General features: G+C 46.2%; 3 protein-coding genes and 1 pseudogene across 3 annotated transcripts in view; 3 read left to right on the top strand and 1 right to left on the bottom strand.

Annotated features, from left to right (window-relative positions):
• The first annotated feature begins 12,467 nt into the window (after positions 1–12,467).
• LOC136479586 (phosphoserine phosphatase, chloroplastic-like) lies at positions 12,468–16,221 on the top strand. The gene is made up of 8 exons (XM_066477408.1): positions 12,468–12,606; positions 13,177–13,410; positions 13,552–13,684; positions 13,765–13,872; positions 14,453–14,546; positions 14,983–15,132; positions 15,207–15,260; positions 15,794–16,221. Exons 2-8 carry the CDS (start codon positions 13,188–13,190, stop codon positions 15,917–15,919), a joined length of 888 nt encoding a protein of 295 aa, XP_066333505.1. The 5' UTR covers positions 12,468–12,606; positions 13,177–13,187; the 3' UTR covers positions 15,920–16,221.
• A 5,968-nt stretch (positions 16,222–22,189) lies between these two features.
• Positions 22,190–28,967, top strand: LOC136479575 (heat shock 70 kDa protein 1-like; annotated as a pseudogene).
• Positions 28,968–51,005: 22,038 nt separating this feature from the next.
• Positions 51,006–53,179, top strand: LOC136479564 (dof zinc finger protein DOF2.4-like). The gene is made up of 2 exons (XM_066477392.1): positions 51,006–51,630; positions 51,937–53,179. The coding sequence occupies exons 1-2, from the start codon at positions 51,550–51,552 to the stop codon at positions 53,131–53,133; spliced, it is 1,278 nt and encodes a 425-aa protein (XP_066333489.1). The 5' UTR covers positions 51,006–51,549; the 3' UTR covers positions 53,134–53,179.
• Positions 53,180–70,939: 17,760 nt separating this feature from the next.
• LOC136479556 (large ribosomal subunit protein eL36z-like) overlaps positions 70,940–72,089 on the bottom strand; it is a 3,224-nt gene continuing 2,074 nt past the window's right edge. Inside the window, exon 4 of the mRNA XM_066477388.1 lies at positions 70,940–71,321. Within this exon, the coding sequence (XP_066333485.1) occupies positions 71,288–71,321 (34 nt within the window). The 3' untranslated portion in view covers positions 70,940–71,287. The remainder of the gene's footprint in view (positions 71,322–72,089) is intronic.

Here is a 72,089-nt window from a genome sequence, read left to right as displayed (position 1 = left end):
GATGATTTCACTAGATGTACATGGGTGTTCTTTCTTGTTGACAAGAGTGATGTGTTTGCAATATTCAAGACATTTATTAAGAGAATTCACAATGAGTTTGAAACAACCATCAAGAAAATGAGAAGTGACAATGGAAGTGAATTCAAGAATATAAGAGTTGATAATTTGTGTGATGAGTTTGGGATTAGACATCAAATGGCCTAGTTGAGAGGAAGAATAGAATCTTAATTGACATGGCAAGATCAATGTTAAGTGAGTACAATGTGAGTCATTTTTTTTGGACCGAAGCAATCAACAAGGCTTGCTACTATAGCAACCGACTCTATTGTCGTCTATTGAAGGAGAAGACACCTTATGATCTCTTGAATGATAGAAAGCCCAATATTGCATACTTTTGAGTTTTTGGTTGCAAATGCTACATATTGAAGAAAGGCACAAGATTGAGCAAGTTTGAGAAGAAATGTGATGAAGGTTTCTTACTTGGATACTCAACTACTAGCAAGGCTTATAGAGTTTGGATTTTGGCTAGTGATACTCTTGAGGAGGTGCATGATGTTGAATTTGATGAAACCAAGAGTTCCCAAGAGGAAGATGAGAATCTAGATGATGTGAGGGACACTCATTTGGTCAATGCAATGAAGAACATGGATATTGGTGATATAAGGCCTAGAGAGGTGATTGGTGTTGAAGATGACAAGAATCAAGTGCTCTCTAACTCAAATGTGCAAACTAGTGGTTCTCATGATCAAAATCAAGCTAGTACAAGTGATGACAAAGTACAAGATCAACAACAAGTGGCTAGTTCATCATCTCAACCAAATGAGCAATCAAGTACAAGCAATCAAGTTCAAGTCCTCTAACCAACCAATATTGTAAGAGATCATCCATTGGACACTATAATTGAAGATATTTCTAGAGGTGTTCAAACAAGATCAAGATTGACATCATTTTATGAGCATTTCTCATTTGTGTCATCCATTGAACCTAAGAAGATAGATGCCACTTTATTAGATGTTGATTGGGTGAATGCTATGCATGAAGAGCTAAACAACTTTACAAGAGATCAAGTATGAGAGTTAGTTGAGAGGTCTAAGGATCATAATATTATTAGAACAAAATAGGTCTTTCGGAACAAGCAAGATCAAGATGGGATAGTTGTAAGGAACAAAGCAAGATTAGTGGTTCAAGGTTATACTCAAGTTGAAGGTCTTGACTTTGGAGAAACATATGCCCCGGTTACAAGATTAGAAGCAATTAGGATCTTGTTAGCCTATACTTATGCCTACAACATCAAGCTATATCAAATGGATGTGAAGAGTGCATTTCTCAATGGTTACATCAATGAAGAAGTATATATTGAGCAACCTCTTAGTTTTAAAGATGAGAAGAAGTCCAACTATGTTTACAAGATAAGAAAGGCATTGCATGGTTTGAAGCAAGCACCTAGAGCATGGTATGAGAGATTAAGAGATTTTTTGCTCTCTAAAGGGTTCAAGATGGGTAAGGTTAACACCACTCTCTTCACCAAGAAGATAGGCAATGACTTGTTTGTATTGCAAATATATGTTGATGACATCATATTTGGATCAACCAATCAAGATTTTTGTGAAGAATTTGGAAAGATGATGGCTAATGAGTTTGAGATGTCCATGATTGGAGAGCTTAGCTACTTCCTTGGTCTTCAAATCAAGCAATTGAAGAATGGTACATTTGTTAGTCAAGGCAAGTACATTAAAGACATGCTCAAGAAATTTGGAATGAATGATGCAAAGTCAATTAGTACATCAATGGGGACAAATAGAAACTTGGATAGTGATACAAGTGGCAATATGGTGGATCAAAAGATGTATCGGTCTATGATTGGAAGCCTACTCTATGTGACCGCATCAAGGCCGGATGTGATGTTTAGTGTATGCATGTGTGCTAGATTTCAAGCCTCACCAAGAGAAAGTTATTTGAAAGCAATAACGAGAATATTGAGGTACTTGAAGCATACATAAAATCTTGGATTGTGGTATCCTAAAGGTGTAAGGTTTGAGATTATTGGATATTCTAATTCGGACTATGTGGGATGCAAAGTTGAGAGAAAGAGCACTTCAGGCACATGTCAATTATTGATAAGGTCACTTGTGTCTTGGTCATCTAAGAAGCAAAATAGTGTAGCACTTTCAACCGCTGAAGTAGAGTACATTTCGGCCGGCAGTTGTTGTGCTCAATTACTTTGGATGAAGGCCACATTGAATGATTTTAGAATCAAGTTCAAGCAAGTGCCATTGCTATGTGATAATGAGAGTGCAATCAAGCTCACCAACAATCCGATTCAACATGTAAGAACAAAGCATATAGATGTCCACTGTCATTTCATAAGAGATCACTAATAAAAAGAGGACATTTGTATTGAGAGTGTGGGCACCGATGATCAACTTGCCGATATATTCACCAAGCTACTTGATGAGAAGAGGTTTTGCAAGCTAAGGAATGAATTAAACATACTTGACTTCTCAAATATGTGTTGATGCATCCCCATTATATGACATGCCTCTCCTTCGAGCAAAGCAAGGTAAAATTAATTGTCATGTCATTCATCCTTTGCTAAAGACTTGTTTAGTGCATCTAGTCATTCCTATCATGTCTTAGGCTCATTCATGAAAAACAAATGAATTTGATGCTTGTATGGTACCACTATTGCTTGTATGCTTCAAATAATCTAGTGGTAGCATATGACATGTTTGTGGGGTTGTGAACCAAGTGTTTGATCTAGAGAATGAGCTATAAGTGTTTAACTCAACATGGTACAAGATAACCCTTATTTGGAGGTGTGAAGAAGGTTGTCCTTGGATCAAATCGAGTTAAAATATATTTTGTAAATAATCTAGATTGAACCAAATTAGGAAAATGATCATTACTTCACATGGTTTCACATAACCTATCTAAAATTTGAGCTCACCTTTTGTGATCATCGATGACAAAGGGAGAGAGAAATTCCCAAAGATATTGCAAAAGGGGGAGAAGTAGCACAAAGATAAGATAGGAGAAATGAAGGGGATCAATTAAAACTCAAAGCACACAAGTAGGGGGAGTAAGCTCATAAACTTGTATGTTGCATTTGAATGTGTATTACATATGTTTGCTTGCATGGCACAAGTTCTAAATTTCCTATTTATGCTTGTGTGGTGTATGCAAGATCATAGAAAATGATCGATGAAATGAAAAACTAGCATGCATAGGATAGCTAGATATACCTTGATCTTACACAAGTGGTACTAGAACCTTGCTTCTAATGTTGATCTCATAAGGTATCTAGTTTATCTTTGTTTTTCAAGTGATATCTAGCAAATCATGGTGCTAAGGATGGTGTTCAAATGACAACTCCGATTGATATCACGCTTCAAAGGTTCATTCTTTACACCTTAGCATCATTTGGTAGCTATTACTCTCCCAAACTTTAAATCCATGCATATGTGCTAGCTTTCAAATCCAAACTCTTAGCACATATGTAGGGAGAGCTAATACTACCAATTTGGGTTGATGAAACTTGTTCATAATCTTTACACATGGTAATATGCTTGGACAAGCAACATGAATCCAAAAACATTTCATTGAATATCTTTGTGAAAAGGTTGTCATTAATTACCAAAAAGGAGGAGATTGAAAGCCCTAGCTTGGTTTTGGATAATTGATGAAACCTATGCACTAACCTTTGTCATGAGTTGTGATATGAGCTAGGTTGGTGCAATCCAAGTAAGGAGCATGGTGGCACCCAAATGGTGACGTTGATCACATGAAATGATGAAGATGGCCACATGTGATGATGATCAAGTGCTCAACTTGGAAAAGAAGAAAGAGAAAACAAAACCCTATTGAGATCAAGGCAAAGGTATAAATAGGGATTTTCTTTCGGTGATCAAGACACTATAGAAAGTGTGATCACATTTAGGGTAGATGGATATACTATTAAGAGGGGTTCTTAACTAGACAATTCGGTCATCTAGTGCCACTAGGTATTGGACTTCATGCATTGCATTTAGGACTAGTGCACATCGGTGAGCAAGCAAAAATATTTATCAAAAATGTTTTGAGAAATGCTAACTTGGCTCTAACATGTTTTGAGAAAATACTTTGAGAGTTAGCATCGCTTGTGGGGAGTAGCTCAAGTTAACATGGATTGAATCACACAAATGTTTGCAACTCAGTGAGCTAGTGGAGGTGCCTGGGTGGCACCGCCACCCCCTGTCTGGTGCACCACCACCCCTGTGGCGGTGCACACCTAGGCTCGGCAGAGAAGGGCCGAGAGCGGTTGGTTTGGGGTGGTCACCAGACATGCTGGTGTACATCACCTCAGGCACGGCGGTGCACTGCCATGGTCACCACCACTGGTGCCACGGTGCCACCTCCATTTTTATCTAGAGGCTAGCACAAGCGAAGGGGGCATCGCCATGGGTGCTGCGGTGCACCGCCCCTTTTATCAAGAGACTCGGTTTTCTAGGGCACGGCTGGGTGGTCACCGCCACCCCTAGGGTGGTGCCACCACCACCCTGTCCGGTGCCCCAATGGCTAATTTATAGCTGTTGGAATTCGACCGTTGGGCAGGTCACCTCCATGTCCGGTGCTAGACACCGGCCTATCCGGTGACCTCACAGAAACAGCTCCAAGGGGTATAACGGCTCTATTTGCTTGTGTGGCTATAAATACAGGGTGTGGCCAGCCTTGGCCATCCTCTTGGCACCTCATACACTTGTGCACACCCTTTGGAAGCTAAGCAACACACTCTACTCACTTGTTCACTTGATTTCATCATCTTGAGCGAGATTGGAGAGCCTCTAGTGCATTGCATTGAGTTGCATCATCTTGTGGCACTAGTTAGGTGATTTGGGCTGGTTGTGAGCTTGTTACTCTTAGTGTTTGCCAACACCTAGACAGCCCAGTGTGTTTACACCAAAATTTGGGAAGAAGAACGCAGGAACTCGAAGCTTCTAGGATTATGTCATCAAGGAATCGATTAGATGTGAATCGATATCAGTTGATTTAGATACGATGTCAGAATCGGCTATTTTATAGATGACGTCAGCTAACAGCGTCAATGGGCTATGCTTAAATGGCGCCAAGAAGATGTGTTGGACTCTACAAATAAAGAAAATTAGGGTCCAAGTTATTATTAAGTTAGGAAGTTTCCTTTTATTCCAAGAATTATAATGAGTCGTATTTGAGTAGGATTTATATTTAGGTTCCGGGTATAAATATTAGACCATGGTTATTGTACAAGGGCACGAACACTCGATCAATACAATCTTTTTGGCTTTCATCATCGCATTAGGAGTAGGAGTACTATAGATCTCGATGAGTTCTTCAGCAAATAGGGCTGCATCGACTGATCGACCTCCAGCTTGCTTGTGAGTATCGTCACGACTTGTATTGTGCTTATAAAGCTGCATCAGCTAATTGGTCTTTTATGAGCTATAATATAAGTTAGTTTTCGATCTATATCATTGTTTGTAAGGCTGCATCAGCTGATTGATATCTTATGAATCATAATATAGATCAAAGTTATCGATCTTATGTTAAATAACTTGTTGTTTAATATAATATCACCAGTTATTGAATTTGCTAAGATTAATAAGATTTTTCTTGCTGTTTTTTTGGTAGATTCACCAGTTATTGATCTTGTTATAATTAATGTTTTATTAATTATAACAAAATCACCTAATTGAGATAGAGATAGATCGGCATCATATCATCTTAATTGGTCGTCCTTTGATCTGGTCACACTTTAAATCTTATAATTGATGGCTTAATTTCGCTAGATCGGTTGTTTTATCTCTATTCCAATCAAACATAGTATATATCAAAAGACATGTTTCAATCTTAAATAAACTCACTAGTTAATGAGATCTAATCTAATGACACTACCATAGCTGCATCGATCCGGTCGAATCTCACTGGTAAGACTTTAGATTAGAAATTATCGATTAGTGGTCTTGTTCATGATGAAGATATGTACTCTGTTTGTTTGCTATGACTGCATCAGCTATTTTAGTCAATTTGCCTATACTCTCACGCATATAGCATGTTTTCATGAATCTATCAATATATAGATGATTTTATAGATTCTTTGGCTTTAGTTTGTTATCATTATCATAGTTGCATCAATCCGATCAAACCTCACTATTGATGATAATAGATTAGATTAAAACAGTTTGTAGATTCATTTATATTAGACATTTGATTTGCTCGCATGTTATACTCTTTTCATCAAACTTATCGGCTCGACACTTTATATTGATCATGTTCCATTTAGCCGATGATGCTTTCTTATATCACTTCTTTGCTGATTATCAATTCTCTAATCCATCGATGACATCAATTGACATTTGGTCATATATGTTGGAATTTTAAGGAAAGATCTTCTAATTTTGTATTTGGGTGTATTGTACTAGTTTTTGTCTAGATTAATCAGTCATCATAAATCTAGATTAATCAGTCATCATAAATCTGCTATGATCCATGAGCATCGGTTATTTTGATTCATATCATTATCATTTAATATTAGCTGATAATCCTTGATTTAAAGATCTTCATTTCATGGATATGCCGGATATCGACTATTTAGTCAATAGCCTTATTGAATTGGCTATCTAGCTGTACATTTAGAACTGTCTGGTGCAACACCGCATGTTCCACCTCAAATTATTGATAAGATTTTCTCTCCTTATCAATTGCAGGTCAAATTGACTGGCACGTCGTTGGGTTTTTAGAATCGACTGGTTCTGTGTTGAAGCCAAGCAGATCTCTGGTCTCGTTCCACTCAGATCCTCTGGTTTCCTGTGTGTTGATCATATCGGCGCATTTTTGTGTCAACACAGTGAATGGAGGATCATTGAGCGGAGTTGGTGATTGTCTCCAGCCTCGATCGATTGATTGTGAGAGGTCTTGTGCCTTCCCCGACGAAGCACCAAAGACAACTCTAGTAAATTGCTCGAGTCATTGAGCTACCTCACTTGTGGGTAGATTCTTGCGGTGTCCAATTGTGTGGATGAGGTTCATACAACACCTCTTAGTCATCAAACCGCCAAGTGTTGGTCAACACCATGGGGGATATGACCCCCGGTATCTATAGGATAAGACATGGGCCGCACCATCAGAGGTGGCTCAGCCCACAAGATCAAGGCGTGCGGCACACGGCACTGGTCGGCATGCACCACAAAGCTACAAAAAGATATTATAATACCAAATAGAATATTTTCCTTGTAACCCTACCCCTTCAGAGTATATAAGGAGGAGCAGGGGTCCCCTAGACGAGATATATCAAATCTGATACACAATCAATACAAAATAAAAGAGCACATGATGTAGGGTGTTACGTCAAGCTGACGGCCTGAACATGTATAAATCTTGTGTCTTGTGTCTCTGTTACCATCTGGTTCATGTCATGCGCACCTCCACCGATTCATCTACTACCGTGGGTATACCTCTCGGTAGGTAGGGGACGTGCGTGTTAATTCACCTCCACTAGATTTTGTTGACAGTGGCGCACCAGGTAGGGGACGTGCGTGTTGATTCTGTGGCAAACCTGATGGAAATCTTTTCTTCAACCAACGTCGCTGGCAACTCAACATTCGGCGGCAACTCGACGCTGGCACGTAGCGGATCACTTTCCTTGGTGAACGGGCGCACATGCTGGAGTCCGATGCCTTGCTATGCGCCTCCAACAGATGCAACACATGACAACAAGATCAGAGTCAAGCAATCCAAGAAAGCTAAGTCATGTCGCTTCCTAATCAAATATTGTTATTATACTTCCAGATATATCTGTATGTCTACATGATTTCGGTTGAGAGAAACCTAATCACATCTTGTTGTTGCTCATGATTTCTGATCGGATACACAAGATCATTTCCGTGGATCACGACAACCAGCAATCAGGAAAGGTGGCCGGCGATAACGCGATGTGGAGTAGTGTTTCCACCAAAGATGTTGGTCGGCCATACAAGCTAATTAGAGTAGTTGAAGAGATATACAAGCACATATGCATCTAGATCTACACCACCATGCAGGCAACCTCACGTATCTTAGGCATGCAAGGAAGATCTTGGACTACATCCTCGCCTCAGTCAGACACGCTCAAGGACTTCGCCTCCCCATGCGGATTGACTCCATCAAGCTTCGATTATGTCCGTTCGCCTACGATTTCGCATACCCGTCCGAGCTATCAAATGAATTGTCCGAGCCGTCAACCGAGTCGCTAAGCGAGCTGCCCGGACTACTCGCTTCGATCGCTTGTCGTGTTGTAATGATGATTGCCGCATAGAACGACGCTATGATGACCGCGACCGCCGCCATGATGATAGACCAGATAACGTCATATGCCACCGATCAGACATTATGTCTAAAGATAAGTACCTTTATATATATGAATATTTAATAAAGTTTTTGCCATGATATTTCTTCATACTATTCTCTACATGATTATTCTCCAAACGAGTTTTCTCCATGTATACCATCTTAAAGATGACATACGCTTTTGCCTTAACGGCTCCCCGAACAGCCACATTTACGCTTGTGCTCTCCAGAGATGGCCCTGTCTCTGGCTTCTCCCTACACGTGCATGAGCACCTGCCCTCTACGTTATGGGTGGTCGGCAGTGGCTCCTCAGTGATGCTTGTCTTCCTACACGTACATGAGCTCCAGCACTCCGCATTACGGTTTATGGGCTAGCCGGGGCTAGGGGGATCAACCAACAAACTAATGGCTTGGGTAGTTTATATTAAATATAAACACATCTCCAAAAGAAAACTTAATGTTTACAATATATTTAAGATATTCTTCATCAACTCACCGGCCAGCCACATTCTCACTTGCATTACCAGAAATGGCCCTGTTCTCGATCTCACTCCTACACGTGCATGAGCGCCAGCCCTCTACGTTATGGGTGGTTGACAGTGGCTCCTCGACGACACTTGTGCTCTTACACGTAAACGGGTGCTAAGCACTCTACACCATAGAGTATGGGCTAGTCGGGGATGGTGATGCGATACAGAACCAACTAGCAGGAAGTTACTCATATTTAAAATATGAACACTTCATACAAACATAATGTCTATCTATTCCACTCTGCTGCCTTCATCGTTGAGTTCATATATTTATTTTTACATCACGTACTACTCATTCTACATATTTATTACAGGATCATCGTTCGGATGGTTGCACCACCTGGCCTTCGGACTTCTCCGCCGATCAACTGGTCAGACTGCTAGGTTCATAGACTTTGTCACCGACCGGTTGGTCGGACTGTTTGGCGTTCACTTCTACTCGGCGCTCACTTCGCCGCCGACCAGTTGGTTGGGCTACACGGTGCTCGATACTTCGCCAACCAACTGGTTAGATTGTCCGTCGCTTCATCATCAGCTACGCTGGGGGCTCGCCAGCTAAGCTGGGGACTCCATGGCGTTTGGATACTTCGCCAACCAACTATTCATCAGAGCGACAAAAGCTCAGCGAGGATCGGACGTGGCGGCAGTGGATGACCAGATGCGCCAGCAATGGCGTCCGATCGTATCCAGAGAGGTTCTAGAGAGCGTGTGGCGTGACCGGACGCGTCTGGTGACATGAGACTAAACTCAGGGCTGAGTCCGATCAGTACGCACATGTTTCGACGATCGGCCTCAACGGTCACTGACAAGTGACCGGACTCTGTCAGAAGAGTCCAGTTATGACCGAGAGTCAGGTCCGATCAATGCAGAAAATGCACTTCCCAAGGACTAATGGCTCTATTTGATTGGGGGCCTATATATACCCCTATAGCCGATCATTTGAGGTGTGTGAGAGCCCAAGTAATTGTTCTATGAGTTGAGACTCAATCTTAGTTGCTCTAGCCACCCAAGTGCTTAGTGAAATATTAGGTGATTAGTGTAGGTGCTTTGTGAAATGCTTAGGTTGATTAGATCACCATTTTTGTGCTTGCTCTAGGCTTAGGCCTAGTGTGTAGTGAGGTTTACCCACCTCTTATCACTCGGTGCTTGCGCGCATCATTGTTGTACATCAGAGGAGCTTGTAATCTTGCGAGATCACACCAACCGAGTTTATGGTGTGGCCGCCACCGTGTATCGAAGGGAACAAGGCCCATGGCGGTTCGTCCGGAAGCTTAATAGTGAAGACGGCGGGGAGCGGTCCGGGAGAGGCTTGTCGGAAGGCACACTGGGTCTATCCATGGAGTTACCCAACCAGGAGCTTGGCCCTTGTGAGGGGCTCCAACGAGGACTAGGGAAAAGCTTAAGCGCTTCTCGATACCTTAGTAAAATTACCGGAGTCGTCAACGGGAGTTTGCCTCTCTTCCTCATTTTTACCTTCCGCATTTATATTATGTACCTTAATTTTGTGTTTACTTTCCTAGCTTAGTTTGATAGGCTAGTTGATAGGATTGGAACCTAGGGTGCATAACTCTTTTACGGTAGAGATAGCAACACACCTAACAAAATCTTAGTCGCATATTTAGATAGATTACCTTCTTGCACAGGTTTTGACTAGGTGGAATTAGAGGCCATAGTTAGAAGTAGATTACCCTCTTGCTAAATTTCTTTGTTGTTGCTAAATTCCTTATTATATATGCAGCTTGCTGTTTTGGAGAAGAAAAGAGAGTTCATATCATCAAAAGATATTTCACTATCCATATTTAATATGATTACAAAGTATTTCTGTTACATAATTATATTAATGAGTCACACATGTTGAAACTTGTTAGGGGCTGTATGGCACATGGAAGAAGATAACTAGAAACATGAGGATCACTGCTACATGGGCTCTAGAATTGGCAGCAGAAAGGTGTGTATAAGTGTATGTTTGTGCTGTCCTATGGAAGGTTAGAGTATGTGTATGGCATCGCCTCGCCGCGCGCCTAACTCGCCTAGGCGTCTGGAAGGGGGTGGAGCGCCGCACCTCGCCTTACCGCCTTCAAAACTATGCTTGGAACAATTTCGAGCCGGAACGATTGTATAATTTGTATAACATTGATCAGCCAAAATAATTTCGGGCCTCATTCCACACTAACCGAACAGCCCCGAATCATTTCGGCCATGAATTATTCCGGGGCCCTGTTCCTAATCAAATAAACAAGCCCTTAGCAATTTTTCAGGCCGGGTTTAGGCTGAAAAAATTATTATCTACGACTGCCTTATGGATAAATTGGGCTAGTTTTTCCTGGACTCTGGGCTTGGGCAGGCCGCTGCGCATATTTCATAGAGAAAATGAATAAAAGAAATATTTTCTCGACCTTGGGAGGGGTGGTTGTATTTTTCTAAATGTATAATTTAAAAATTAATGATGATATTCTTTCAATTGCACACTACATGTCCATTGACAGTGAGTTACTTGTGGCGGCTTTGTTAATCTTGAGATTCGCTAGGCATCGGTGATGGCTTTATTAATTTCAAGACCTATCAGCTCTTTTTCAGATATGTTCATACAGATAAGATGTGAGCAGGTGACGTGTGTACAGGTATATGCATATCTGCGTCTGTATAGTGATTCAAAACAGAAACTCTAAAACTCATAATAAATGCCATGTTTAATAAAAGATTTTTTTTACAACAATGTTTAATAAAAGATTAATGGCATATGAGAAATTGACTTAAGATTGCATCAATTAAAATAAATGGCTATTGTGCGCATCGTGTTATGAGGTTAAGAAAGTTGAAAGAGCGGCCGCTCATGTGTCGCGACATGGGCGTCTCAGAGCTTAGGTGGCCATGGCGTAATATGAGTGGTGCAGCGTCAACTAAGGTTTAGCAAATTTAAATTATAATTAATGCTATGTCAAAAGATGATACAGTCTACAATTGTTATCTGGGCCTGATGGATCAAGGGAGGCAAGGAGAGATAATCAGGGAGAGTGACAAGACTTCGAGGGTGAGAGTGATGACTAGATGAAAAAATAGCACTTTTAGTATTAGGTATCTAGATTTATTTTTTTCTCTTGAACTTTTCTGACTTTGGTCAAATTGGAAATACAACAATACCACAATATCAAAGTATTTTTTAATAAATTCACCACAAAATATATAATGATTTTACATTTACTTAAACTAGTAAAATTTAGTCTAAGTTGAATAAGTTTGACTTGGAGCAAGATTAAAATGGTATATAATTTGATTTGACTTAGAACAAAATTAAAGTGATAATTTCTACATTTTAAATTATAAGACGTTTTGGCTCTCGTAGATACATTGTTTTAATACGTATCTAGGCATAGGCCCGATTCGGCTAGCAGAATTTTGGCTGAAACTAGCTAGAAAACACTGTTCTGGCTGAATTGTTGTGAGAGAAAAATATTATTCCGGCTAAAAAAAAAGTCGAACAAGCTGAATATAGGGTAAGCCGAATAGGGCTCTGGAGATTTCAATTTACCAAGATACTTGACCATTCGTTAAATAAATGAAAAAAGGCAGTACACTGTGTGTAGTGGCACTGTCCAAAGAGACCAGTGGCGTACCCGCCTACTCACGTGCGCTCTCTGTGAGATTGTGACTCTGTCTCTAGCGGCGGCGCCGCCGACGCCAGGTGCCCACGGCCCAGGCCTTCATCTTCGGCGCCTTCGCCGGCGACGAGCACCACCAGGTACGCCCACCCCTTCTCTCCCGTTCCTTCTGTACGAACCCGAGCACCCAAACACTAGCCTAAGCTGTTTGTATTCGGATCTTATCTGATCTGATCTGATCCAATCACTAGTGTAATATACACATGTTATGCCTACAATTCGATCTGATCTGATCCAATCACAAGTGTAATATGCACATGTTATGCCTACAATTCGATTCTCTGTTTTTTAACAAAAATTATCGGGTGTACGCCCGTCCTGGAATACAGGACATCATGACTTATAAAACTTGTACTGAAATATAAGACATTCTATGTGGTGCCTATATGCTCAGATTGGTCAAAGTTTGTTAAAAAGGAAACCATAATTTGACGAGAAACTATTTAGTTGGATTTAATCCATGAGTAGGGCAAAATTGCACGTTCACGAAAAAAAAATCCATGAGTAGGCCATTTGATTAGTCCCTTAAGTTGTCTTACATTTTTGGAATGCATTGTATTACAGGATGAAGGAAGTATATGTGTACACGGCACACCCATGTTCTTTACTGGGTCAGCCCTGAATCCCGTGTTCCGTTGTCTGATTTGCAGGTACACATGTTATGGCCGGCCTGATCAGGTTGCGTGCCAGTCTGAGGAGTTTGCCATCAGTTCCTCGGTCATCGTTCGCTCGGACACCTCCGGCTTTACAAGTGGCGGCTTGGTTTCCAAGCCCGCTATTTCATTCTGCTAACATTCGTGAGAGCCGTGCTTTACTGGTAGCAGCACTGGATGTATCCAAGGATGGGTCCTCGGCGGTTCTGGTGAATAGCCAGCCTCCCAAAGGTTCTTTAATTTTCTTATTGGAAGCCTTCTAGAGGCTGTTTAGGTCAGTCTACCATGCGGCTGATCAATGTCCGTGTCAGAGTCCTTGACTGCGCTGTAAGTTGGGAGTAACTTGCACATTGCTTGCCTGCATGTTTACAGGGGTTATTGAGACATTGCGCAATGCTGATGCAGTATGTTTCGACGTCGATAGCACCGTCATCCTGGATGAGGGTATTGACGAGCTTGCTGATTTCTGTGGGGCAGGGAAAGCTGTTGCTGAATGGACATCAAAGTAAATGCTCCGTTGTGCAGATTGGTTCATCTGGACTGTGGATTTTGTGGGAAGAACTAACCATGGCTTAATATTCTTAGAGCCATGACTGGGACTGTTCCATTTGAGGAGGCGCTGTCAGCCAGGCTGTCTTTAATCAAGCCATCTCTCTCCCAGGTGGAGGAGTGCCTGAAGAAGAGGCCACCAAGGTAACCTCGCCTATTCTAAACTTCATGTTAATATATATGGTAGCTGGTATTTTGGTGTCTTTGGTTTCCATCCTTTTTTTTAGGTAACCTCGCCTTATTCTAAACCTCATGTTAATCTATATGGTAGCTGGTATTTTAGTGTCCTTGGTTTCCATCCTTTTTTAACTATTTGGATTCAGCACCACTGCTATTTACCTTTTGGAAATAATGGGTATGGGTGTTTATCCCTTGTCTGTTCCTCCCTTATATGTAACTCTGTATAGAACAGAAAGTGCTTAGTAATGATAATTGATTGACCGGGTTTCTCTTTTCACAGCAAGAAAAAAAATGTGTAGTTATATTTAAAATCTGTACAGACAACCACATCATTATCGTTTTGGCAAGTTTGCCTTATGCCTTTCGTAGCAGTGCTCTAAGATTTCTTTAAATACAGTATAAAACAAAGAGAGAAATCACTCAGCATTGTTTTCCCCGCACTGCAACAGAATTAAGCACTGTGTTTCAACTTACAAACAAGGATTGTTCATTTTCTTGGTCCAATTTAAAGGATTATCAATAGCACTGCTTTTTTTGTTTGCAGGATTTCTCCTGGAATGGCTGATTTGGTTAAGAAGCTAAAAGCTAATAATATTGATGTATTCCTTGTGTCAGGAGGCTTCCGACAAATGATCAAGGTAGGTCCTGTAATATCATACCATGGTTCGTTTCGGCTGTCTCGTACTCAAATTTGTATGTTCGTTATATTCCAGTTGTTGGAGCAAACTAAAAGGTACAATTTATTTTAATTACACTTTAGTTCAGTTGTAACCTGGTGCAGTGGTGAGAGCTGTCTCACTGAGTCACCAGCTCGCAGGTTCGAGGTAGCCTCTCCGCAGATTTTGCGGGGGGAAGGCTTGCCTCGGTTTTCCCTTCCCCAGACCCCACTGATGTGGGAGCCTCCGGCACTGGGTCTGCTCCCCCCCCCCCCCCCCCCCCCCCTCCCCCCTCCCCTTTAGTTCAGTTGTAAATTTTGCTTAATATATACAGTACGAAAGTGGTTGCTCACATATATATAATGGGTTATCATTTATTGGCTCAAAATCATCACTTAAATGTTTTCCTTGTTTCCAGCCTGTGGCATTTGAGCTTGGTATTCCTCCTGAAAACATCATTGCAAACCATCTGCTCTTTGGCACTTCGGGGGAGTACGCTGGATTTGATCCCACAGAGCCCACTTCACGCAGTGGGGGTAAAGCAAAAGCAGTGCTGCAAATAAAACAGGTCTAGTTAAACTGTATATCTTTTGGTTGCACTCTTTACTTCTGACCATTGTGCTGACCTTTCTTTGTGTTCAGGACCATGGCTACAAGGCAGTCGTTATGATTGGTGATGGCGCAACTGATCTTGAGGTATATGACTGGATAACGCCTTTGAAACTTCTATCCTGAATTCCTTACAATAGATATGCACAAGGATGATATGTCTTATTGGGTAAAGGGCAGTTATCGATACTGACTTGATTTTTGTAATGATATGGTCATGCTTCCTGGCTGATTTGATTGTTGAGTCATGCAAACCTTTCTCACTGTTTGTGTTCCACTCAAATCTTGTAACTTTGTTTCTCTTGTTCATGTAGCATGAGATAGAAATAATAGGTGACTGAACTTCAGCAAAAATATAATTTAGCATGATGTAACAAAGAGTGGGTCAAAGAGTTTGTTTTGCTTAAGGCCTGTTGAAAGAAATTGGTTTAAGGCTATTGACATATCGCTGCTATTCTTTAGTTAGTGAATAGTTCAGAGAGATATGACTAACTGAGTGTATGCAGTGCAGCTTAATGGTACCAGACTTTTCTGATATATCAGTTTATAGCAATTTAACAATAATGCTGTAGCACAATAAAATGTTATACAGCTAGATTAATTAGCCCATGTCTTTGCAGGCTCGGCAACCTGGCGGGGCAGACTTGTTCATCTGTTATGCCAGTGTTCAAATGAGGGAGCCAGTCGCAGTAGAAGCCGACTGGGTGGTTTTTGATTTTCAAGAGCTGATCACCAAGTTGTCATAATGATTACTTACCGTGATTTCTGAATCTTGCATTGCACATTTGAAGCTGAAGATTTAACTAGCAATTCTTGGACTTCAGTTAGGTTGTCAAGTATTTCTTTTTATTTTTTCCACTTTATTTCATGATCCTGATCCACAAATTTTGGAGGTGGTGTTCTAAGCAATTGTTGAGTATGTGTGTAATGAATTCCATCACAGTTAAGTGCTGAATCGCACCTTTGTTTTTGCAAGCATTGTGGACTTGTATGTCAAAATAGTGCACAGCTTAAAATAAAACCAACAATTCTGACATACTGTGCCTGTTGCTATTTGAAGCCTTCATTGGTTCTCATGTACTCTACGTCTCAGCTACATTTCTGTTAGGAAGCAAATTATAGACTTTTGAAATTAATTCCTTCAGGACAGCAACTACTTACAAACAAGTTGTAAGCTTTTGTGCAACCGTTATTTAGTAAGTTCATGTTGACCAGTAGACTGTATTGGTTAATTTCCATGAAGACTTGTTCATGTGTATCTCTATAATTTCAAATTTGGTCGTGTCTTCAGTATCCTTGTGTGAGCGGCGAGTACTTGACTCTACTTATAAATTTGACTTGTGCTGCTTGCCCTTGTGTTTTGTTCATCAGAACATGGGTTAAAGGGTTCTTAATACTAATGCATGGTCTAGCTGCTTTAGTTCTGTTGACGCTTGAAATTTGGCTCATATTCCATGCATCTGTTACCTGCACAAATGGATGGACCATTTCAGGTTAAAAAGGATGAAGCAACTTAGGTAGCGTTTGGATGAGAAGATGAGGAGGGATGGGACGGGATGGAACCGGGACTAGCGCCGTTTGGTTTAGGTAGCGTTTGGTTGAGCGACAAGGTGGGGTGGGATGGTCCTGTCTCTGGTTTGTGGGACAGGATGAGTTCATTTTCTGTTTGGTTGAGAAAGGATGGGACCAACTCGTTTTTTGTTTGGTTCAGAGACATCAAAAGTAGGATGAGCCACTGACATATAGGGCCCACATCCATTAGATTTTTTTCCTTTTCTTTTTTTTTCTTTTTTCTTCTTCCTTATCCTTTCTTCTTCGTTCTTCCGTTCACCGGAGTCGGCCCGCTCGACCTTGCTCGCCCCCGGGAGCCTGGACGCGTGCTGCCCCAGGCTTCCTCCGCGCGGCGCCCCGAGCCTCCTCCGCCGGTGGGGTTGGAGCTCTCGCGGCGACGGCAGGGCCAGCCCTAGAGCTCGTGCCGAGGACCTCCTCGTGGTTCGCCGGGGGCGGAGCTCGCCGTGGCCGGGCACGACGACGCGAGGGGCGGATCTCGCCGGGGCTGGGCACAACGGCGCCAGGGGCGGAGCCCGTGCTCCAATGGCCGCTCGCCGGGGCCAGGCAAGACGACGCCAACCAGGGGCGGAGCTCGTGCCCCCATGGCCGCGCACCGCTTCTTCCTCGACTCCAGCAACTCCGGTGAGTCCTGCTTCGCCCTTCTTCTCCAACTGTGGCAAAGCACCCGCTCCTGTCCTCGTTTCTTCTCACGCGCGTGTGCGGCTGGTCCCACCGAGGACCGCGCCCGTCCGTTGTTTTTCTGGGGCGAGGCGAGCCCAGATCTTGGGCGAATATTCGCTCGTGGGACGTCCTCGCCCCGGTTGCCTCTAAACCAAACGGCGCTCGTCCTGGTTCCATCCCGCCCCGTCCCTCCTCATCTTCTCATCCAAACGCTACCTTAGAGGCAACCGAGGCGAGGACGTCCCACGAGTGAATATTCGCCCAAGATCCGGGCTCGCCTCGCCCCCAGAAAAACAACGGACGGGCACGGTCCTCGGTGGGACGAGCCGCACACGCGCGTGAGAAGAAACGAGGACAGGAGCGGGTGCTTTGCCACAGTTGGAGAGGAAGGACGAAGCAGGACTCACCGGAGTTGCTGGAGTCGAGGAAGAAGCGGTGCGCGGCCATGGGGGCACGAGCTCCGCCCCTGGCTGGCGCCGTCTTGCCTGGCCCCGGCGAGCGGCCATTGGAGCACGGGCTCCGCCCCTGGCGCCGTTGTGCCCAGCCCCGGCGAGATCTGCCCCTCGCGTCGTCGTGCCCGACCACGGCGAGCTCCGCCCCCGGCGAACCACGAGGAGGTCCTCGGCACGAGCTCTGGGGCCGGCCCTGCCGTCGCCGCGAGAGCTCCAACCCCACCGGCGGAGGAGGCTCGGGGCGCCGCGCGGAGGAAGCCTGGGGCAGCGCGCGTCTAGGCTCCCGGGGGCGAGCAAGGTCGAGCGGGCCGACTCCAGTGAACGGAAGAACGAGGAAGAAAGGATAAGGAAGAAGAAAAAAGAAAAAAAAAGAAAAGGAAAAAAATCTGATGGATGTGGGCCCTATATGTCAGTGGCTCATCCTACTTTTGATGTCTCTGAACCCAACAGAAAACGAGTTGGTCCCATCCTTTCTCAACCAAACAGAAAATGAACTCATCCCGTCCCACAAACCAGAGACAGGACCATCCCACCCCACCTTGTCTCGCAACCGAACGCTACCTTAAGGACTGCATTTTTTTAGAATACTTGAGGACTGCAGTTGCTTATAAACAACGCACGGCACCCATGGACTTAAACAAACATGGGAAGAGTATCAAAGTGCAGTAACTCTTGATGATCCATCAACACGAGTCACAGTTAGCGGAGCCACAGAAGCAAACACGTCAAGAGTCAAGAGTTGGATGCGACGAACACCGCTGCAATGCCAACATTTCATTCTCTGAAGCCAAATGGTTATTGCAAGAACCACCAGAACCATGGAATGGCATATGATCCTATGAGCATAGGTCGTTAGTTCGGCTTTCTGATCAAACTATCAATGGACAATCAAGGCACCTGTAAGCCTCGTCAAGGCAGAGGCAGGGGCACATAGGCAAAGGCCAAAGTGCAACGTTCCAGATAAGCCTCCTTTAACCTTTTAAGTATGGCCAAGAGGAACGTACAACCAATTCAATATTTACAGGGTGTATTTACATAGAGTTTGCTAAGCTAGACGCCTTGACCACCTGTATTTTCATAATACCATATGGGAAAGTTGTTAATTCAAGATGTAGAGTCCAGCTAGAGGATTATCCTTAAACCCCATTTTTTTCACAGAATTACAAAGTGGGGGGGGGGGGGGGGGGGGGGGGGGGGGGGGGGGGGGGGGGGGTGTTCAATTAAGAGCAACTAAAAAAAACATAGCGTGAAAAAAGAATGGTAGTTCACATCCATATTTATCCAACTTGTTAGTCCGTGAGCATGCGAAAAGCCATGCTAAAAAGTACTGTTGACTGATTTGTTGTGAGAGAAAAATAGTGTATTTTAGATGATAAGCCAGGCCGATAAGTTGAAGCGAACAGGGATAGGTGCCCAGCTTTGGTGATTTTCCTGGAGCATTACTGTCATGAACTGCTTATTACAGCCTAACCGAGAGAGGTGAACGGGAAGAAACCTATTGTTCAGATCATCCTTGGCTATGAGGTGAAACCCACTGTTCAGCTGCTAGTCTTTACAGTGCTGCTGACGATGAATGTCACAAAACACCGTACTAACAGTGAAAATATGCAGCTGCATGGCTGTCTGAAAAAGCAGCCCGAACAGGCTGGGTTAAGGTAAATACTGATGGTGCTTTCGAGCAAGAGTCAAGGTGAGTAGGGATTAGCGTGATCATCAGGGATGATATTGGACATGTCGTTGCCACGAACGCAGAAGGGGTTGAGCTTTGGCTTGCAGGAGGGATTGGGCTTAGCAGAAGACTACGCAAGGCAATTGTGAAGCCGGACTACATATAACTCATACGCGCACAAAACTCATACAACAGAGATCCCGTCTTATGTATCTGTTGAAGGGGTGTCGCGGGCTTAGTGAGCGTTGTCGGAGGTGAAATTCTAGACTATATAGGGAGAGGACAAAATAAGGTCGCTCATGAGCTGCAATGGCAAAACATACATATAGTGACGGAGCTTGCGACTAATATAGGCCCGTTTGGCACAGATTCTTGGCCGGCTTCTGAATCCGTTTTTCGGCTCCACCTGTCAAACCTCTGACCTGCTTAGATCTTAGGAAGAAGCTCTGGAATTCCTGCTGAGACAAGGGAGGAGAGAGAGTAGGGGCTGAAATTTGTGGCTTCTTCTGGCTTCCTCTAGCGGTAGCGGGCCCCATCACGGCCATGGGTCTCCTTTGCCCTCGGCGCGTCTGCGAGGGCGGCGGAGGTGCGTCTGCTGGACACCGGCACCGGATCCGCTGGAATCGGGAGCGGGGGCCCGCCCAGGCAGCACGGGGCGGCGGTGCTGGTGAGGCGCGCAGTCGTAGAGGTTGTGGGGCGCGCGGGCGACGAGATGCGGGGGCAGGGCTAGGGCGATGCACGCTGCTCGGGAGGCACCAGGAGCCGTGGCCTTGACACGGGGAGGCGCGACGAAGCCGACGCACGGGGAAGAGGAACAGGGGAGCAACGACCTACGCGAGGCCTATCCGTGTGCGGGGTGATAAGGTAGAGATTCGTTTGGAGGAATTCTGGGGGAATCTGGATGAATCTAGAGGAATTTGTGAGAGGAAAACACTGTTCCGGATGAAAAAAGAAGCGGATCAAGCCGAGTTTAAAGGCACGCGAACGGGGCAGAAAAAGAATAAATAAAAAGAAATAAAAGGAGAGAGAAAAAGGAAAAAAGGATATTATGGACATTTCATCCCCTTTCATCATAAGAAGAAACTGTTTTGTTAAATGGTCTTAAAAACTAGATTCAGCTCCTCATATGAATCTGCTCCACAGTGAAGTCACAACTAAAACTGTTTTAACTGAAGCCGGAGCTCTACCAAACCGGTCCATAGAAGGGTGCCAAGATAAACTCAAAAAGCACGCAGATTGAGGAGGGGCCATGTCCTCTTTGGCCTAGCTGAAGCTCAGCCCCTGCATACTCAATATTGCAATTCTATTCCTCGGTGATAAATAAAGTTCTCTCTTTGACGATCGCGAAAAAAGAGAGGATAAAATGGTATTGTGAAAGTTTTTTTTTTGAAACTAGTATTGTGAAAGTTTTGCCCCGAGGCGTGGTCAAATATGGTAAAACAGGAGTATATTAGGAACAATAGAGAATTACCCTCGGTTATGGGTCCATTGGCAGGCAGACAAACAGTCAAACACTTATATTCTACGGGCCCCACCTGCAGAAGCTGTAGAGTTCGAACTGGGCCCTGGTTGGGCCACGCTCTCCCGCAATTCCAGAGGGAGACCAAGACCAAGCGAACTCTGGGTACAAATACCACCACGTCGGCGCCGCCTAATGATGGCAACGGGGATGTACCGGTTGGTCGGGTATGGTCGGAACGTTCTCTTTTCCGTTACGAAGAATTCATTTCATCTCCGTTCCCGTTAACTGTCTCGAGTATAGATTCTTGTCCATCCCCATACCCGTCGGGCATCGGTCGGGTAACAGATACCCGACGGGTACTGCATACCCGATAAACAAGGACACTTGGGATCGCAGCTTTACAATCGGAGATGTTTCTTCTTCACCCGGGTATAAGTGTCGGAGTCTCGGAGATGCCGAGGAGAAAGAGCGAGGTTGCGAGGAGGACGAGCAAATGTGGCAAAGAGACCGAATTGAGGAAGCGAGGGGCACGAGCACTCGTGAGGCAGGCGTGCTTGTGCTGCTGACGGAGATGGTGAGGAAAAATTGAACTAGGGTTCCTAGAACACACAAACTATATATATGATTGTTCAGATTTGGACCAAAATACCTATGTTGAGCTTCTTTGGGCCTAATACTCGCATGACAGCTCAAATAGTCGGGTTCCCAACGGGTAACGGGGACAGGTAAACAAGAAACGTTCCCGTACCCGCTATACCCATCGAGAATGGATTCTTGCCCAATTAGATACTCGCGGGTAAAGATATGATCCCATCCCATCCCCCAAATGAATCCACTACCCGTCGGGTATCGGGTATCGCCGTATCGGGCCCGTTGCCATCTCCGCCACCTCCGCATCTGAAAACCACAGCAGCAATCGCCTCTGCTCTAAGCGCAGCCGCGAAAACCTAACCCTAACTGCCCCTTCTCGTCCGCCGCCGCGAGCGATCTAGACGCAGCAATGGCGCCGACCAAGGGTGAGGGACCGGCGATCGGCATCGACTTGGGCACGACGTCCCCGTTCGCGTGCCCTTAAACCCGGCTTGATCCGCTTAATTTTTTCATCCGAAACGGTATTTTTCTCTCACAAATTTATCCAGCATTCCTCCAAACCATCTAGATTCCTCCAGAATTCAGACAAGCGAACACACCCGTACTCTTGCGTCGGTGTGTGGCAGCACGACCGCGTCGAGATCATCGCCAATGACCAGGGGAACCGCACCACGCCGTCCTACGTCGCCTTCACCGACTCCGAGCGCCTCATCGGCGATGCCGCGAAGAACCAGGTCGCCATGAACCCCATCAACACCGTCTTCGGTAAGCACGCCTCTTCCGCTTCTCTGTTCCTGATGCGATACGCGTGGTAGAGTCTAATCTCGTGGATCCTATCGTTTTCGGAGTAACGGAGGGTTTGTCTGATGGACTCCGTTTGTTGTGCACGATCTAGTGCGCATTGTTAGTTTGGAAGTAAGGTATAGTCGAATTGTTGTGTGCGCAGTGGTGTGTTCAAGGCTGCAAAGATCTGATCCGCAATGCTGTTTCGTTTTCTAGTCCGTTCACATTACATATGATTGGACTAGGTGATAATGCACTGTCCAGGTATTGTTTTACACTTAGCGGTTATTAAAGTGTTATAAATTCATCTGAAAAAATAATTTATATTGGATTGAGCTATGTTTGCTGTAGAAATTCATCTGAGAAAGGAATTTATATTGGATTGTACTATGCTCACCATGATGATTTGTCTTTCTGTTATTGTAATTTATGTATTTGTTTGTTCACTAGGAGAATTGGCACATAAAAGTTTTTGGTTTTGAAATATTCAAACCATGTTGGGTGACACGTCCGTGAAGTCACTGTTATCCATTAGTCACTAGTTATGCATTTTATACTTACATACACAAACAGAGTTCTTTTATCATTGCCAGTAGTTCTCATGGCACTCTTATTTGCAACATTATGGCTCTCTAGGACCTATTATGACTGCATTTGCACATTGATATGGTGTGTGAAGACAAATTCGTCTTTATGGTGTGTGAAGACAAATTCGTCTTTATATTGTGGCAAACTGTATAAATGTCGGTTTTGTAGGGTCCAGTTTGTATTGTTTAAACAGGCTTGGCCTGACTCAGTGCTCTTTGAACCAGTCCTAGCACAATATTTTGGAATTATTTGCTGACCTGACATAGCTGTTGTAGTTGGAGCTGTTTCTATATTTCTAATGCATTTGTAAATGACCTATAGATTTTAGCTACCTTTTCTATGTCTATACTATATATATAAGCATGCTGACCCTGCTTTTGGAGTTAGTAGGTCTATTTCTACAAGACTTTGTTGATCAATTACTCTTTTTCAATATGTCATTTATGTGATACAAAATCATAACCATTTTTTATTGCGGACAGCAATTTTTTTTTGAAAGGACGGCAAAGGCTTTGCCGTAATTTTTATTAGTAGACAAAAAGAAAAACAAAGGTCGGCCCAGTTTTTGAAGTGGAAACCGGGTCCAAAAACCACAAACACCACGAATTAGATGAGGTGGTCCAGCACCATCCTCAACTACAGTATAACTGCCGACCAGCTAGCCACTCAGCTCTACTAACCACTCAACTAAACGACTAACCACTCGCTCCAAAGAACCCAACTAAGCTGAACACAACCCAACTAACAACTCTACTAACAACTTGACTAGCACAACATACACGGCCACTAGCCACCAGCAGAACTATCACAACTAACCAAGTAGGCAACATCCTACAGGTGAAGCTGCTCCAAAAAAACTCTTTCCCTGTGAGCTCCCAACTTGGCAGCTAGCTTCCTGGATGTGGCTTCTCATTCAAGTGACTAGTGAAGCAACTGTTGTAGTGACCCTGGCCGATCCATTTTTCTTCTTCTTAGCGCGATCCATTTTTCTTCTTCTTATTCTTAGCGCATCCCACCTCAATCAAGACTGAGGGCCTCCATCTTCTCTTTAGTCAAAGGACGATCGAAGTGTTGAGCATAAAAATCAAAAAGAACTTCCTTATCCTGCGATGAATCAGGAGTCGCTTCGCCTAATTTTTTTTCTAAAAGATCTTGGGCTAATTGAGTAGTACTTCTACCAGGAGTTTTTTTGTGCTTTTCAGAGAGTCTGGAACTCTTTCTGTTGGTGTCAATAGGTTGTGACTGCGAGGCTAACGCCACGGAGTCTCGCTCTTGAATGTGATTGTTAGGTGTGGCTGGTTCAGTGGACAAAACAGAGGGAGTACAGAGGATAGGAGGTGGCACCGGCTTAGAGATCATGCTAAAGAACTCATCAAGAGCTAATACCTCTGTAGTCTGGTGTGTAGTTGTGGAGGTTGTTGTAGTAGGGATGTCTGGGGATTCTTCCGAGTTCGGATCCATCACTGCAACATGATCCAAAACAGGGCCATCTTGCTAGTCGGGTGCAGTGAGCTCCCTATTTTCATCCAACATTGCACTTAGTTGGTGTGTATTGACCGTGTTCGGATGCCGAGGAAGGTTGTGAGCTCCTGAAGCAAAGAACGAGCATTGAAACTCTAGCAACATCGGATCAACAGCCCAAATCGATTGACACTCAAACTTTGATGGGACAACACGTTGGAGAAGAAAACTATCGTCGGCGATAGAAACAACCTCCTCGCCTAGCACCGTGCAAAGAGGATCAGCAAAGGAGACTGATTTCCTGCACGTTTTAGCATCCACTTGCCTGCTGTGGCATGAAGATGTGCCCCCTGATCGTTGCGGGCAATCCAATGACTGGAGCTTTGGCAGTCTTGCCCCATTCCCCCGCAATGCGAGGATCGGCACCAGTTAGCCAGGCCATGATGGCGCTGCTCCCCACGCCACCCATGGTCCTTGTAATCATCAACTTGAAGGTGGGGAGGTTGTTGCCCCCTATTGTGCCCGTGCTGATTGTCATTACTGTGGATGATCGAGGAGCAAGGTGGGGGGATGGATTTACAGACATCATACTCTTCCCGAGAAGAAACAACACTGAGATCCTCCCCTTCCATCAGAGCCTGAAGATAAGTCTTCTGTAGAGATTGTTTGGAGAGACAGGGGGAGGCTTTTGCACGCACAGTCCAAGAGGGAGATCCACGAGGGGCCTTGGTAGAGGCAACTGGAAGGACATAACAACTCCGAAGGGAAGGGCATTGTCTTGATTCGTGGCCTGGCTCTAGGCAGCGCCAGCATCGGGTGCTCCTTCTGCAATCCAACACTCTATGATCTGTGGCTAGGCAGTTAAGGCACCTTCCCTTAACGTGTTTCAGAAATTTTCTTCTCCTCTCCCATCGATCAATTTCAATAGGTGGCTGCTTTGAATGCACAGAGAGTTTGCCTTTAATCTCTTCCCAACGACCTCTGTCATCTATCCTCGAAATGTAGAAGGGGCGACGCTCCTTGGGGGTCTTCGTGACAGTCCTAGGCTCCTGTAATGGAAAGGAGCAGAAATGTTTCTAAGGGATGCCAGAATTTTTAGCCGCTGGGGTGTGATTTGTATCATCAATTTGAATTCCTCCAATGCAATCTGCAGCACGCTGTTGCTGCCCTTCTTTGGCGTGCCCAGTAGTCCACCGGCCCCTGCAGGGGTAAGAAGCCAGGGAGTTTTGAGGCGATGAAAGCTCAGCCTCAATCTTTTCTTTTCCTTTATGCTCTCTGGTGGAGCGCTTCTGGAGGATCACCTTTTGGGCTTCAATCTTACGAATTTGATCACTGAAATTTCTTTCTGACCGTCGAAGGAGGTCTTCAAGTTGGGGATCTGGTGGGTTATTGTGCCCCCCCTGCAGGTTGTCAGTTGACGAATCGAAGAACCGCTGCAAGTCTCGGACGATGCTAGGGAGAACCGCTTGACCCGTCGGAGAATGCAAACCGAATCGCTCTGCCGCTGGGTCTATCGCTGCTTCTGCACATTGGATTGAGCCTGCTTCCTCCCGTGCCGCTGAAGGTGGAGATTTGGCAAGGCACCTACCAGAAGGTCGAACAGGGGATGACCCACGCGGAACTGCTTGAGGTTGTAGGTCGTCGCTTGAGTGAGGCATGCTCTCTTCAACAGCTCCCTGTTTACTTGCCGGAAGGTGGTTGAGCTCCTGTGGCGCCCCTTGGGGCAGGGATGCCGGCGGCCGCTGTGTGGCGTCGTTGGCTTCGAGGCCGGTGGAACTTGAATGAGGACCCGCGGACAGCAATTTATTGTTACAAAACCATGTATTGATATATAGATTGCTGGTCAAAGGCTTTCCTAACGAAATGAAATGCACCTTCTAGATTCAAACGGAGTATTAAATTGACTTTGACTTTGATTATTGGCTTCTGTTATGCTTTAAGCTGTTCTTGGTTATACTTTGTATTCTTTTGTCATGTTTGCTGTAAGAATGGTCATGTTGGTTGAAGTTGCTAATTTGAGTCTGATTGACATGGACATCTGGCACTTAAATTATGTATCTATCTTTCATACTATATATAATAAAAATTATGTTTCACATGTACCCCTAAACCATGTTAGATTTGTTCTTTAGGTACAGCTCACAAAAGATGGTTATTGTTGATGCATGTTCTTTTTAGGTTTGCATATACACATCACTCAAGGTGTATCCATGATAATTCGTACATTTGAACTGTTTTGAGGCGTAGTTTGAGATCTTGTTCATCCATGATATATTATTATAACTGCCCATTGCTTCAGAAACTTAATCCAATAAAAGGGCTTATTCTAATGGCATTTTTTGAACCGGCACTTAATTTTCTGTTGACGTTGAGACTCATGCAGTTCTTGTTACTTTAAAAATAATATCTGTGGGCAAGACTGTAGGCATTTATATAAGCAGAGATGCTGAACGTAACATCCAAATTATGATTCTAATGGTGGTTCTTTTTATGAAATTATGCAGATGCTAAGCGTCTTATTGGAAGACGGTTCTCTGATGCCTCTGTTCAGAGTGATATTAAGATGTGGCCATACAAGGTTATTTCTGGCCCAGCGGATAAGCCTATGATTGTAGTGCAGTACAAGGGTGAGGAGAAGCAGTTCTCAGCTGAGGAAATTTCCTCCATGGTTCTTATCAAAATGCGTGAGATTGCTGAAGCTTACCTTGGATCAACTGTGAAGAATGCTGTGGTCACTGTTCCTGCTTACTTCAATGATTCCCAGAGGCAGGCAACTAAGGATGCTGGTGTTATTGCTGGTCTCAATGTCATGCGTATCATCAATGAGCCAACTGCTGCTGCAATTGCCTACGGTCTTGACAAGAAAGCTACTAGTGTTGGTGAGAAGAATGTCCTTATTTTCGACCTTGGAGGTGGAACTTTTGATGTCTCACTCCTCACTATCGAGGAGGGTATATTTGAGGTGAAGGCCACGTACAGCTGGTGACACTCACCTCGGTGGTGAGGATTTTGACAATCGCTTGGTGAACCACTTTGTCCAGGAGTTTAAGCGGAAACACAAGAAGGATATCACTGGGAACCCCAGGGCTTTGAGAAGGCTTAGGACTTCATGTGAGAGGGCTAAGAGGACACTTCCTTCCACAGCGCAGACTACAATTGAAATTGATTCTCTCTATGAGGGCATTGATTTCTATTCCACCATCACCAGAGCCAGATTTGAGGAACTTAACATGGACCTCTTCAGGAAGTGCATGGAGTCTGTGGAGAAGTGCCTGAGGGATGCCAAGATGGATAAGAGCACTATCCATGATGTTGTACTTGGTGGTTCGACTAGGATCCCCAAAGTTCAGCAGCTGCTGCAGGACTTCTTCAATGGGAAGGAACTCTGCAAGAGCATCAATCCGGATGAGGCCGTTGCCTATGGTGCTGCTGTCCAGGCTGCAATCCTTAGCGGGGAGGGCAATGAGAAGGTCCAGGACCTTCTCCTTCTTGATGTGACCCCACTGTCTCTTGGTCTTGAGACTGCTGGAGGAGTCATGACTGTGCTTATTCCAAGGAACACCACCATTCCAACCAAGAAGGAGCAGGTCTTCTCCACATACTCGGACAACCAGCCCGGTGTGCTGATCCAGGTTTATGAGGGCGAGAGGACCCGGACTAAGGACAACAACCTCCTTGGGAAATTTGAGCTCTCTGGAATCCCCCCTGCACCTAGGGGCGTCCCTCAGATCACTGTATGCTTTGACATTGATGCCAATGGTATTCTGAATGTCTCTGCTGAAGACAAGACGACTGGGCAGAAGAACAAGATCACCATCACCAATGACAAGGGAAGGCTGAGCAAGGAGGACATTGAGAAGGTGGTCCAGGAAGCAGAGAAGTACAAGTCTGAGGACGAGGAGCACAAGAAGAATGAGGCGAAGAACTCTCTGGAGAACTACGCCTACAACATGAGGAACACCATCCAGGACGAGAAGATTGCTTCGAAGCTTCCTGCCGATGACAAGAAGAAGATTGAGGACGCTGTGGAGCAGGCCATCCACTGGCTGGACAGCAACCAGCTCGCCGAGGTGGAAGAGTTTGAGGACAAGATGAAGGAGCTGGAAGGCCTCTGCAACCCCATCATTGCCAAGATGTACCAGGGCGCCGGTGCTGACATGACTGGCGGAATGGAGGATGAAGCCCCCGCTGCTGCTGGCGGTGCTGGCCCCAAGATTGAGGAGGTCGATTAAATTATGGGCACCCCCGACTATCATTATTCATAGTAGTAAAAGAAGATGATAGCTCTTTTGTTGCTTGCGGCCCTAGGTGGCAATCATACCACTTGGGTTTATAATTAGGTGTACGCTGGTTATGTGCGCGTCATAAACAATTTGCTTTTCAGGTTGGACCTGTATTGGCGCGTTTTGAAAGTATATATTCTATTCAGTATTTTGTTTGGGTATTCTACAGTCTATACCACATTAGGTGTGTATTTTGCTCCCTTTTGAACATGATGAGTCAGGAAACTAGGCTGCTGTTGCTTGGAATCGTTGTGGCTTCGGTTTTGCTACTGAGATAAGATGATACTCCTGCACTTTATTAAAATATAAATATAAATACATATAATATATGGTGATGTTAGCTGGTTCGTCAGCTCCTCCAGCCGTAGTAACTTTGCTGTTGCTTATCGTTTGATTCAGGATTAACTTTGCTGTTGCTTGAATCGTTGTAGCTTCGGTTTTGCTACTGAGTGAGATGATACTCCTGCACTTTTTAAAAAAAAAAAAAACTTGGAAATGCTCAAATGATGAAGGTATCCATGGATTATGGTTTTCTTTGTTACAAACTTTGTTAAATGTGAGCATGCCTTATTTCAGTGTAAATTTTAGAATTTACTAATACGGGGAGTATAATACTCTATATGCTGATGTTAGCTGCTTGTGTGCTCCTCCAGCCGTAGTATGGGGTTTTGAATCTGCGAGTGAGAATGTCGCGTTGTATGATTCGTTTTTGTCTGTAATGATTTCTGTCGGCGACGCCACTGTTGGCCGGCGTGAGCATGACCTTCGCTAAATAAACTTTATGCTCTGCTGTGCTGGAGCTGGACGCACCCTATGCATACACATCGCTTGCGATGCGCTGCGCGTGGACGCATTATGTATGCGTGATTTGGCTGCTACAACTAGAACCAAGAGATCTGCAAGGAAACGAAGAATCCGGGGGCGGTGTCGGGCGAAGAAAAGGAAAGTCGCATGAAACGGCAGCCATCTCCGGTGCTTGCTTTCAAATTAATTCCGATCCCAGCCATGCATTGAGCGCGCGCGCGCCTTTGGCTTTAATCGAATCGATCGATCAGCTCGCGATCGTCAGCCATGATAGTGCAGGGCGAAAGCGGCGTCCCGCCGGCCCCTCCGACTCCGATCCTTCCCCACTCCCTCTCTCTACGCGGCTAAGCAACTAAAGCGCCGGCCGGCCGGTCAGTACCAGTACCAATCATTATCGCCTCAGGCGCCCAGCTGCGGCCCCCGTCGCTTTACTCACCTGGCCGTCCCAGGCATAGCCTCTCCGCGCGTCGGTCGCACGATGGCCGCGGTCCGCCCAGGTAGATGCCACTGCTGCCGGGCACCGCGGAAAGAGAGAGGCCAGTAGGAGAGTAGGGGAGGGAGAACCAAGTAAAGGGAACGAGAGGTGAGGTGACGAGCCGGCCCGGCCGGCGCTGGCCTGCCTTGCCAGTGACTTTGGTTGCCTCCTCCCGGTGCTGGTGCTGGTGCTGGTTGCGCTTTCCACCGGCAGTTGTTCTGACGGCTTGATTGAGAGCAGGGGCCGGGGAAATCATCGTATCCATGGCAGTGCATGCGTTGGGGCCAGGCGATCGTCGAGGCCGGCGCTTCCTTAAGCTACGAGTACCTACTACCTACGAAGCTACTTCTAGCTGATTCATGCATCCATCGGTCAGCTTAATTGACCGCCGCCATATACAAGCTTTCTGCCTCCGTCATTCTGCCATGTGCCTGCTGCGGCTGGTCCATGCATGCATTCATCCACCGAGGCTTTATTTAGATTGCAAGTTTTTTCACTCTCTTTCTATCACATTAAATCTTTGATATACGAATGGAGTATTAAATATAGATAAAAAAAAACTAAATACACAGTTTGATTGTAAATTACGAGACGAATCTTTTGAGCCTAGTTAGGCCATGATTGGACAATAATTGTCAAATACAAACGAAAGTTGTCGGTGTTTCGTACGAGCACCGGCAAGTAAATTTATAGTAATGCGCGTTAGACTCGGATGGTGCGCTAAAGGACACAAGATTTATACTGGTTCGGGCCGAATGTCCCTACGTCCAGTTTGTTGCTGCTCGTGTTATTAGCACCGTAAACAGTCTGTAGTAAGGGGTACAAACGATCGAGAGAGGGACTGGTCCCAAGTCTCTCTGATGGAATGGTCGAAAGGAGGTCAAGAGCTTCATAGCCGCTTGACTGTGTGTATGTGTGTGTTCTTGTATTGTTCAGTCTCAGGTCCCCCATTGATGGGAGAAGCGCATCCCCTTTTATAGATGAAGGGGCTGGCTTTACAAGGATGAGGGCTTTGCCTAATCTTGTGGCTCACGTCTACCCGACTTTCTTTTTTATCCTGATGAGTGTGAAGGAAGATAAGTGCCTACAATACTGTCGATGTCTCTGTAGAATATCAGGTTGACTACAGAACGCTGCCCTGCGCAAGGTATGGGCTGTAGTACAGTGGTTTTGACTTATTAGCCTCTCCCGGCCTTGCTCCGCACGCCTTCTGGTTTCAGTGAGTCTTTGTCGGAGGGACGAGGGGTGTAGTACAGTGGTTTTGACTTATTAGCCTCTCCCGAACGTCTTGTCTCGCCTTGTACCTATCATCTTGAGGGAACGGGGAAAAGTTGTCAGGTAAGATGAATCTAGTCTTTAGATGTGGAGCAGGGTGAGGCTTATTCCTTGCCGTCGGGCGAAACGGAGACCAATCCCTATCTCTTGGGCGAGACCGACCCTTCCCCTCCAGGGTCGGGTGAGGCGGAATCTATCCCTCAGCCCTCGGGCGAGACCGAGTCCACCCTAAAGGCATCGGGCGAGACGGAGATTAGCCCTGAGTCCCTCGGGCAAGGCAGAGCTACCCAAAGGCGTCAGGCGAGACGAAGTCTATCCCTCGGCCCTCGGGCAAGACCGAGCCCGCCCCAAAGGCGTCGGGCGAGACGGAGACTAACCCTGAGCCCTCGGGCGAGGTAGAGCTATTTCTAAAGGCGTCGGGTGAGGCAGAACCAAACTCCTGTTATTCGAACAAATGATGAAACGGTGCTCTTATGCGTCCAGAAGTTTAATACATTTGGTGGTTCTTGGTTCCACCTTCTGGGGTACCCCGGTATTAGGTCCCCGACAGTAGCCCCGAGCCTCTAGGTGATTCGAGTAGAACCGCCTGGAGGGTGTTTTTTGACTTCGTCGAAGTTACTTTGCCAGAGGGTGCGCGCGAGCGCACCCGATGGGTGTAGCCCCCGGGTGATTCGAGAAGAGTCGCTCGGGGGGTTGTATCGGTCCCTTCGCGGGTAAGGCTGAAGGACTTAGTTTTTCATCAACTGGATGTTTTTCCGAGAGGGTCGTGGCATCCCGTTCGCGGGGAACTCATTCAGGGCTAACCTAACTGGTGCTTGTGCCCTTGATTTCGGATCGTTCGCGGACCCTTCCTTAGTTGGGCCGGCCGCCGAGCTTCTGGGCTCTTGGTGGGCCAAAGAGAAAAAAAGGCCTTCGTGGCTTGTGTTTCCCAGGTGGGTAGAGAGTCCGGATTTGCCTGGGGAAGGTGAACCGTCCACCGTGATTTTTGGGGTGAGAGGATAGGGACTGCGGGCACGTGTCCTGCGATGTGACGTGGTGGCGCGCGTGGCAGGCCCAGAGATCGAGGCGGACGGTTGCCCTTCTCGCATCCGTCGCCCCCTATAAAACCACGGGGTTCACCCCCAAGGTTTCGTATTTCGCTCCCCTGCCTTTGCGTTTTGAAACATCCGCCGCCAATCGCCCCAGCCTCCTGCGCCTGTATCGCCACCATCGACCAGCTTGCGCTCGTGTTGCAGCCGTCGTCAAGCTCGCGCCTGCCCTCCTCCCTCATTGCTTTAATGGAGTTGTGGGGCAGATCTAGCATCACCTCACAGCGCTTGGAGGGCCTCGTCTGTCGTGGCCTTCTCCGCCCACTGTCCGTCGTCTAGGAGTGGCTGCTACCTAGCGATGAGGGTGAGCCGGTGCCGCCCAAAGGGTATGTTGTCTCTTTCGCCATCTTTCATGAGCGGGGATTCGCGGTACCCGCGCATAGATTCCTTCGGGGGCTGCTGGATTATTACGAGGTGGAGCTACAACATCTAACTCCTAATGGGATTCAACACATGGCAGTGTTTGTTGCCCTGTGCGAGGGTTTCCTGGGGATCGATCCCCATTTTGATCTGTGGCGATATTTCTTTAACATTAGTTTGTCGAAGAGGAAGATTGGGGGGAAAGATGTGAATGCGCCGATGGGATGTGCTAGCATTCATCTGCACCATACCCGGTCGAGGGGTTACCCATACATGCGTCTGGCGACATCCAACAAGGGATGGCACTCGCAGTGGTTTTATGTTAGGGATGATGTGAGTGCTACCCTACCGAGGTACACTGGACGCCTTATTGTAGATGCTCCGGAGTCGTGGAGCTAGGGCGTCCAGTCTAAAGACAAGAAACACCTCTCCGACCTTCTCTCTGCCCTCCAAGCCCTGAAGGATCGGGGTGTAAAGGGGACAAGGATTATCGGCGCCTATCATGCGAGGAGGGTGGCGCCACTGATGGCGCGCGTGCTTCCCCTACATTGGATGATGCCCGGGATGTCGTTCGAGGGGACGGTGCTCATTGACGAGGCGCTCCGTTACTCAGAAGTGGCACAACGCATTAAGGAGGCGACGCAGCCGATGAAGGATTCCACAGGCAGGGTCCTCGACATTATGTATCCGATGCCTGGACATCCCCCAATGCGGCCGGAGCCTAGGTTCTTTGAATTCGTAAGCCTTCTTCTCTCGTGCTCTTTTTTTCTGAATCTCTATTTTTTGATACTTACCTTCGTGGCGTTGGATCAACCAAGGGGGCTAGTCTTCAAGGATAGTTTGATTCTGCTACCCAAGGACATGGCCGTGGCAGCAGCGAATCGACTCGTGGCCGAGCAGGACAAGAAAGCAAGAGAGCAGATGAAAAAGGTGAAGCGACTGAAGCAGGAGGCATGGGATTGGGGTGACGATGTGAGCAGTGAGGATGAAGACGACGACGATGATGATGACAACGAGGTAGCCGTCGGTGTGGATTGGGACGTCCTGAAGGACGAGGACACGTTGATGAGTGGCCACCCATCCATGTAGGGACCCTTCCCTTTCCACGCGGAGGGAAGTGAATCGATGAGGTCGGTGGAGGCCGGCGAGTCCGCCGCTTCGCACGGCGTGCCGGCTAAGGACTGGTGGATGGAGGAAAGCACGCCTACCGCTGCCGACCTCAAAGCAACGGGGGAGGGGAGTGGCTCTGGTGCCACGCCTCGTGAAATGATGGAGGGGAGCGGCTCTGTTGCCACGCCCCATGAGACGATGGAGGGGAGCGGCTCTGGTGCCATGCCCCACGAGGCGATGAAGGGGAGCGGCTCTGGTGTCGCGCCCCACGAGGTAAGCCTCCCAGCCCCGGAGCAGGGGTAGGCTCGAAACGGTCCTACCCGGATGAGTCGGGGCAGGGATCTGGGGATCCATCCCCAAAATGCTTCCACCGGCCAAGGACGTCAACGTGAGCTGCCGATTTCCCTGTTTTCATCCTTTTTCCATTTCTATTTTGATCTAATGATTAATACCTTTGTGCAGGTTCTTGCGGACGGGTAACCCCTTGGGGCTGGCGCCCAAGAAGAGTCTCGCCATTCAAGTGGGACAGATGGCGTCGCCTGGTGTCACCCCTGTTTTGGGCGGGAGTGGTGTCGACGTTGGGGCCGTGTTGGCCGACCTGACGGCGTCCGTGGTGGCGCCCACGCTCGTGGAGGTTACTGAGCGGGCAGCCTCCTCCATGGCGGATGTGGAACAGCTGGCCGAGGGCCGCATACCACCGGTGGAGGTGGTCATGACCGCGCCAAGACAGGATCAGTCGGGTGCGGTCGTGGTGGCGCTCGAGGGTGTAGTGCAATTTGCACCACCAGGGGCCCAGGTGGATCCGCCCATGGCACTCGGAGCGGCCCAGACGGAGGAGGGTCTAGCCGGAGGGTCCTCGAGTGCGGCGATGGTGCCGCATAGGGTCAGGAGGGAGCCACCCCCGGCCCCCTTGTTGGGAGGAAGTCGCTCCCCCGCGCGGGGGGAGCCGCCACTTCAGTGGATGGCCACCTAGGACCCGACGTCAGCTCTATTCTCGCTCGATGATCATTCCGAGAGCATGGAGCGGGAGGGTCTTGACATCAGAATTTTGACCATGCTGGAGGCCCTGGACCAAACCAGAGGAGCCCTGCATGAAATTGTCGTTCCTACTACCCAGGTTTTCGCTTGATTTTCTTCTTTCTCTGCATGTTTTTGTGTTTTCGCATTTCTGATTCCAGTCTTCTTCAGGTTCTTGTTGCTCATAGCCGGAATAAATCCTGATTCCTCCATGAGTAGAAGGCGGAGTGGGATCGCCTCTCCGAGGAGGCCTGGCTGCAAGCAGACATGGCCGCACAGCTTGCTACTGCCCAGGAGCGGGAGGCCCAGGCGTGTCAAGACGCGGAGGAGGCCCATGGGATGTTCGAGGATTTGTCGACGAGGTCCAAGCTAGATGGGGAGGAGATCGCTAGGCTCCAAAAGGAGTGATACGAGCTGCTGTAGAGGAATGCCACGGCTAATGAGAAGGCCGGTGAAGTCCTAAAGGCGCTGGAGATCGAGCAGGACCTCCGGTGGAAGGCCAAGAGTAGGGCCACGGCCCTTCAGTAGAAGGTGGACGAGGACGTCGAGGTGGTCCGCTCTCTCCGGGCGGAGCTCAGTGACGCGGTGAGCCGAAGGTTGAGCGCCGAAAACGTCTCCGTCAAGCTAGAAAAAAGGCTACCTATGCATGAAGGGCCCTGAAGGTGATGAGCGAAGGCTTCCCATCTGCCTACGAGGATGATGAGCTGGAGGAAATGGAGAAGATGGTTGTTCCCCTTGCGAAAAACCTGGCGGATAATCTGAAAGAGATGGTTCTCCCTTCACGGGAGTAGTTAGTTGAACAATTTTGAGAACAACTTATATGTAATATGTGGACAAGTGTCGGTATTTTTCGAGTCTAGATGCAGTTTCATGATTTTGCGTCGTAATTTTGTTTTTGTTTGATTTTTTGTGATCTTACCAATCTGTTCCCCCAAATTATGCCGCTGGTCTTGATACGAGGAGATTGTTTCGAAAGAAAGAAAGGAGGTAGCCGTACCTTAACCAGCCCCCAAGTAAAGTCCGATCCCCTGCATTTGCTAGGGTCGGGGGTTACTGGAGATCGGAACTGTGGTTTTGGTGACAAGGTCGACGAAGTCCTTGGATGAGATTGCAATATTCCCTGCCCTGTCTTCTAATAGAAATCCCCAACTGGGGATTCTATGGGCTCGGCAAGGCGGGGCCTTTGAACCTGTGTCCCTATATTGATTGGCTCAAGCCCCTGGGCCTTGTTAGGGTCTGATAGGGGTCGACTATAATTTGCGTGTTACCCCATCCTCAATTTTCACAGTCGAAGGGGCTGAGTAAACGACACTTGCCTCGACGGCTCAAGTATCGCGCTCAACGAGCTCACTAACGGGTATGTTTGTGTGGAATCCGGGTCTATCATTTGCTGATGGGGTCAGCAGAGCCCTCTGGTGGCACTCCACAACTTCTTAACCTACCTCCCGGTAGATGCCCAAGCCGTTCGATAGGCTCAGGCGGCCTGATGGCCTCTCCTTGATGGAGATTCTGTGGGTTTGGCTCAGGGTTAGAATCGAACGAGAAAAGGTCAAGATGTCCCTGTTCGCTTCTGAGCGGGGTCGGGCAAGGCCACTGGGGCTTGTCTCGGTTATTTCTCCCTGGCTCTGTTCGGCATGAGGCAGCCTCAAGCCCTTCGTGGGCCGACCTTCGAACCTTGACCTGTGGTCGCCTATATCGAATGAGGCGATGGTCGTTTCGTGATGCAACACGAAGCGTTGTGATGTTTTGCATATGTACAATATAATCGAAATGAAGGCGGGGTTGGTAACGTTACCTTGGTAGTATGAGTGATGAAAAGCTCATACCAGATGTGTCCGTGCGGGGTTCGGACCCTGATGTTTGCGACGAGGTTGGAGTAACCTGCATAAGAATCGCTATTCTTTGTTTTTCGTATCTCGGTGGTGGTCCGAGCCGTTTAATTAACTTGGGCAACCTGACAGCTTCTCCTTTGGGGGAGATTTTGTAGGCGGACCCCTCCGAACCCTTCTTGAGAAGGCAGATATCGAAGCTAGAGACGTGAGAGGCGTTGAGCATGATTTTTCTGGTGAACAGAAACGCCGTTGCTACCGAGACGTAGGGTCTGCTAGTTCGTCTAGTTTTACTCAAAGTTTTATGCTTGTATTTCGTGTCCTTAGTTTCAAGCATACGGAGGGGGTCGGGTGAGGAGGATGTCTAGATTAGTAGACATCCTCGATAGCCCCCGAGTGATGCTCGTGTTCCCGCCGTTTGACGGGGTCGGAAGCTCGAGAATGAATTTTAACGCGTAAAGTAAGAAGGCTCGAGAATGCTTATCTTTCTTTGGACGTTCGTTCGCCATCTCTTCTGGGCTGAATGGCCGGCCCAGGAGATCCCAAAAGGTCCTATCTTCGGATCATCCCGTGGTCCTACATGGGGAGGCGAAGGGTTGTCTGCCTATGTGGGCGCCTTAATTGCCGCGTCCAGAGCGGGTCAGTGGCGGGCCATACCCAGGTAGTGTTCAGTTTGACTAAGGGGGGACGCCTCGTCGACCGAGGTGCGTCCCATCAGTTTCGGCGTGTCCCCTCAGGTATCAATCAACATTGATTCCGTATTTTAAAGAGGGGAAGGGAGGGGGTTTTTCATCCAACCTTTCGCCTTTCCTTAGCTACAGCGCCTCCTCTTTAAATAGGGAGGGGGAGGGGAGTTCTCGTCTTATCTCCTCTTCTACCTCTGAGCCGCTATTTCTCCTTCTCCTTCTCCTTCTCCTTCCTTTCCACCGAATGTGTCCATGCGTCGCGGCGATTCCTAAGTGAGGAAGAGTAATGCCAGAGAGAGAGAAAACTCATAGATTCGCTTGTGAATCTAGAGCGTGATGTCGAGCCGGAGGTTATCCAACGTAGATGAGATGGTGCGTGCTGCCCTTGCTGAGGAGTCGCTGCTACCAAAGGAGAAGAGGCGCTAGTGGGCGTCGTATGTCATCGACTGCGCCATCGTTCGCTGTGCTCCTCCTTTGGCGGGAGGCGTTTCCTACCCTTACGCCGCCTTCGAGGATCCTGTGAAGCGGCGGGATATCGGGATGTCGCCGATGGAGAGCATGGCGCGGCGACTGCAGTAAACGAGCTGGCCCATGTACACACCCCGAGCGTCGCCGATGGAGAGCGTGGCGCGGCGATCGCAGTAGACGAGCTGACCCGTGTACATGCCCCGGGTGTCGCCGATGGAGAGCGTGGCGCGGCGACCGCAGTAGACGAGCTGGCCCATGTACATGCCCTGGGCGTCGCCGATAGAGAGCGTGGCGCGGCGACCACAATAGTACTTGTAGTAGAGTTAAACAGAGACTGTAATTGAATAATTTTGTGGGGAAGCCCCCGAGTAAACAGTCCTCTGAATTTACAAGTATATTGTTCCTTTTGTATTGAAATCGCTTTGTAAGTGACGAATTTGTGCAAAAAATGAATAAATTTACATCTTTTGCTTATGGCAAGCAATTTTTTATCTTTCTCCTTTTGTAGAAAAGATTTTAGTGCTTTCCGACCCCTCTCATGGTCTAAGTCATAATAAACTAGGAACGTGGGTGAACTAATTCTGATTGAGCTGGTGAGCAAAGAGGTTGTAGCCGCTGGGGCGTGGGTGTCCCGCAGTCCTACCAGTCGTATTCAGAATTGGTTCCCAAAATCTTAGCCCTTAGGACTCATTTATGAGAGGAATGGAAAACTTAGAGAATGTTTATAAATATAACAGAGGAGATTTTTGCAAGCGCAATACTTGTATTTTCATATGTCACGTGTTATGATCACATGCTAGCCCCCGAGTGAGGTCTGACCCCTCACGACTTGCAGGGGTCAGAAGTCACTAAGGATCGGGGTTTTGTTATAACAAAATCTGATGAGGAAAAGTGTATGCTTATTTTAAGGATAGAAACGACGTAGCTGCTCAATGTTCCAGGCGTTGGTGAAGACCTCGTTGTTGATGGTTTTCGACCAGTAGGCGCCTGGGCGAAGTACTTCCACGACGACGTAGGGCCCTTCCCAGGGTGGGGAGAGTTTGTGGTGGTTCTTGTTGCTCTGCACAAGATGGAGGACGAGGTCTCCGACATTGAAAGCTCGACCCCGCACCCGTCGGCTGTGGTACTGTCGCAACGCCTGCTGGTACTTCGCCGAACGGAGGAGGGCGATGTTGCGGGCTTCTTCTAGCTGGTCCATGGCATCTTGGTGGGATGCCTCGGCTCCCTGTTCGTCGTATGCTCTGATTCTTGGCGCTCCATAGTCAAGGTCCGTTGGAAGAACAGCCTCGGAACCATAGACCATGAAGAAGGGTGTATAGCCGGTGGCCCGGCTAGGAGTTGTCCTTAGGCTCTAGAGCACGGTCGGGAGCTCAGCGAGCCAGCATGCGCTGAACTTGTTCAATTGGTTAAAAATTCTAGGTTTGAGGCCTTGAAGGAGCATGCCGTTTGCGCGCTCGACCTGCCCGTTTGTCTAGGGGTGTGCGACGGCTGCCCAATCGATTCGGATGTGTTGTTCATCATAGAATCGAACGAATTTCCTACCGGTGAACTGCGTGCCGTTGTCTGTGATGATGGAGTTCGGTACTCCAAAGCGATGGGTGATGTTGAGGAAGAATAGCACCGCTTGCTCGGATTTGATTGTAAATATTGGTCGAGCTTCAATCCATTTTGTAAACTTGTCTATGGTGACAAGCAGGTGGGTGAAGCCCCCGGGCACCTTTTTGAGTGGCCCAACTAGGTCGAGCCCCCAGACCATGAAGGGCCACATGATGGAGATCATCTAGAGAGCCTCGGCCAGGAGGTGTGTCTGCCGAGCATAGTACTGGCACCCTTCGCAGGTGCGTACAATTTGCTCGGCATCGGCTACTGCGGTGGGCCAGTAGAAACCTTGTCGGAATGCATTCCCAACCAAAGTTCTTGGTGCGGCATGATGACCGCAGACTCCACCGTGGATGTCGCCTAGCAGGAGTTTTCCTTGTTTGCCAGGGATATAGAGTTGTAGAATCCCGATGTGACTCCATTTGTAGAGTTCACCCTCTACAAGAACGAAGGACTTGGCGTGTCGTGCGAGTCGTCGGGCTTCCATCTTGTCTACCGGTAGTATGTCATGGAGGAGGTAGTCGAGGTAAAGCGTTCTCTAGTCATCAGGAGGGTCAAACTCCACTACTGGGTCCTCTTCAAGCTCCATGACCTCGGGGTCAGGCGGAGCAGTCGGAGGATTGGCCCCTGGGGTCGAACTAGATGGGCCATCATTGGCTTGTTTCGACCCCATGTAGCGTACCGAGGGTTTTTGTTGGTCACTGGCAAAGACGCCTGCCGAGACTGGCTCTCGACTGGACGCTGCCTTCACAAGCGTGTTGGCTGCTTTGTTGAGACACCTTGGGATGTGATTGAGTTCGAGGCCGTCGAACTTGTCCTCCAGCCGTCGGACTTCTTGACAGTATGCCTCCATCTTGGCATCATGGTAGCATGACTCTTTCATGACCTGGTTGACGACCAGCCGAGAGTCGCCCCTGATGTCGAGGCATCGGATGCCCAGTTCGATGGCGATTCGTAGGCCGTTGACGAGCGCTTTGTATTCTGCAGTATTGTTTGATGAGGGGAAATGAAGCCGAACCATGTACCTCATGTGGACCCCGAGGGGAGATACAAAAACTAGTCCTGCCCCGGCGCCTTTCTTTATTAGCGATCCGTCGAAGTACATTGTCCAGTACTCTTGATCGACGGCCGCCGGTGGCATCTGAACCTCGGTCCACTCCGCGATGAAGTCAGCCAGTACCTGAGATTTGATCGTTGTTCGGGGGGTATAAGAAATGCCCTGATCCATCAGCTCAAGTGCCCACTTTGCGGTTCTTCCCATAGCATCATGGCTACGGATGACCTCGTCGAGGGGGAACAATGTCACTATTGTCACGGGGTGTGACTCAAAGTACTGGCGTAGCTTCCTTTTGGTGATGAGGACGGTGTAGAGGAGTTTCTAGATTTGGGAGTAGCAGGTTTTGGAGTTGGATAATACCTCACTGATAAAATATACAGGGTGCTGTATCTTGAAAGCGTGCCCCTCTTCCTCTTGTTCTACCACTAAGGCAGAGCTGACTACTTGGGTGGTGGCTGATATATACAGTAAGAGGGATTCTCCGTTGCATGGAGGAACTAGGATCGGAGGTTTAGTTAAAAATCGCTTAACCATGTCAAGCGCCTCCTGAGCCTCGGCTATCCACTTGAAGCGGTCAGATTTCTTCAGGAGTCGATAAAGGGGGAGTCCTCGTTCGCTGAGACGTGAAATGAATCGGCTGAGGGCGGCAAGACACCCTATGATCCGCTGAACCCCCTTTATATTTTGAATCGGGCCCATCCTTGTGATGGCTGAAATTTTCTCTAGGTTGGCTTTGATGCCACGCTCGGAGACGATGAAGCCGAGCAGCATGCCCCTTGGGACCCCAAAAACACATTTTTCGGGATTGAGTTTGATGCCGTTTGCCCGGAGTTTCACAAAGGTTTGCTCAAGGTCGGCGACAAGGTGGTCAACTCGTTTGGATTTGACTACGATGTCATCGACATAGGCCTCAACGGTTTGCCCGATGAGGTCTCTGAAGCAACTGAGCATATAGTGCTGGTACGTTGCCCCAGCATTCTTCAGACCAAAAGGCATTGAAATATAGCAAAATGATCCAAAGGGGGTGATAAAAGATGTTGTGAGCTGGTCGGACTCTTTCATCGTGATTTGGTGGTAACCGGAGTATGCGTCAAGGAAGCAAAGGGTTTCGCACCCTGAGGTGGAATCGACTATTTGGTCTATTCGTGGCAAAGGAAACGATTCATTTGGACATGCTTTGTTGAGGCCGGTATAATCGACACACATTCTCCATTTCCCGCTCTTTTTTTGCACAAGAATGGGATTCGCTAACCACTCTGGGTGGTATACTTCCTTAATGAATCCTGCAGCTAGCAGTTTGGCTATCTCCTCGCCGATGGCCCTACGTTTCTCCTTGTCGAAGTGGCGTAGGCATTGCTTTACCGGCTTGGAGCCCGGGAGGATCTGGAGAGTATGCTCGGCAACCTCCCTCGGGATGCCTGGCATATCCGAGGGTTTCCACGCAAAGATGTCTTTGTTGTCGTGGAGGAAGTCGACGAGTGCGCTTTCCTATTCGGAGGAGAGCGCGGTCCCGATACGGACTTTTTTGCCCTCGGAGCTGCTGGGGTCTAAGAGGACCTCCCTAGAGCCTTCTGCTGATTCGAACGACCCGGTTGATTTCTTCGCGTTGGGTGCCTCTTCAACGACCTCTTCCCTGAGTGTGGTGGGTTCTTCGGAGGCGATGACTGCGGATGCGTGTCCACAGCATTCGACCTCGCACTCATAAGCGCGCTGGAAGGAGGTGCCGATGGTGATGACCATGTGGGGGCCCGACATCTTTAGCTTAAGGTACGTATAATTGGGGATGGCCATGAACTTCGCGTAGCATGGTCGTCCCAAAATGGCGTGGAAAGTCCCCGGAAACCCCACTACATCGAAGGTGAGGGTCTCAGTCCGGTAATTGGACTGATCCTCGAAAGTGACGGGCAAGTCGATCTACCCCAGTGGTACGGCTTGCCTACCAGGCACGACGCCATGGAAAGGCACTCAGATGGGGCGAAGGTTCGTTTGATCGACGCCCATCTCGTCAAGAGTTTTGGCGTACATGATGTTGAGGCCGCTGTCTCCGTCCATTAGTACTTTTGTGAGCCGCTTTGGTCCGATGATCGAATCGACGATAAGCGGGTACCTTCCCGGGTGTGGGACGGCATCCGGATGGTCAGTCCGGTCGAAGGTTATGGCAGATTCCGACCACTGGAGGAAGGCTGGCGTGGCCGGTCTGGCTATATAGACTTCGCGGCGCGTGAGTTTTTGGCGACGCTTGGAGTCGTAGACCATCGATCTTCTGAAGATCATGAGGGCGTCGGTCGGCGTTGGGAAGGCGTCGTCCTTCTCTTCTGCGTCGTCTGTGGTGGGAATAGGCTCCTTCTCTTGCTTCCCTTTGTTAAGACCCCCGGCCAAGTATTTGCGCATGAGGCTGCAATCCTTGTATAGATGCTTGGCCAGGAAGGCGTGGTTTGGGCATGGCTCCTCGAGCATTTTTTCAAAGTGGTTCCGAGTGCCCTCCGTGGGCTTCTGGCCACCTTTGCGGTCGGTAACGGCCACGAGCGAGTTGTCGCGCCGTTGCTTCTTATTTTTCTTTTTGGCGGGACGGTTGGAGGCGCCTTCGTCGGTGTCCTCGTCCCACCTCATCTTTCCGTCAGAGCGATCAAAGATGGCTCCGACCACCTCCTCTCCAGAGGCGTGACTGGTGGCGATGTCTAGGAGTTCCTTGGTAGTCTGCGGGCCCCTGTGTCCTAGCTTGTGGACTAGGGATTCGCAGGTTGTTCCGGACAGAAAGGCTCCTATCACATCGGCGTTGGCGATGTTAGGGAGCTCGTTGCACTGCCGAGAGAAGCGCCGAATGTACCCGCGAAGGGTTTCATCGGCCTTCTGGTGGCAGTTCTTGAGGTCTCATGGGTTTCCAGGGCGTTTGTACGTGCCCTGGAAGTTGCCCACGAAGATCTCCGTCAGATCCGCCCAACTCTGAATAGTATTGGACAGTAGGTGCTCCAGCCATGCTCGCGCCGAATTGGCCAAGAACAGCAGGAGATTGCGAATAATGAAATTGTCATCACTCGCCCCATCGACCTGACATGCAAGCCGATAGTCTTCGAGCCAAAGCCCAGGATTTGTTTTGCCAGAATATTTAGGGATGTTGGTAGGCGGTCAATACCTTAGGGGGAACGCGGCGTTGAGGATGTGCGAACCGAAGGCCTGACGACCTGGCAGGCCGGGGCTCGGGCTTCGGTCTTCGTTGCTGTCATAGCGTCCGCCACATCGGGGATGGTAGCTGCGGCGTGCTGCTTCTCTGTCGTCGCCATGGGCATGTTTCCGAGCGTCGATGATGTTGCGTACGTCGCGACCATGGCCGAGGCATTGATGTACTAGGACGGCGGAGGGCTGCCTACTGGCTGGCGGTGTTGGGTGAACGGATGCGTCCCTAGTGGGACATACTAAGGGCGAGCGTTGGCTGGTGTCAGGTTCGCGTCGTCGAGACAACGAACTTTTCGCCTGTTGCGCCACCGCACGCTCAAGCAACGTGCGAATCTCTCTATGGGCCCAGCAATCTTCGGCTGTCGCGGCCTGCGGAAGGCCATGCAGCAAGGCGGTTGCTGCGGCGATGTTCTGGCTAGCTCGGGCAAAGTGAGGAAGGGTCCCATCATCGGTGAGGATCCTTCGGTGTACGGTGCGAGCCGTGGCGCGTGCGCGCCCCCTGTCTTTGTGGCGCTCAATCTCGCGATTGATGTCCGCGTACTCCCGGACAAGCCCTTGCCTGGCCTCATCGATCTCTTACTGACGGGCCCTCAGCTGCTCCATCCTTAGGCGAGATAGGGCTGCCGTCTCTTCCCCGGATCCACCGTCAGGGTTGTTCGTAGGGGTGACCTCTTCCCTAGAGACACTTTCGACGTGACCCATGGGGGTCTGCGTCATGAAGCATTCCCAGGAAGGGTGGTGGCTCCCCCTACTGGAATTCGAGCTGGAGAATGATCCTGGCTTCTCGTTGAGGAGCCCATAGAGGGTCTCCGTATCATGCTCAATCACCCCCATGAACTCGATGTCCGTGGGTGACTGAACCACACGTAGTGCCAGAGGGTGGCCAACGGTCACCGCAGCGTTGCGGAGACTGAATGGAAATGCTGTCGGGGCGCTTCATACGAGACCTTCTGGACATAGAGTGACGTTGTGCGTGACCTCCCTTGATGACTGGGGTCCAAGGGAGTTGCCCGATGGACCATCGAGCCTAAGACGGCTAAGGTCGATGGAAGGGAGAGACAGGGCGGCTGTGTGAGTGAGCGCCAGCTCTTCTCCTAGTGTGATGATGAAATCTAGGTCGCCGAAACACACGTGTGCGCCCGGGGCCCAACTGATCGCGTGGGTGGCCATCCGAGGCCTTTTCTAGAACGCGCAAAGGCTCCTATCTAGCACGCCAACTGTCGGTGTTTCATACGAGCACCGACAAGTAAATTTATAGTAATGCGCGTTAGACTCGGATGGTGCGCTAAAGGACACAAGATTTATACTGGTTCAGGCCGAATGTCCCTACGTCCAGTTTGTTGTTGCTCGTGTTATTAGCATCGTAAGCGGTCTGTAGTAAGGGGTACAAATGATCGAGAGAGGGATTGGTCCTAAGTCTCTCTGATGGAAGGGTCGAAAGGAGGTCAAGAGCTTCGTAGCCGCTTGACTGTGTGTATGTGTGTGTTCTTGTATTGTTTGGTCTCAGGTCCCCCATTGATGGGAGAAGCGTATTCCCTTTTATAGATGAAGGGGCTGGCTTTACAAGGATGAGGGCTTTGCCTAATCTTGTGGCTCACGTCTACCCGGCTTTCTTTTTTATCCTGATGAGTGTGAAGGAAGATAAGTGCCTACAATACTGTCGATGTCTCTGTAGAATATCAGGTTGACTATAGAACGCTGCCCTGCGCAGGGTATGGGCTGTAGTACAGTGGTTTTGACTTATTAGTCTCTCCCGGTCTTGCTCCGCACGCCTTCTGGTTTCAGTGAGTCTTTGTCGGAGGGACGAGGGGTCGGGGTCCGGTGTAACGCCGTGGTCAAGGCCTTCTGACTTGGTGGACCTGAGGGGTCGGGAAGCGGGCGTCGCTCCCTCGGGTCCATAGCGTGGTGACGGAATATCCGTCGTTTGTGGAGATAGCAAATCCTTCTCTAGAGCATAGTGGTTATCGTATATCTTCGTCGGGTTCTGTGTCCCAGGGCTGAAGGCGGCGCCTACAACTCTACAGGGCGAGGAGCACGCACCTGTGCAACCTTTCGAGCCCTGCGACGCCCGGAAGGGTCTAAAGCACATGTCTCGTCATCCCCTGACAGTACTTTTCCTGCCAGGGCACAGGGTATGGTCCTTGGAGCCATGGTTGACCCGAACGTCTTGTCTCGCCTTGTACCTATCATCTTGAGGGAACGGGGAAAAGTTATCAGGTAAGATGAATCTAGTCTTTAGATGTGGAGCAGGGTGAGGCTTATTCCTTGCCGTCGGGCGAAACGGAGACCAATCCCTATCTCTTGGGCGAGACCGACCCTTCCCCTCCGGGGTCGGGCGAGGCGGAATCTATCCCTCAGCCCTCGGGCGAGACTGAGCCCGCCCTAAAGGCGTCGGGCGAGACGGAGATTAGCCCTGAGTCCCTCGGGCAAGGCAGAGCTACCCAAAGGTGTCGGGCAAGACAGAGTCTATCCCTCGGTCCTCGGGCGAGACCAAGCCCGCCCCAAAGGCGTCGGGCGAGACGGAGACTAACCCTAAGCCCTCGGACGAGGCAGAGCTATTTCTAAAGACGTCGGGTGAGGCGGAACCAAACTCCTGTTATTCGAACAAATGATGAAACGGTGCTCTTATGCGTCCAGAAGTTTAATACATTTGGTGGTTATTGGTTCCACCTTCTAGGGTACCCCGGTATTAGGTCCCCAACAAAAGTGCCACAGTGCCAAATACTGATTCCTAACCTTAATCTAAACAAGGCCCCATCCATCTATCCATCCGTGTACTACTGCTACCGATCGAACTGCATGCATGTCTCTATCCATCCATCGATCCTTCGACATCTCTGAGGCCTTGTTTAGATTAGGGTTAGGAATCGGTATTTGGCACTGTAGCATTTTCGTTTGTATTTGACAATTATTATCTAATCATGACCTAACTAGGCTTAAAAGATTCGTCTCGTAATTTACAATCAAACTGTGTAATTAATTATTTTTTTATCTATATTTAATACTCTATGTATGTGTCCAAAGATTTGATGTGATGAAAAGAGAGTGAAAAAACTTACAATCTAAACGAGGCGTGAGATCTGAATCCATCGTTGCAGTACGCCATGAATGCGTGCATCTCTGAAATCTGCAAGTAGCTTCTCACTTGTATACACTATTAGTACTGTACATATGTATACAGCCAGCTTTTCACTTGTATACACTATTAGTACTGTACATATGTATCGTTGATCCCTTCGCCCCAAAGGAACGCATGCAGATGCAGGCGGTGGAGAGAGATGTTTGAGGATTTCAGTGCGCGCGGCAGGTTCGGTCCAGCCAGCTGCTGCTGCTGCTTCAGGTTGAAATGACCAGTAGTGCTGAGTAGTGCTGGCTAGGCCTTGTTTAAATTACCTTAAATTCTAAGTTTTTTTACTCTCTTTCTATTATATCAATTTTTGGACGCATGTATGGAGCATTAAATATAGGTAAAAAAATAACTAATTACACAGTTTGATTGTAAATCACGAGACGAATCTTTTGAGCCTAGTTAATCCATGATCGAGCAAAGTTTATCAAATACAAACGAAACGTGCTACCATGTCCAGATTGCAAAAATTTGCAATCTAAACAAGGCCCTAGTGCACACACAATCTTCAGTGAGCAAAAGCGGGACAGAATCTTGGACTGCTATTAAAGCCACTGTCGTCAATACGCGCCTCCAAAGCTGAATCATGAAACCATGTGTGGTAGCGCCTGCTGCTCATGATGCATGTTATATTCTTCTCTTCTCTTCTCTCATATCATATAAACAAAAACCTGCTGGTGCTACTCATGCATATACATCGTCGGCGGCTGGTTCAACTTTTATACATACATACATACATACATACATACATACATACATACATACATACATACATACATATGTCGACGGTCATCTCATTTTGGACACTAGCTGCCTGGAGATGCATGGATTCAAGCTGTAGTAGAACCAAAATTGTTCGCATTAGCCCATGTTTAGTTCTAACATAAAATTCTAAAAAGTGCTACAGTAGCCATCACATCGAATGTTTACGGCCCGTGCATGGAGCATTAAATGTAGACGAAAAAAAAACTAATTGCACAGTTTGGTGGGAAATTACGAGACGAACATTTTAAACCTAATTAATTCATATTTGAACACTAATTGCCAAATAAAAATGAAAATACAGTAGCCTAAAATTCCAACTTTCTGAAACTACACACGGGCTTAGTTCAGGTGAAAGCTGAAGGTTCTCTGAAGGCTCGTGCATTCTGCAGGTAGCAGCAGCACTAGCTGCCTACTGGACACTCACCAGTCTGCTGCATTCTGGCACTGTAAAATGACCACTGCCTGATCGATGCACTGAATCTCTGAAAGGAGTAACTTAACTGAATCGATTACTGACCACTCACCAGTCACCTTGAATGAATAGTAGCTACAGCTAGCTCATCAATAAATGGCTACAGCTAGCTCATCAATAAATGGGAAGGCCGGCCAGGTGCACTTCCTACTAGATCCTCCTGCTACGCTGAAAGAACCGAATTGTTATCTTCTGTCTAATCTCTCTAGCTAGCTAATCAATCATAGGCAAGCTAGGGAAAGTGTGTCGTTTCAGGTTTATTTGTTTAATTGGTACCTGATGACAAGACAGGCAATTAGGAGAATATAATGATCTAATTATAAGACAGTGAGCACAAATCCCTTGTGCTCTCACCATACCATTTGGAGAGGAAAAAAAATGCACCACACGCCAGCATGGCTGGATAGATGGATGGGCCGGGAGAATATAAGAAAGCAAGGAAAGATTGCGCCGATTTCACTAGTAGTATTATACTATGTCATGCATGGGAAGTCACTTGTTGATTATTTCTAGTTATCGAAGGACCCGAATAGAATAAGAACCTCGTGATTTGTCCAGATCTTGCATGTACAATTCGAATGTGTAAAGCCCCATCATAGTTTTTGTATAGTACTCAGACGACATGTTTGCTTAACTCGTTCAACAAAGCGATCGATCGAAACGGTGTCTAGCTTTCATAGCTCTAGCTATCTACTACTCTACTAGCTAGGACTAGCCGCCTACCATAGATGCTTAGATGCTTTCGTTAGCCTGTTCGCTTGCTCGTATACGATCATTGATTATAAGCTGAAACAGTATTTTTCTCTCACACCAAGTCAGTCAGCAGTAAATAATCCACGATCGTTTACGGCCTGCCGAACAGCCTGCATGTTTGCGCTCAAATTTCTTCCAAGTACTGTACTTGAGAATTGCGCTAGCTAGTAGCATCAGCACCTACATATACATAGATATCAGGACAAGCGATTGCATCAGCAATGTTCAAGAAATCAAAAAGAGAAAATCTCACGATACAAAAGCCTTGAAAGATAACCAAGGGATATCATATGTCGTTCCATTAGACACTGCACAGGAAATAAAAGAATACGTAACCCTTTGAGAAGAGGTGAGCCAAATCCAGCTAATCGAGAATATAGAAGACAACATCCGTTGGCGTTGGACGGTGGATGGGGAATACACAGCCAAAAGCGTGCATTCAATTCCAGGGCACATTCAGCAAACTAAAACTTCAACCGATTTGAAAAGCAAAGGCAGAACCCAAATGTAGAATTTTTGCTTGGACTTTGCTGCATAAAAAAATCCTAACGACAAATAATTTTATTAAAAGAAATTGGCCAAATGATCCAGTATGCAAGCTTTGTGGCATTGACCCGGAAACACCGATACATCTTTGCACTCAAGGCAAGTTTGGTCCTTCATCAAGCGATGGTTCAGCCTATCGGTGATTGATACTGTCGGAATGACAGGATCCCTGCACAACTATTGGCGAAAGTGCAGAATTAAGACAGACAAAGATCAGAGAAAGACGTTTGATGGCATTATGATCTATTTTTGGTGGAATTTATGGAAGGAAAGGAATCGAAGAATATTTTAGAACAAGTCGCTACAGCCTAGTTAGGTGGCACTCCTTTGCAAGGAAGATATAGAGCAATACCAGTTGGCAACAAGATTTCATACTGGACCACAACAGGAGTAGTTCTAGCATTTGTTGGTCATTGTTCGGTTGTTTTGGTTTCGTATGTTTTTCGGCTTCAGGGTGTTTTTCTAGACTTTAAGTTCTCGTTCAGGTAGACATCTAGTTAGGATGTCGGCCGGTGTGCCGTGGTGGCGGTGAGCTTGGTCTCGCGTTGTTTGTTGTAATTCTTGTTTCTTGTTCCTATTTGCTCGTCTAGTAAAAATCCGGCAAATCTCTTACCGCCTTTCTTAAAAAAATATCACGACAGGTGTGTTCAACTACAGGAGATAGAAAGGACTAGTGGCTGCAAATTTGGAATCGATGGCTATGCCTGTTCGATTGGCTGATTCGTATCGTTGCTAGTTTGTGAAGAAGTACTGCTGGCTGGTTTGTATGAGAGAAAAATACTGTTCCGGTTGAAAATTTACGATCGTTTATGATAAGCCATAGCCAAACGAACAGGCAAACACTGTTCCCGGCCTGTGGAAGCAAGCAAACGAAATAAATCGATCCGTATAGCTCTCTCTCTACCTAGCTATAGCTAGTTCTTCTTCCCGGCCGGCCACCTCTACTGCTCATCTGTACATTGCACAAAGACCAGTGTAGGACAGTACGTACTTTATTGCTTTATCTACTCTATGTACTTAAAGTTGCCTACTCATATAGAACTGTACATACATGAGAGCACTGTCTACTTGTCGAGCTATACTTGTTAACTTTGGTCTTTGGTTGGATCGAGAGAGAGAGAAAGATAGAGTGGTAGTAGAATAGGAATTCTCTACACCAGACACCAGCTAGCCAAGAGTTCAAAGAGAGTCGTAGCAAGAGTAACTTTACCACTGATTGATCTCTTTCATCAATATGGACATAAAGTTGCACCTGCACAAACACTAGCTAGAATGAACCCCTGGACTGGGCAACTTGCATTGTATTGGTAGCTAGCTCATGTTTTTTTGTAACCTCTTACTAGAGCTTCGCATGTACACTGTTTAGCCCCTCTATCTCTATGTATCTGCTAGCTAGCTAGCTAATCAAGCAGGGAAATGAAGGAAGAAGGAAAAAAAAGCAAAGAACACGCACAACAAGACAGCCTTAGCTTCCAAACAGTAGAACAACAGGCATCACCACCTCACCCTGCTGCCTCCCTAGGGTTTCCAACTTTCCTCATACATAAAAACCGGCCCCCCTTGCTTCTCTCATCACCCTCCCACTCTTGCTGCTGCTAGCTACATCCATCCATCTCACTCTCACACACATGCATCCTTAGAAGCTAAGGAATGAAGTCTCTTCTCTCCTTTGTTGCCCTCCCATATGCATGTTTCACATCCATTATATATATAATGCAAGGCCTCCACTAACACACCCAAACAAATAAACAAAAAACTAAAGGGAAATGAACAAACCCCCATTCTCCTTTAATTTTATTCCACTCGCTTTCGCCCTCCCAACGATCCCATCTCTTTCTTCCCCTAGCTTTAAATTAGTTCCTCCTCCTCCTCTTCCTCTCCTGGCAGGCCCGGCCCTTCTCTCCTCTTCTTCGTCTTCCGCTTCGCCGTCATTCCCTTCCAGTCATCGCGCGCGGCAGCTAGCAGCGTAGAGAGAGAGAGAGAGAGAGAGAGAGAGAGAGAGAGAGAGAGAGAGAGAGATCAGCTCGCTAGTGGATGTTATTCTCCGATCCACCTTTATTAATTAGCGATGCACCCGGTCCTCCCCCATCCTTGCATGATCCCCTAAAGCGCCTATATACCCTTATCTCGCAAAGCAAGAAGAGGCTCCCAGTCCCAGTGCGACTGCGGCGAGGAACAAACAAACCAGCTGAAAAGAAGCTCTCACTCACTCACAAGTAGCAAAAGATCAAAAGAAATCAATTCTATACCATGGTCTTTTCTTCGGTTCCTGTCTATCTTGATCCACCCAATTGGAACCAGCACCAGCACCAGCACCAGCCGCAGCAGCAGGTAAAAATTTTCTCCCCAAATCGCTTCCTTCTCTTTTGCGCGCGTGCTTTTTTCGTTTCGTCTCCTCCTTGTTGGCCACCATAGCGAAAACTTCTCCATGAAAAAAGCAAGGCCGCCGAGAGGGGGGACGACGAAATGGAGAGGAAATATTCCTAGGCTCTTTTGCGAAATCTTTGTTCTCTGCTTGAATATACCAGGCCGCGTCTCTTTTGGTTTCATTCGCTGATATCAATTTCGCCTCGCGCGCCTTTCTTCTCTTTAATTTCTGTGCCCGCGTGTTTGATTTGGAAATGATGCTGCTTTCAGCAACAGCAAGCTCACCATGGCCAGCTTCCAAGTGGCGGTGGAGGTGGAGGCGGCGGCGGCGGCATCGACGCGCATGCGCATCATCATCATCATCATCAGCTGCCGCCGGTGCCACCCCCTGGCGGAGCTCTCATGGCTCCTCGCCCTGACATGGCGGCTGTGGTCGCTGCGAGCGGTGGCGGCAGCACGGCCGGCGGCGGGCCGACTGGCGGCGGCTCCGCTATCCGGCCGGGCTCCATGACCGAGAGGGCCAGGCTCGCCAAGATCCCGCAGCCGGAGCCGGGGCTCAAGTGCCCGCGCTGCGAGTCCACCAACACCAAGTTCTGCTACTTCAACAACTACTCGCTCTCCCAGCCGCGCCACTTCTGCAAGACGTGCCGCCGGTACTGGACGCGCGGCGGCGCGCTCCGGAACGTGCCCGTCGGCGGCGGGTGCCGCCGCAACAAGCGCACCAAGTCGTCCAAGTCCAACTCAGCGTCGGCCGCTGCTTCCGGCGCGGGCGGGACGTCGTCGTCCACCTCGTCCACCGCCACCGGTGGCAGCAGCGCGGGCGGGGCCTCTGCCGCCATCATGCCGCCTCATCAGGGGCACGGGCAGCTGCCGTTCCTGGCCTCGTTGCACCACCCTCTCGCCGGCGGGGATCACTACACCGGTGCGTCAAGGTTAGAGTTCCCGGGACTGAGCTCGCTGGATCCCATGGACTACCACCAGTTCGGCGCCGGCGCCGGCGCCGGCGGCGCTGCCATCGGGCTGGAGCAGTGGCGCCTTCCGCAGATACAGCAGTTCCCCTTCCTAAGCGGCCGCCCTGAAGCCGTGCCACCGACAATGTCTGGCATTTACCCGTTCGACGTGGAAGGCCACGGCGGGGACGGTACCGGCTTCGCCGGCCACATGCTGGGCGGTTCCAAGGTGCCCGGCTCAGCCGGGCTGATCACGCAGCTGGCGTCGGTGAAGATGGAGGACAACCCAGCGTCCGCGGCGATGGCAAACAGCTCGCCGAGGGAGTTCCTTGGTCTCCCTGGGAACCTCCAATTCTGGGGCGGCGGCGGCAACGGCGGTGCAAATGGCAACAATGGAGGAGGCGCTGGCAACGCCGGTGGTGGAGGCAGCGGCGGCGGCGGCGGCGCTGTGGCTCCGGGCAGCAGCTGGGTGGACCTGTCAGGATTCAACTCGTCTTCGTCCGGGAACGTGCTGTGACGCGCCCTCTGATCTCTGCATGCTGATTGCTAGCTGCACACAAAAGGTATCCCTATTTATGCCCTGAAGCTTCATTTTAGTCATGGCTTCTGAGAAAAAATTCAACAGAAAAGGAGTTGTGGTGCAAGATCATAGGGCTATCTGATAGCTATCGTCTACGATGATGATCGATGGCGGAGATGGTGAATTGGTATCTAGAAATGGTAGGTAATCGAAATTAGTTTCTGTTATTATTCAGTTCTCTTCATGTGCTGTTCTTGTTTCTGCTATCTAGGGGGTACATTTCTATATTGTTGTCCATTATATTTCAGGTCTATGGTATGTAAACTTGTAACGCATGCATGTTGCTAGGTTTACTTACTAGCTTTGGTGTGCAAGGTGATAATATATATACTTATGGGAGTACTTGATCAAAGAGATCGAAGAACTACGTACTGATCGATCAGCCTAGCTATCTACATGCATGTGAATTATTCATCTATTCGACACAGTTTGCAACAATGGATGCTTGTTATTCTTACTCAATGATTATACGCGTGCGTGCTTATTGTTGTGTGTTTGGATGTAGCAGCAATGCATTGGTTTAGTGCATATATGATGCATGCGGCTAGATCATGAAAGTGAGGCATGAAATCCTTGAATGCGAGGTAACATATGGCTAGCTAGCTATCATGGTGCATTCAATTGAACCCATCATTTGGAGATGAATAAGCATGGTCGTCATCGTCTATCGAACAATGCACCATATATAATCAAGATCATCTCTACATACTATATATAGGATTCACATCCATATACATATATAGATAAGTGCAGATATGTATGGCCATTGCTTGTTATGTACGTGTTACTTAGTTGTCTTGCACATATGCGTACTCTCTTGAACCCAAAAATTAACACCCATTCCAAGCACTGAACAAAAGAAACTATACTACCTATAGATTTAGATGGAGAGGGACAGCATGCAGGTACTTCTTGAGTGCTTATAAGTAGCTAGCTAGTTGCAAGCTATTTAACACATTTAGTTTACTAATTGAAGCTAACAAGGCAAACAGTGAAACACATGCATGATCCATGGAAGCTCTAAACTACGTCCAGTTCTCCTCTTTTGAGAGGTCACATTTCTGATGGCACACATATATATAGTGTGTATATATATATATATATATAGGCAGTGCAACATGCAAGTGATCCAGTTCTCCATGCATGGTCCTCCCTAGCAGAAACGGTGTTGGTTTCTAGGTTTCCATGCACCAATCTCCATTCAAAGCCTTTTTCCACTGCCATTGTAATCATGGCATGCATGTCCCCACAGCGCAGGCACAAAGACATTTTATTCATGTCCAAGGAATGAATGCATCATGCAGCAGGGAATGGCTACTACTGGCTAGCATGCAGCAGCTGCAATCTCCTTAGTTGTGCACAAAGAATTTGTTCCTATGTTTCTTTTGGTCCTTTCGCGCCATCTTTACCTTTATCCAGCAGCTTCATCGGTTTCGAGGAGTCATTGCACCAGAAGCTTTGCATTTCTAGAGGTTTGAAGCCAACCATGTCTGACACCATCAAAGTGTGCATCATCCCTGGCGAAGCTGCAGGTTGCCCAGCCTACCACATCTTTCGTTCCCTTGAAACAACCAATGTTGATGCCATTTTTAACATACTAGTGCTGAATCAAATCATATTAGATTTAACTAATTTTATATAAAAAGGCTCTGATATCTATCATACTATTTGGAGTCATATAAATAATGTTTGATAATTTTTTTATAAACTATTCTGACATGAAGGTATATTCCTGCTAGTTTGTCTCCATATCCCCATTTAGTCGAGCTCCGGCCTCTTGCTCTTCTCTCTAGCTACATAATAAGGAGCTGTTTATATCTGTTCTCAAAATGAATTGAGAGCCGATGAAGCTAGTTATTTTTATCTTCGGTTGTTCCAAATCCTCCGTACATTGTAGCGAGGAGTTGGAGTTGGACGAAGCCGTGTCAAAATGCTCTATATATATTCACATGCTCGAACCAACAATGCTTTCAGAAAATACATGAATAATATATATACTAGAAACCCCCCCCCCCCCCCCCCCCCAAAAAAAAAAAAAGACATGACTTTGAGTTGGCACAGCCTAAAAAAACTAGCATTTGTCTCTTAATTTCTCATATACCACAATGTTTTAGCAATAAAGTCATAACCATAGGAAAACATACTTTTAAGTATTAATACAATAACATTAGTATAGAAACAAAATTTAAACTATGTGAGGTAATTTTTTGGTAAAATATTATAAATGAGGTTAACTTGCACTTTGTATTTTAGGACAAAGGGGATAGGATTGGACTTTGTGAAACTGATATGCATAAACTGGCCGTGTTTTGAGATAGAGGGAGCAGAACATTGTGAAGGCTTATAATATTTAGGATTTAGAAGTAGTTGTAAGTGTGAATTGACTGTTGTTGCATGTTTAGATGAAATGATACATGGAACAACGCAATACGATGGGTTCTCTTGGTTAGATCCCCCCCCCCCCCCCCCCCCCCCCTAATGGAAAATGTGAAAAAATGCAGAAACAAACCATATGCATATTGTGGTGCTTTGCTTTTTCTATATATAGGTAAAATATAAGAAATCATGGGGTACCTTAAATATTTTATAATAAAAATGTGGGTAATTTAGAAACATGTTAGTTAGATCTACTAAGTGTTGTTGTCAATGTTGTATAAATAAGTCCAACATATTAATTAGATCTATTTAGAATACCTTTTTGCGAGAATTTCTAGAGCATCTTTTTTTTGTCACACCTCATAAGCAATAAAAGAGTCTCTAATTACCAATCGTACAACAATCTATATCTATATCTAATATTAAAACGTCAAAAAATTATCCTCAGTTTTTCGTCCACTTCCCTCTAACTACCTGGACTGTGGAAAGTTTCTTCTGTCACGCTTTTTTTACTTTCCAATCTACCCCACACGCTCTGTATCTCTATGTGATCCAAACACATGACCCGTGATCATTAGAGTTAGAACAACTCGCGTCTAGCGACGATTGATATAGACTTCGATAACAATACATATTGAGTCGTGTCCTTCAATTCGTATCTCATGACTTATATATGATCCGTGCTCATACGAGTCAGAACAACTTGTGTCTAGTGACGATACAAATTCTGATTACTATACGTATTGGGTTCCGTCATAACGTATGGACACATTTGCTAATAAAAATAAATATTTAGTCATTTGTTCAACTTATTCTCATCTTTGTGTTCATTCAATGCAAGAGGTAATAATATGTGGTTGCTCAACCGATCATGATGAGAAATGAGTCCCTACATACTCCTTTAGTCCTGAAATATAAGGAATCCAAGTGATTTTCAGACAGAATACAAAGCTTGGCAAAAGACCACCTTACCCTTAATTAGGATGGAGAGGGTAGTTAATTTTTTTACTTTCCTTAGTATTACCAGCTGACTTTTTCAGATGATGAAGTGTTTAAAAGGAATCTCAACATATCCTAAAAAGCCAGAGGAGAGAGAGGGTTGAGGGCCCAGAACATCTTGTAGTATTTTGGTACAAATTTTGAACCTAGCTTGAATCCTTTATATTTCAGGACGGATGAAGTATATGTTCATTTGCATTGTCCAAAACTCCAAATAAATCCATAATCTTTCCTGTGCCATGGTTGCGCTTCCCAATTATACGGGAGACATGCATGCAATACACTGCAATATTCTTGCTGATAGAATTTCCGACTGCACATATATTGTTTTGCTTCGAACAGCTGAAAAATACTAAGCCTCATAGAGTTCCAGTAGTGGTCACAAAAAATGTTGTCTCTCTCTAAATACAAAACATTTAAGGCAATCTAATTAGTTAGTAAAAGTAACTATATATATAATTAGTTTGTGGTAAATGTTACATATTTGGAAACTGAGGGAGTAATCGAAAATCGGTTAAAAATACTAGCTACAAAATTGGCGGCGACATATGCTAGTACTACTGCTAGTTATGTTCAGGATCGACGATGAATTGGCCACATGCTATCATCGTCTTCAGGTTAATTTTGCCTCCAGCCCATTTTACAGAGCTAGCTAGCTAGTACAATACGCACCACCAGATCAGATCGATGCATGTGTGTGTGAGCTTTTGATGACTATACATATATAGCACAGCACTGTAGGGGACGTACGATAGCCAGCTCTTGCAGCTGACTTTGTTTCTCCCTCCCTGGCTCCCTGCTGGCCCTTCTACGTACAATGAATAATGCATGGCAACTACAGGAGACGTACACGCTTTGAGCGATCGAGAGACTACACTGGCTATGCATGGTAATTACACATACACATATATATACTCCAACATTTATTTACATGCATGCAGATGCAAAATCACTCATAAAACTCCACGATATGATATATATATATATATATATATATATATATATATATATATATAACTACTATCCTGTAGCTGGCTACAGAATAACTTATTCTGTAGCCACTTTGAGTTACGATAATTACTATGTTATTTTACGAGATTATAGTAACTCCTTACTAAGTGGTTTAATATAACGTTATGGTAAATATCCCCATGTGTTATAGTAACCCAACTATCGTAAATATGTATTTATATTATGATAAATTAGTATATAAAATTATAGTAAATGGAGGTGGCTACAGAATAACTTATTTTGTAGCCGGCTACTGAATAGCCTTTCCCTATATATATATATATATATATATATATATATATATATATATATATATATATATATATATATATATATATATATATATATATATATATATATATATATATATATATATATATATATCAGCAAGTTAATTTAATTTTTGTCACTTTGCAGTGTGAGAGTACAATACAAAAGCATGGCAGGCTTTGCATTAGACACGTATCAACTTCGTTCTGATTGCCCATTGCTGTCACCGTAATCCGATTGATTAAGAAACCCGTGCATCAAACAGAGCATAAACTCAGGAGAAAAAAGGTAATAAAGTGTTTTTCTGTTTGCACATAGAAATAGGTGCAAGAAAAGCTAGCTGCTGATAGGTACAGTAAGTAGGAGAAACACGTACGCGATATATTGTAGATATACAGCAGGTACCTATAAAAATTAAGTTCGAACTGCACTGGGTTTAAATTAAATAAATTAAAAAGCAAATCAAAATTTAGTTAGTGTGTGATGGTGAAAAATACAGTACTGCCCTAGCTAGCTAAGTATTATCGGAATTTGCTACAGTACTGCCCTAGCGTTGCTAACGCAGCAGCATCTCCATCTCGCTTGTTTGTTTAGCCGTCGCTGTCGGAGGGAATCTAAGGGGTGTTTGTTACCTCTCCTAAATTTTAGTCGCTGTCCCATTGAATGTTTGGACACATGCATAGAGTATTAAATATAGTTTAATTATGAAACTAATTGCATAGTTTGCGACTAATTTGCGAAACGAATCTTTTAAGCCTAATCAGTCCATGATTTGACAATGTTTTGCTATAGTAAACATGTGCTAATGACGGATTAATTAGGCTTAAAAAATTCATCTCGTGGAGTACTGACGGATTATGTAATTTGTTTTTTTTATTAGTATCCGAACACCCTATGCAATATTCTCCCGACATACCTCCTAAATTTTAGTAGCTGGATCTAGACACCCCCTAAGTTTCCGTCTGCTTTCGCGTAGTCCAATGCAGTCTCCCCCCTCTTGGAGACGGAATAAAGGCACTAGGCCTCAATCTGACCCCATATGTTTTATTTATTTCTATGGATTTAATCAAATCACAACACTTAAGTAACCGATCATGTTTAGTTAAGCTAGCTAGAGATGAAATCTGAACGTTATTAATTAACATAGCCCTCAATTTTTATAACCAGACCAAATTCGATGTTGATGGTGGCAATACCAGTGTTCTGTAGGCTGAGTACTCCCTCCGTCCCAAAAAGAATGATGCTATACGATGCGTGCTATTCAAAATTTCTCAACGTACTTTGACTAGCTTTATTTATAGAAAATATTAGCAACATTTCTATCACTATATAAATTTATTATGAAAATATATTTCGTAGTTTATCTAATAATACTAATTATGCATTATAAATATTAATATTCTTACATATACATAATTGGTCAAAGTTAAAAATATTTGACTTCTCGGAAGTAATAATGATATTCTTTGTGGGACGAAGGGAGTATGTGGGTATATAAATAATAGAGTAAATTATCAACGCCTCGTGGTTGATTTGGATATGAGTCGTAACTTCCACGAAGGAGCGATAGGTAGGAAGATACGGTGGACGATAATACAATTATCTTTCAATTATTGATTGAGACTCATTTTAGAAACTTCTTTTAGAGGCAACACGCTAATAATTCTTATGAGGCGCGCCAGTAAAGCATATAAATCCTCCATAGAGTACCTCAAATACATGTTTAGAAAGTACCCAACTATGAATTAAATAATTAATTAACTTAAAGCACCAAAATAATTGTTTATAAATTGCTCAGATATGCCATTATGAAAAAAATCCAAATACCCTTGTTTCCTAGTACAACAAAATTTGACAAAAATGTCCCGTCTTGTTGAGTTCCATTATACACGCTTTTCACATAAAGACATTGATTATTTAGCGTGTGCTCTCTCTCTCTCTCTCTGTTTCCCTCTCATATATAATGAAGTCCGGAGACTAAACCAATCAATAACAAAGAAAATGTTATAACCCCCCAACACACACACAAATATAATGCTATTTTGGACATTAGAAAAAACAAGAAAATAACATTGTGCACAATTCTAATTGATTTGGTAGAGGAATGTACTCACATCAGTCGCCCCCTGATGAATTCTAAACTATAGGCATTTGATGAAGTGTTTTGTTGTATATATATTTTCCAAAAATATAGCCGGCATGGGTTGAACGTTATTTAGAGAGGATTTAGGGTCAAACTATTCGAACTAACAGTTGAAGAGTTCCAAGGTCAGGCGTGTAGCTTCTCCGACCCGAATAGTATACCGGCGAGCATGTAATAAGCACGATAATTATTTGCACTGAGCAAAATATAGCTGGAGTTTTTTTTTGAGCGATCAAATTTCTTTCTTTCTTTTTTTGACTTTTCAGCAAGTTATTACGTCAGTGTCCAGTCAGATCTCCTTGGATTGCATGTTTGTTGTATCGCTTTCCGTAGATCCGTGTTGAGAAATTGGAATGAATATAATGGAATGACCTAGCTAAGGATGGCAACGGGGATGTACCCGTCGGGTATGGACAGAACGTTCACTTCCCCTCTACGGAGAATTCATCCCGTCCCCGTCCCCGTTAACTGTCTCGGGTATAGATTCTTGCCCATCTCCGTACCCATCGGGCATCGGTCGGGTAACAGATACCCGACGGGTACTGCATACCCGATAAATAAGGACACTTGGGGTCACAGCTTTACAATCGGAGACGTTTCTTCTTCACTCGGGTATAAGTGTTGTTTGTGAGTCAGTGTCCTCATTAATTAGCCAATGAATTCACCACGCACCAACCACCTAGGTTTGAAGACTTTTTTACTCCTGATTATGGAGTCTCGGAGATGCCGAGGGGAAGGAGCGAGGTTGCGAGGAGGACGAGCAAAGGTGACAGAGAGACCGAACCGAGGAAGCAAGGGGCACGAGCGCTCGTGAGGCAGGCGTGCTTGTGCTGCTGGCGGAGATGGTGAGAAAAAATTGAACTAGAGTTCCTAGAACACACAAACTATATATATGATTGTTCATATTTGGGCCAAAATACATGTGTTGAGCTTCTTTTGGCCTAATACTCGCATGATAGCTCAAATAGTCGGGTTCCCCAATGGATAACGGGGACGGGTAAATAGGGAACGTTCCCGTACCTGCTATACCCGTTGGGGATGGATTCTTTCTCATTTAGATGCCTGCGGGTAAAGATATGATCACATCCCCGCTCCCTAATAGATCAAATACCCGTCGGGTATCGGGTATCGGGGCCCGTTGCCATCTTTAGACCTAGCTTTCTTCCTCTGCTGTCGCGCGGGCGCAACATCGCATGTGCAATAATACTGGCATTTCTTAAGGGAAACTCCTACTCTCATCGGTGTGGCCGCGGTGGGCCTTTCATTACTCATACGGTAGCCGTCGTCGGAACTTGACAAGGAGCAGCCAAAGAGAGAGAGATGCATGGAATGGTAGCCCAGCAGGAGGACAGCAGGTGGTCGGGGGTATCAGATTCCTGTCAGATGGACTGTACTGCAAATCACACGCATAGGCATAGAGGGGATCACAAAAAATGGCAGCTTTAGCTTTATACACGTACACACACACCAGCTGCAGCCCCCTCCTTTTTCCCTTTGGGGTCCTACATACTACACACAAGCCGCTCTCAACATATCCTACTTCCTCCTCCCCGTTCTAAAAAAAAGAGTCGTTAAGAGAATCGTGTTGATCAAACTTTTTCAACTTTAATTAAGTTTATAGAAAATGTGTACAATATTTATATCTCCAAATAAGTTTATTATGAAAGTATATTCAACGATCTACCCAATGATACTAATTATGTATCATAAATATTAATATTTTGTTAAACATTGCCTTTGGTTAAAGGTAAAAGTTGTTGACTTTTTGAAAAACAAGGATGACTCTATTTTAGGGATAGAGGGAGTAGCTACCTACGGTCATAAAAAATGCAATCTTAGATTTAGATTAAACCAAACTTCTTTAAATTTAACTAAATTTATAAAAAAAATTAATAACAATATTTATGGTTCTAAATAGGTATATTATAATCTATGATTAATCTAATAATACTTATTTAGTATCATAAATATTATTATTTTTAGATTTCATCAAATTTAAAACTATTTGTCTCAGGAAATAAAAATCACATTCTCTTTTAAGACACAGAGAGAGTACAACATTCTCATGCTCCTCTACTCTCCCTAGACGACAGCAAATGGAGTGGACGATGAGCGGTAACTTTCTCGCTCATCTGGATGCTCCTACTCTTTTTCCTACAAGCTAAGATAAAGTAGTTTACCATAATGACGGTACGGTAAATTAAGCAACAACAAGGAACAGTGGTTTTCATAGTACTACAATTATTGTATGTATATCTATCTATGCGCCTCTCACTTTCACTCTATCTGATCTCTGCGTTTGTGAGAGGGAGAGGGGAGACCAAGACAGAGATTCTGCGTGCTTTGGGCCTCACGTTGTATCACATGCATGAAAACAATCATGCATATGTGAATGCATGGACCAGGGGAGGCCATGCTTCACGACGATGTACATGCAATATTAATTACCTTGAGATCTAGCAACAACATTCCCCTGTATAGAATACATAAAAGCTATTAATATACTAAAAATATATATTAGCAATAGTATATACTGCTATGCGTGGGTGAGAGTATGTGTGCATATATATATATATATATATATATATATATATATATATATATATATATATATATATATATATATATATATATATATATATATATATATATATATATATATCCGTTTTTGTTCTGGACAAGACGCCAAGGAATAAGCATGCATGTTCCAAATCTTATGTTAATGTCTTAATGAGATGGAGTAGCTAGCTTTGATGCGGCCGGCATCATCCATGCATATATGTAGAGATCCCAATGCTGCGTGCCCAAGAATCTGATGCTCTTTTGGCTCATTATGTAACGTTTGCGACGATCGAGTGAGATAGATCTCGATCGAGTAGGGTACAGTCGAGGTATATAGTTGGGAGCACGAGCTTGCTTGCTTGTCAGTTGCATGCTTCTGATCTTGCTCCTGCCTCTCTCTAGCTACTACATATACTACAATAATTCAGAGAGTTCCAGAGACATTTCAAGATGGCGTACAAGTACACAACCGACAGGCATCCTAAAGAGTGAGAGTGATAAGGGATACACTTGCTGCATGTTCAATGTTAATTTATATAAGAACACCTCTACACCTATCCTTAAATACGATAGTAATACTTATCTGTAAGTATAGGACGATCAATATTATTACGTGGCTACCCTGGCAAAGCACTACTACTGAAACGATCTTTACAACCGGTATGTAACCCCATTCGCAACCGGACACTCCCTCCGTTGCTGAATTAATTAATTTCTACAGTTATCGAAAGTTAAACCCTTTTTATGTTTGACTGAGCTTATAGAAAAACATATAAATATTTGTGACATCGTACCAAATGAGCACATTATGAAAATATAATTCATGATGTATCTAATGATATTAATTTATTTGCTGTCATAAATCTTGATGCTCTTTTTTCTATAAAATTGGTCAAGCTTCAAAAGCTTGACTTAAGACGATTCTTGAAATCGATTTATTCAAGGACGAAAGAAGTACTAAACTGGGGCTATGCATCTAGGAGAAAAAAAAAGTTAAGACACCCGGACTGATTGTGTTTTCTTTTGGCCTTTGAACCCATGACCTACCCCGATGCACGATCCCCCCTCCTTACCATCCAGCCTACACTACATTACTAAAGTCATATGGAATTCTATTCCATTTGTGTCCCATCTTAATTACACTACTATGAATTAAACAATTAGACCATTTAAGCCATCTAAACAGTCTAAATAGAATCGAGTTAAACATAATTAAATAAGCTAAAACAATCATTTAATTTACCATTTAGTCAATAGGAAGCACCCAACTAATTAATATCGTAAGTATATGAGGTGGAATGAGATTTAGTTTTGTTCCAAATTTTTTTTTTGATAGAATATGTACTTTCTAACATATATGACTTTTACATACATAAATACACATATTTTAATGTTGCTATGTAAAATTGTTTAACTCCGTTTAAACACTGTCTAAATGGTCTAAACGCTAAGCAAAGCATGATCGACACTGTTTATCATTTGGTGTTTAGGATAACACTAATATACTGCAAGCATACAATGATGTTGTAGCACTTTTTCTATGAGTATTGGTAATTATATATACTTAACTAGACTAAAAAGTCTGACTCAGCAATACTATGCTAAAATTGCATCATTTTATTCGGACGGAACTGATGAGGATATCTCTAGACGTGCACTGTCCACTGCACGATCGAATCAATCGATCAGGCACGCGTATACCAATGATAATGCTTGATTGAAACAGTTCGTGCATGACAAGATTGAAGAATTTTAAACACCATATGACAAATATGCAGCTAGCAGTTACATCAGGCCGTAGATTGTTCAGAGATCCATCGGATACTATTTGTGCACATATATATGTTGGCTTGGCTGACATCTACTGTGTGACTACTGCATTTTTTAACTTGGTGTGTGCATGTGCATGTGCATGCACGTAGTACGTAGGCCAGTCAACACCACAGGTTGGAAACGATCGACATGAAATGAACTGCAGGGGCCATGCATGCACGTACACGTACTAGAGCACAGTCCTTTGATTGAACGTACGTACTACGTACTGTTGTTTATTAACCTGTATGCTGTACGTTGGTGCACTGGTACGGTGTATGCTTTTTTTTTTGCGAGGTCGTCGATTCGTCTGTTTACATGTTCAATTAATTTCGACAGTGCAAAGTGCAACAGTGCACGGCATGCATGCTAGCTGTTTACTGGCATATGGATGCACACGTACGTGCCCTCGGATCCGAGTACAGCAAAGCAAAATGTGAAACGCAGATGCCAGATGATCAGTTGCGTCAGGTATGTGGTAGCTCTGGTGCCTAGGTAGCTCTACGTGCAGTGACACAAATAAATGTATCACTGTGTTCTCTCTCTCTCAAAAAAAAAGTGTATCACTGTGGCAGCATGCATGCATGATAAATTGCACGAAGTCGCGCGCACTTGTGCGTGCATGCATGCAAATCTCCACCTGCAACGAAAAGCCATGGTCAAAGACGGTGAGCTCTGCTGTAAAACAAAGACGGTGAACTCAACCGGATACTCTGTGCCCATGCATTCAAATCTCTCACGACTCCCGACTCCCGTCCAAAGGACGACGAGAAAAGCGAGCGCAGGGCAAGGCGGCAGGGCCAAGAGGCATGCATGCGACCCAACAGGGCAGGAACAGACAGAACCTGTCCTCTCCGTCCGTCCAAGTGTGCGTGCGTGCGTACACCCGGCCATGGCCATGCACGTCTCCATCATCCAATAACACGTCACGACACGACACGGGTCACGCACATGTACAGCAGCGTACGTACGTGTACCTGTCGTGCTTGCTCGATCTTGTGCATTGTCGGTCGATGGGTGCGTGCGTACGTGCTGCACGCATGCGTCCAATGCATGGTCCGCTGCAGGCCGGGCTCCTCGCCTGCACGTACGACGTACGTACGTGCGCGCGTCCGGTCCGGTCCGGTCCATGCATGCAGTGCGCCGTGCGCGCGTGGCGCGTGCAGCCTAGCTCGCGTATCCGGGCGCGCGCGGACCGACGCCGATCGACGCGACCGGGGGGTGACGTGCGCGAGCCACAGAGGGGCGTACGGCTAGTTGGCCGGGTTAGTTTTGTCGCTTATTCGCGTGCACTGTTGTTTCGTCGTCTCTGTCTCGGCTTGCATGCATGCTAGCTGCTGGTGTCTCGTCTCTCGTGTGTGTGATTGTGTGAGTTGCTGCTCGCGCCTGCGGCAGGGGCATGGCAGCAACAGAACTGAATGGCCAGTCGCGAGCAAGACAGAGACGGGCAAGGAGTATCCGTTATCGCGCGTACGTCTGTACATATTTGAGCACGTTTATGTGCTTCTGCTGCAGACGATTGAGAGGCTATATACGTGGTGGTTAATTCAAGCATGTGTGCGCTTCTAAAAAATATAAGGTATTTTAGAAAGTTTAGGGAAAATTCTGGGGCAATGCAAATGACGCATGTAACCCTCCATTAACTATAGAGAGACTTTATGCTTATCATAATTTAAGTCTGGTTATAGACACTGATAGAGGGATCGGAGTAATATTCCAAGACGGAGGGAGTATATAAAGTAATATAGAGAACCAAGTCCTTGCTCATCTGATCACCCGCTAGCTCAAGCAATTTAGCTATTAAACGCACCCATGTCTGCATATGTATATATGTATGAATGTAATCTCAAGACTCAAGAGAAAGGTGAAGAATGTACCTGGGCAAGCCTTGAACTTATATATATGTCCCGCTTTGTTGAATTAACTTTGTTCTAAGAAAGAAGGGAATTAATCTGAAGATGTTAGCGTGGAGTACCTTTCTTAATAAAAGGGTATCCAAACAGGGCCTAAGTGAAACAGAAATATAAAATTGTTTACTGCTCTCGTTGAAATAGATACAACCTCTGTATTTCTAGAAATAAATGAACGCTAGAAGTGTTTATATTTGTGAGTGGTAGACTAAAATTGATGTCCAAAGTCTACTTAAAATTAGATATCCTATTTCTTGTATACAAGGTCCACCTTAAATCATCTACAACAATCCACTAAATCTCAACCCTCCCTTTAAAATAGGGTGGACAACGGCGTGACTCAAATTTAAGGTAGGAAGATGTTAGATCTATAGGAGAAATCTTATTTAGACTATAGGATATGAATAGGGGCACTCTCTTGGAGGTGTTCTTAGACGCCTGTTTTTTCGGGGGGAGGGGGGGGGGGGGGGGGGGGGGGGGGGGGGGGGGGGGGAGTTGTTGACAATCACATGTGTCCGATTACAATCCATCCGTATGGTAGATCGACAATACCGTTTTTCTTCATTCATTGACCATAATTTTCTTCATTTGCATTGCACGATCCATCTATCAGTGCACTCGCCCCACCCCAGGTAGCACTGCCACCAGCAAAGTCGATCTACACCACCCCTATCATCCTAAACTCGCTTCATTGGTGCCATCATAGTCACCGTTATGTGTGCATTCCCTTTCCCTGCCCACTTACATTCTCCCCATCATTGTGATATCCACACGGCTCCATGCCGCCCCACCTCACATGCCCACTACTGTCGTCGGCTTGGCGTGTTTCCCACGACTTTCTCTCAGCTATGGTTGGTGATCAAAAGGAGAATCTCATTTGGAGAAACCCTGTCACCCTAAATTGTCATCACATGAAAAACAATGTCATATTTAGGTGACTAAAATCTAATAGGTGTGCTAGAAAAAATATGCGGGTCGTACTTGTAATTTTGACAAATTTATTTACTTTTTCTTCACCGTTGTGTGGATGCACTCAAAGGCTTCTTTTATTTTTAAGATAAATAAAAGAGAGATATAAAATTGCTTAGTTCTCTAATTGAAATAGAGATATAACCTTGTAATTTTGAAGAAAAAAATGCTAGCTAGACGTCTTTACATTTGTGAGCAGTAGGCTACGATATATGTGTCTCGAAGAGTCTACCTAAAATTAAAATTAGATCTCCTATTTTCTCATATTTTATAAATCAGGTGGACAACGAAGCAACTCAAATTTAATGTAGAACGATGATTTAGGGCGTCACTAAATTTAGGATGTTTGGATAGGAGCAATGTTGGAGGATTTTTTTTTGCATAAATCTTATTTTGGACTATAGGATATTCAATAGGGGCACTCTTGAAGGGTGCTCTTCGAACCCTAATTTTTGGTAAAAATAATTAGTTGATGACAACCACATGCGTCAGATTATGTTCCAAATGTATGTAGATCAACAATGTCATTGTTCTCCATTCTTTGACCACAATTTTCTTTAACGCTGCGCCTTGCAGGATGCATATGTATCGGCACGCTTGCCCCATCCCCGATAGCGCTGCCGCCAGCAGGTGTGTCTACACACCACGCCTTTCATGCTAAACTTGCTTCATTGGTGCCATCACAATCACTGCTATCCGCGCCCACTCTTTTCCTTCCCACTGACATTATCCCCATCGTTGTGATATATAGATTGGTTGTCCATTGAGGACTTGTTCCGATGAGTTTTAAAGTGCCTATCCATGGCGGCTCCATGGCACCCCAGGTCCCAGCCTCACATGCCCACTATTATTGTCGTCGGCTTGGCGTGTTTCCGACAGCTTTCTCACCTATATATGGCCGGCGATCAACGAAATCTCATTGGGAGAAACCCCGCCATCCCTAAATTGTCGTCGCTTGAAATCAGTGTCATATTCAGTCGACTAAAATCTAAGAGACGTGCTAGGAATACAAATGAGGACCATACTTGTAATTTTGACAATTTTTTATACTTTTTCTTCGCCATTTTGTGGATGCATACCGCTAATAAAAGATATTCCATCTAGGCGCTAGCTATATATATGATCTCTACTCCCTCAATCCCAAAATAGATGTCATTCTCACTTTCCGAGAAGTCAAACACTTTTGACTTTGACCAAATATATATGTAAAAATATTAATATTTATAATACATAATTAGTATCATTAGGTAGATCGTTGAATATACTTTCGTAATAAACTTATTTGGAGATATAAATGTTGCACGCATTCTCTACAAACCTAGTCAAAGTTGAAAATTTTTGACTTACACGCATCCCATAACGACCTCTATTTTGGAACGGAGGGAGTACTTATTATCGACACCTGCTAGTCAAACTCAGCCATAGGTATATGTCTGCAGTCCTGCCACTAATGCAACACCATATATAGCTATTTGTATAGAGTGATGATCGATGCTAATTAAACGAGAAGAAGCCCTACGTTATACTCCCTCCATTCCAAATAAGACGTATTGGGTTTTATATATAGATACATAGTTTTTATTATACACTTAGATATGCACGATATCTAAATACAAGATAAAAAACATATATTTTAAAAAATCAAAACATCTTATAATTTGGAACGAGTGAACACTATATTTGCATGACAAGGGTTAGTTTAATCTGTGAAGCAGGCAGCAATGCAAGATGCGGTGCATGAGACTGGACGGATCGGATCGATGGGAATGTATGGTACTAGTACCAGGACGTAGCTTTATGCTCCTGGCTGGCTGTTGGGTAGTGGCGTCGTTGGTGCGGTGTGGGAGGGATAAGGTCCGCTTTGCTGGCGGCCGTCCCCGTCCCCGTCCTGTCCCTGCCGCGGCCCCCCCGCCGCCACCAACCCCCCCCCCCCCCCCCCCCCCCCCCCCCCCCCCCCCCCCCCCCCCCCCCGATTTGACCGTGGAATCTCTCTCGGTCGCGGCGCGCACACATCGATCATCACATGCAACCCATGGCGCTGCACACTGCATCTGCATGCATGGGCCGCGCGCGCTTTGTCCTCGATCGACCTCGACCCGGCGGCCGTCCACGTCCAGGAGAAGAGTCGTCAAGGGGAAGCCTCCGCGGCGCTGCCTTTCTTTCACACACCAGATTCGGATCGTCCCCGTCTGCCGCCCGCCCGCCCGGCCTCGATCCCCGCGCAGATAACGGGACGAGACCACGAGGGGACGGGCCGTGTAGTGGATCCACAGCTCCACATCGACGACGCGGCTACCTAGAGCTAGCTACCCCGGCCTGCAGCTGTCCGCGGTCCACCTCACCTTTGCCTCTCTTTTCGGTGGTGTCATCATGCATCGTATATCTATCGCCGTCTCCGTCGTGGGGTCGCCGGCCGGCCCGACGGGACATGCATGTGGCCCGTCGCGGCGCCTATCGATCATCAGCAGGCGGCCCGGCCTGGGCTGGAGCTGGAGGAGGGCGGCTACTGTGTACAACGACACATGCAGACAACATGCCACCAACGCCACGCGCACTACGCACGCACGTAGCTAGCTACCTGCCGTAGGCTGATGCGACGCCGCGCGCCAGCGACCGTGACGTCGAGGCCGCCGTCAAGCAGTATACCTTGCTAGCCCGCCCGACCGGGGCGCGTGTCGCGTGCCCATCATGCATGCCCTCGATATATCGTTGCGTGCCGTGCCGCGCCATCTCGCCACTCGGGATGCATGATCGATCAACGCCATCGTCGAGATCGCCAGGCTAGGCTAGGGTAAGGCTGGTCGCGACTCGGCTAAAGCAACAGCAACAGCAACAGCAACGGCGTGCACTACACACACGCCTCTCGCCGATTGAGTCTCGCCGGCCGGCGTGCGGCGTGCACGCGCCCGCCGTTGCGCACCACACCCCCAACGGTTTCCCTTTTGTTGATCCGGTCGCTCCGGATAGATGGATGATAGCCGATCGCTCGAGCAAAGCGAACCGTTGGAATTAATCGAAATTTGAAAAGGCGTCCACCGTCGTCTCGGTCTCGAGTCTCGATCGATCGGAGAGCTATATCTTATCTAGTATCAGCCAGCAGCCTGCAGCTGCGCGCGACGTGCGGCGCGCGGAACGGACAGCACGTCGACCCGAGGCTGCATGGACTAGCTGGTGCGTTTTGGGCCAGCCAGCAGTGTGGAGACCGCAGACGCGCGCGCGGGGACGGCGTCGTGGCAGAGATTCTGGCCGGCTGGTGTGCTGTGTGCACTGTGCAGACTGCAGAGGGCGCGGGCAGGGTGGACGTGGCCAGTGTACGCTTTGGCGTTCGCTGGTCACCACCTGCACGCTGCAGTGTGGGTGTGGACTGTGTGGTGATGGACATGCTGGGGAAAGCGCCAAATGCATGCAAGACGAGCCAGTTCGTTTGGAACTGTTCAGGGAAGACCGGAATCTCACGTTCGTACACCGTACAACCATCATGTCGTTTGCTAGAGAACAAGTTCTTCAGCGTGCGGCTGTCCTCTGTACACTGTGGTTTCTGATAGCAGTTTCTTCACGCAAAACCTTGCATCAGTATACAGACCTTTCGTCGATTCAGGTTTTGAATCAGCCGGTTTGGCATACTAATTACAGCTGAAAAAACCTGACTATGGCCATACATACAAATCAGTGTATGCGCGATTCTGCGAATTAGTCTTTTTTCTAAAATATTCAATTCAAAACCCTGTGATCATCACAGAAATAGAAACATATATGTGAACAAATAGGGCAAGAGCCCATACTGATGATGGAACAGCACGCAATTTACACCTAACAAATCAATAACATCTGTCAGCAGTGGAAACAAAATTATTATTATTTGAAACTAGGTAACCACGACTGTTGATTGTATCTATATAGTTTCTGCTAAGCTCCAATTCCTTCACTTGATATATGTCAGGTATATATCTTCCTATCATATAACTGGGAAATCCAAAAAAATCCTACTCATCATCATAACTGGGAACTCTGAAAATTCTCAGCACAACCACAACACTTCTCACCACCAATCTGTGCCGCTTAACGTCTCGTATCTGCAGACAAGATCAAAAGGTGTTAGCTGCACTGTAAGACTATAAATAAGATCACTCAAAATTGCAAGATGGCTAATTATCAACACAACAAGAACAATGCATCAAGCAAATAAATTGCTGAATCAAGCCACTGCACTACAACTCATTGATTCAAGTTGCTAACAACTTTATGATATTCAATCAAGAAGAGTAGAAAAAAAAAGATTTGGACTGGAATCATTCAGCTGTACGTTGGCTCCAAAGTAGTTCCACCTTTCCATTCATCCATATCCTCAAGGATACAAGAGCCTCTCAGACAGCTGTGATAGCCCCCATCAAGGTGTACCACTACAGTGATTCTTATGATTGATTGCTTGCTAGATCGAGTAGATAATGACAGGAATTGTGCAGGTTATGTGATGTCAGGAACCAACACGTACACAACGCATGACCTAAGCATCCATTTGTGGTGAAACGTATGGCAACAGTGAAGGGTAGCTGATTAGGTAACCTTTTTATACTTTAATTATTTGTTCCCAGGCTAACACTTCTTTGTACACGATGATGTCAACTGGATGAGAGGTACCTTGCGGCCAGTCAATTCTTTTTGGTTTCTATGTTTGTTAATTGCTTCCATAATTACATATGTGATACTATGTTATGGCCTTTGCATGCAGTTTGGCATTTGTCTTTGCTCTATGTTAGCAGCTAATATGCACAAAATTCTGAATCTGATGCAACCATTGGTATGACTGCATCTGGCAGCTTAACACATAACCTTGTCCTTTC

Source organism: Miscanthus floridulus, chromosome 1, assembly GCF_019320115.1.
Source record: "Miscanthus floridulus cultivar M001 chromosome 1, ASM1932011v1, whole genome shotgun sequence".
NCBI lineage: Eukaryota > Viridiplantae > Streptophyta > Magnoliopsida > Poales > Poaceae > Miscanthus > Miscanthus floridulus.
This window is presented reverse-complemented; position numbering and strand designations above follow the sequence as displayed.

Coding starts and splice junctions, on each gene's coding strand:
- LOC136479586 (XM_066477408.1), top strand. CDS start 13,188: ATGGCCGGCCTGATCAGGTTGCGTGCCAGTCTGAGGAGTTTGCCATCA. Junction 13,685..13,764: donor GTTGCTGAATGGACATCAAA/GTAAATGCTCCG, acceptor TAATATTCTTAG/AGCCATGACTGGGACTGTTC. Junction 15,261..15,793: donor ATGGCGCAACTGATCTTGAG/GTATATGACTGG, acceptor ATGTCTTTGCAG/GCTCGGCAACCTGGCGGGGC.
- LOC136479564 (XM_066477392.1), top strand. CDS start 51,550: ATGGTCTTTTCTTCGGTTCCTGTCTATCTTGATCCACCCAATTGGAAC. Junction 51,631..51,936: donor AGCACCAGCCGCAGCAGCAG/GTAAAAATTTTC, acceptor TGCTGCTTTCAG/CAACAGCAAGCTCACCATGG.